At 36.4% G+C, this 72,089-nt stretch overlaps 1 protein-coding gene across 1 annotated transcript; it reads right to left on the bottom strand.

The window, feature by feature from the left end:
• Nucleotides 1-19,600: 19,600 nt before the first annotated feature.
• On the bottom strand, nucleotides 19,601-60,073 carry LOC131034532 (serine/threonine-protein phosphatase PP1). The gene is made up of 4 exons (XM_057966035.2): nucleotides 59,523-60,073; nucleotides 21,183-21,742; nucleotides 20,834-21,037; nucleotides 19,601-20,399 (listed from the first exon to the last, which is right to left on the bottom strand). The coding sequence occupies exons 1-4, from the start codon at nucleotides 59,698-59,700 to the stop codon at nucleotides 20,376-20,378; spliced, it is 966 nt and encodes a 321-aa protein (XP_057822018.1). The 5' UTR covers nucleotides 59,701-60,073; the 3' UTR covers nucleotides 19,601-20,375.
• Nucleotides 60,074-72,089: the final 12,016 nt, after the last annotated feature.

Below are 72,089 nucleotides of genomic sequence, written 5' to 3'. Positions count from 1 at the left end.
AATGGATGAGGTGCCTCCTCCGGAATGTAAACGTGGGCGCTCAGTGGGTTTGGCGAAGGTAAATATGGCTCGACTTCCGTAGGGTGGCGAAATCTCGCCTCACAGGGAACTCTTGGGAAAGATAGAAGACACACAAGCCCAGGACGAAAGGGTGGACTTTAGGGGTAAAATCGTTTGAGAGGCCAGTTAGAAGTGTTTGATTCCATTGCATAGGTGTAGTTAAAGTTTTTGTATCTAGGGGTGAGCCCGATTTTGTATTATAGCAAGTAGATTTGGGTGGACCACCCTGAAGATGGGATAGGTTGTTTTTTTACTTGGGGTTGGGGGTAGTAGTATTTGGTATTGTTCATGATATCTTTATACAATATGTATGTTTTATTGAATTCAATATAATGTTCTATTAATCGATCAAAAAAAATATTGTTAATCATATATCATTAGTCTTAGATCTTGCATTCAATTCATATATTTTCATAACTCATTTTCAACTCAAACAAAAGAGTGGAATTCAATCAGCATTCAACCTTCTTCATAGAATTGAGGTTGAATCTATTGATTTTTCATCCCTCTTTAATTTCAATGTCGTGTGCAAGTAGGTTAATTCCTTGTTTACATAGCTAGACTAGTGAATCCTATTTCCACCACCATTATATTTTAGTGAACCCGATGCTTCTAGCATTTTGCATATCTCTGATTGCATGTTTTCATATCTGATTTTTTGTAATAGAATGTACAAAATCTGATTGGTTTGCTATTTTACATGTGATTACATTACTTATCAACTATTTTTACAAAAATCGTGTGTTGGATAATAGCTTATTTCACTCCATGTTGATTACAATCATTATAAGGGTTTCAAACATTTTTTCTACATTCAATTTTCTCGGAGCTTACATACATATTTCATGTTGCTATGTGATGATATTTTAAAGAATTTAATGAAATATTTGGATTTCATAAAAGCTTTGGTAGATGTTTCAAATGATACTATTTCCAATCCTAGAGATTATATTGAAATGAATCATACTTGTACCTCTCCTAGAATGTCTTTTATTCATGAGGAAAGAATTAATACTCATATCAATGATCTCTCCAATGGAGATGCAACATTGATGAGTAATGATGAATCCTCTTCTCACAAAGGTACTTTGGTGCACGAGGGACAAGTTAAGCATGTTAATCTTAGTACGTCTATCACTCTAGACTGTCCTTATACCCCAAGAGCTTATCTTAATCATCATCATCTTTTGAGACAAGATGATGTTATGCATTTTATTCATGATTTATCTCCTAACATTACATTGAGTAAAGATGAGGCTTTAGATGATGAGAATACTTCTTCCCAACCTAACAAAGTGAACATGAATAATGAAAAAATCTCCCTACCTCATCTATTTGTCCCTTTGGCCCTTCAACATGTACTTACACAACAAATTTCAATGAAGTCCATAGTGAAAGTTTTTCCCCTTCACATTTGAAAACACATAAAGAGGTTGGCTATGACATGATTTCTAAACAAGGCTATAGTGGACAAGGTCAAGGAAAGGTAGAACAAGGAATCAAGCTCCCTATAGACCCCCTTCCCAATGCACTAGAGAAGGTGTAGGGTTTCCTCCCCCTTATCATTTCATTTACCAAGCCTCTTACTCAACAAGAAACAAAGCCTATATCTATTGAGAATCATTTGAAAATAGCAAAAATAATCTTTTCGAAACTCAAATATGATAAAAACATCAATGTCCCCTCTAGGCACTTCCAAAAGATTCCCAAACCAAGTGATAATAATACACATTCTCTTTCGTCATAGTTCTTCTCATTCTCTAAGTGATTGTAGAGTTTTTAAAGAATACATTAAAGATTTATGTGACAGACAAATCTTATGCCCTTTCTCAATCCAAATATGAAAGTAGCAAACTAGCGCTCTTCGGCCCTATTATGTTGCTCCTCATTGTGTGACATTAATAGCTTACCATTTGGGGGCTCTGTCATTCAAGCACAAGGGCTTCACTAGCTAAGCGATATTATATCACGTGTGTTCATATTGGGGGATAATTACCTTCCACCCCTCAAAGTGATCAACAAATGTCTCAAGTGCAATTGTCACCATATAAACCAAGTGTTGGAGGCATCTGAATTTCAACTGCAGAAAACATTCTCACAACACAATCTTATGTCTTGGTGTCAATGAACCTTACATTATAACACAATATATGATTCCTTACAAAATCCTTGGACTCCCCCCATCATTTTTTAAAAGCAACATACTGATCATTTGAGAACTATTCAATGACTCAACCATTGGGAATCCTCCTAGGAACATCCTACACATGGGTAAAAGCTCAAATGTGAGGCCTCACCTCGACTCAGTCTGACATTCAGTGGATTTTATATTTAGACTATTATGGATATTTTATTTTGATGCATTTTGAGACTTAGAACTTATATGATTTTAGGATTTGGATAACATTGCTATGTTTTGATGATTTACTTATATGCTTTATGAGATAGAACACTACATGATTGTTAGATAGGATGATATTGCAATGATAGATGTCGTTATTAAATTTGCAGGACTTTACTATGATAATAGAACTATGATGTGTTAGAATATTTAATCTTTACTTAGCTTAGGTTTATTTTTTTATTTATTTAGTTTAGGATATTCCTTTGGAATTCCTACATGTAATTTGTCCTCTAGTACATGTGTGAGGACAAGTCATTTCTTTTATTTTCCTTTATTAAGGAATATTAGATTTCCTCCATAAGAGGATGTGGACACGTGGCACACACATTTTATGAATGGTGGCATTCATAGATTTGGGAGTTACTTTGTAACTCCTCTCCTCATCTCTACTTAAGAGATGTCCTCTCTCTCATTTCTTCTTAATGACAATATTGTAAAGAGCTTCTTGCTCTCTCTCTCTCTCTCTTTCATTTTTAGGCATTGCCTCATTCATAATATCACAAGGGGTTTTTCTTTGCTTTTCCCCTTTCAAAAGTTCTTGTGCCTCCTTCTTCACATTTGGGTGATGCTCCAAGTTTATTGCTTTTCTCATGGTAACAATTACTTCATCATAAACTTTCTTGGATTAATTTTCCTTTCCTTGCTCTTTTATTTCCTTTCATGGTATCAGAGCAGGTTTCTAATCCTTGTTTTAAGTTAACATTGATGAAGGTTACCATTCTGTGGAGTTCACCTTGTTGGAGGCATTCTTGAGAGGAGAAGAAGTTCTTTTCTAATATTTTCTATTGTGCAGGTTTTGGTTTCAGATTTTTAACTTTTTTTTCAAACTTGTTAACAAGTTTGCCTGCAGGTTTAATCTCCTATTCTAGATAGTTTTTATTAAAAAAAGGGCTTTGGAAGGCTTGCCGCCAAAGTTCCTTCTTTCTAGTTTAAATTTAATTATTTTTAAAGTTTTGGAAGGCTTGCCGCCAAAACTTCAATGCTAACTCCTTTTCCTGCATACTTTAAATTTCATATTCATTTGTTTTGGAAGGCTTGCCGCCAAAACAGTTTCATCATAAAGTTGTTTTTCTGATTCATATTGCAGGTTCTCACATTTTGTATACTTGCAAGCTTGTTTGATTAAAAAAAAAGAAATTTAAGCTTCCTTGCAGGATTTTATTATCAAATTTTATCATTTTCTAACCTCATTCACAGAATACTAATTTTTTTAATATCTATTGCTCTATTTCAATCTTTGTTTGTGCTTATTTCAGCCTGGTTTACTTTACATAATAAATCTTACATTTTATTGAGAAAATGTGTTGTTATGCATTAGATTATCAGCTACAATCCTAGCTTATTCATTTCAAGATAAGTTTGATAATCTAAAACTGTAGTTCATTCCTAAGATTCGGAAAAGATTGATTAGCTTTCCATTAGTTTTTTCAAATACGTTAAAAGAAGAGAGTGATTTTGCAGTCTAATTCAGAGTGACTTTACCTTGTAACTTGGGGTTTATACAAAGCTGTCATGTAAATAAAAGACAACTATAAAAATCCACATCATTAAAAAGTTAACTCGCAGATGAATGCCAAAAGAAAATTAATAGATTATCAATTCATTGCCATAATGTTCTCTTAGAACTAAAATTCACTCTGCTGTTTTGCTGCATTGGTAGAACCATCTGAAATAGCTGAATGTTGGCTGTGTGTAAGCAAAAATATGATTCAGAATTATATTAAACTGCACAAAAGAAGAAACTAAAGGCTGATAAAGAAACACTGTCTGCGTATGCTTCCTAAGTTTATTCAATTCATTTGGAACTTTGTAGCTCGTTCTATATTCCCTTAGTCTGTATTTAAAATCTGAGGAAGGTTTACTTTGGAAACAACAGATTAAAAAAAATAAATCTTTTCATTTCTTCTTTTCCACGGTTTTCCTTCTGCCTCTGCCTGAGCCTTTTTCAAAAGCCTCTCTTTTTTTTGCAGCTTTGTCTTCTGGTCTGTATTTTAGGAGCATCTTGAACAGCTTTGATGCAAGATTCTTGTCAAGGGTTTTGGTGAACTGGTAGCATTAGTTTATAGTTATACAGCTGATAAACCGTCCTAAATAATTTTATAAATATTTTTTTTTTTTAAACTTATTTTATTTAAACCGTCCCAAGTGTCCTCCTGGTGCAAGCTTCAGCAAATTCAATCTGTCCACGCAAGCAACCTTAACTCCAGGAAGATTCCTGAAACTTCTGTGGTCTGCAACTTCTGTATATTCCCTGCAAATCATTATTACCTGCTTGCTTCATAATTTTTTTGTCATTTAACGTCTCTGCAGTCATCTGGCAAGTTTAAAAGTTTTTTTTAAAAAAACTTATTTTATTTAAATCAAGTTTAGTTTAATATTAAATTTTATTAAACTTGTATTATTTCTTTTTAAAAAAAAGTTTAAATAGTCTATATATAAAGATTAATAACGTTAAAAAAAAACTAGTTATCAAGTTTTTTTTACATTTAAAATAAATTAAAGTTTTTTTTTGCATAAAGTTTTTTTTAATAAAGCTTTTAATATACAATAGTTTTATTTTGTTATTTAAATCAAATTTTAAAAAATCAAAAAAATCAATTTCAATTTGTTATTAAAATATAATTTTTTCTTTGGTAAATATTTTTTTTGTTTAAACAATTTTTTATTTAAGATTTGAATATAACATTTTTTTACATAAATTTTGTTATAATTCTTACTCAAATCTGGTTAGTTTTTTTTTTAATCAAGGAGGTTAAAATTTATTTATTTTTATCCAAGAGGGCATTTTTTTTCAATATTAAGCATAATTTGTTCATTATTTTGTTATCATGTCTACATTAATTCCAGAAATTAAATTAAATAGTTCCAATTATCACTCTTGGAAAACACATATCTCGTTTATTTTTCGTTTCAAACACCTTTTGGATGTTGCGACTGATAAAACATTTGAACCTGCTACATCTGCTCCTCAAGCCGACCTAGATAGATGGAAGGCTCAAAATGAGGAAGCACTTGGTTTAATTGGTATTTCAATGGTTCCTGATTTGTATGTTTTAATTGGAAATTGTACAAAAGTGCATGAAGCTTGGGAAATTTTAAAAACAACTTATGATAGCTCAAATGAATCCCGAAAAATTCAACTTCAAGATCAACTTGAAGATCTAAGGTATACAGATTTTAAAACTATGGATGAATTCTTATTAAAGTTTGATTCTGTTAATAGTCAATTAACTGGTTTAGGAGTTACTCTCGCTGATTTACGTTTAATTCATCTTATTCTTAAAAAATGTCTTCCTCGTCAATTTCAACAATTTATTACGAATATTCATGCTCAACTTGCTATTCCTAGCTTAGCTACTCAATTAACATATGATATTTTTCGTAATTTATTGCGTCAAGAGGAAGCTAAATTAATTCAATTTGGTACTCTTAAAAGTAGTGAACATGCTTTTATGTCTAAAAATCAAAATCATAATAATACTTTTAGATCCAATAATAATAAACATAATCATAATCATAATAATAATCACAAATCTTCTAATTATCAATCTCATTCTAAATCCTATCATAATAATTCTCATAATAATAATCATAATAATAATCACAATAATCAAAGGAATAATTCTCAAACAAGACCCCATTGCACATATTGTGGGAAAGATGGACATATTACTAATAATTGTTTTAAGAAACAAAATGGTAAAAAGCCCATGAATCAAAATAATCAAAATAATCAACATAAACCTCATTATAAGAAGGGTAATAATAATAGTAATTCATCACGTCATGCATTTACATGTACTTATAATGTTTCTCAACCACTTGAGTGGATTATTGATTCTGGTGCATCTCAACATGTTACTTCTCATAAAGAATGTTTTGAATCTTTGCATCCCGATACTTCTAATATTCCTGTTCAATTAGCTAATAATCATAGTTGTAAAGTTGAAGCTATTGGTGATGTGAATGTTCCTAATGGGAAATTACATGATGTTCTTTATGTTCCTGAATTAAAATCAAATTTGATTTTAGTTCCTAAACTTTGTCAAGATTATAAGATTAACTTTTATAGGGGCATATGTTATATCATTGATCCAAACACTAATCAAGTTATTGCTACTGCTAAAATGGATAGTGATAACCTATTCAAGTTCTATGAATTTGCTCCTCCAAAGTATTCTTTGCTTACTACTGTTGATTTTACTATATGGCATGAAAGACTTGGCCATCTCAATTCTGATTATATTTCATTAATGCAAAAAGCAAATATGGTTGATGGATTGCCTACTATTGTTCCTTCTCAAATTGTTTGCAATGGTTGCATGAGTGGTAAGATGCATAGGGAACCCTTTCCTCATGGTCAATCTTGGAGGGCATACACTAAATTGCACCTCGTTCATAGTGATCTCTTGGGTCCCATGGAGAATCCCTCCATCCAAGGTTCAAGGTATGCACTTACCTTTGTTGATGATTTTTCCAGGAGAACATGGATATATTTCCTTCATAGTAAGGATCAAGTGCTTGATGTTTTTACTGAATTTCATATGTTTGTAGAAAGGCAATCTGGTTATAAAATTAAGATTCTTCGTACTGACAATGGAAGAGAATATGTCAATAATGCATTTAATGCTTATTTAAAATCTTTTGGAATTAAACATGAGCTTACCGTTCCTTATACACCACAACAAAATGGTGTGGCAGAACGGAAGCATAGGACAATTGTTGAAATGGCTAGATGTTTATTGCATGCTAAAAATATGGATTACAAGTTTTGGGCTGAAGCTATGGCTTGTGCAACATATTTAATTAATAGAACACCTACCAAAGCCTTAAAGGATAAAACTCCTGAAGAAGCTTGGTCTGGTAGAAAGCCTAATTTGCAGAATTTAAGAATTTTTGGTTCCATAGCTTATGTTCACAAACCTAAGGAGAAAAGAAAAAAACTAGATGCTAAATCTTCTCCTTTTATTTTTGTTGGTTATGATGAAAATACTAAAGGTTATAGAGTTTACAATCCTATTACTAACAAGGTAAAAGTTGCAAGAGATGTTTGTATTGCAGAAAAGGGCATTCATGATTGTTCTAAAGTGAAGGATGATGAACTTGGTCAAACCAAAGTTGTGCTTGTGGAGGACCAACCTCCTTCTCTTAACCCTACTCCTAATGCATCTCTTTCTATTCCTTCTAGTGATAGTGATGATGATAATAACAACTCTACTCCTCATGACTCTTCTTCTAGTGATGAATCCATTACTTCTAAAAGAATACCTAAATGGTTTAAATCTTTAATTCAAGATAGTGATGAATACTTAGCTAGAATGGATAAACTTCAAGCTAGGAGAGTTAATTATTGTAATTATGCTTTAATGACTACTATTATGAATTCTAATGATCCTAAAACATTTGATCAAGCTAAAAATCAACCACATTGGCAAAAAGCAATGAAGGAAGAATATGATACTCTAATTTCTAACCAAACTTGGGATTTAGTTCCCTTGCCTCATGGTAAAAATCCTGTTTCTTGCAAGTGGCTTTATAAAACTAAATTGAATGCTAATAATCAAGTTAGTAAATTTAAAGCTAGATTAGTTGCTAGAGGTTTTTCTCAAATTGAAGGCTTAGATTATAATGAAACTTTTGCTCCTGTTGCTAAAATGCCTACAATTAAACTTGTGCTTGCTTTAGCTTCTAGAATGAATTGGCCTATTCACCAAATGGATGTTAAAAGTGCTTTTCTTAATGGTGATTTACATGAAGAAATTTATATGTCTCAACCTCCTGGTTTTATTAAAGAAGCTAATGCACACTTAGTTTGTAAATTAAAGAAATCAATTTATGGATTAAAGCAATCTCCTAGGGAGTGGTATTCAAAGATTAATGAATTCTTTCTTTCTCAAGGCTTTATTAGAAGTAAAAATGATCCTAACTTGTATATTAAACATAGTGAAGATGATATTATAATTATTATCTTGTATGTAGATGATTTGATTCTTACTTCAAGTTCCAATACTTTGATTTCTGATATTAAGTTTCAACTTAATCAAAAATTTCAAATGACTGATTTAGGTCCTTTACATTATTTCTTAGGAATGCAAATTTGGCAAACCTCTAAAGGAATTTTCTTATCTCAAAGTAAATATGCTCAAGATCTCATAGATAAGTTTAAAATGAATGATGCTCATCATGTTTCAATTCCTATTGAATTAGGCACTAAGTTAATGCTTGATATGCAAACTCCTCTTGTTGATGCTACTTTGTATAGACAATTAGTTGGAAGTTTAAATTATTTAACTCTTACTAGGCCCGATATTGCTTATAGTGTTGGTTTGGTTTCAAGATTCATGTCTAAACCTCAACAAACACACTTTAAAGTTGCTAAAAGAATTTTAAGATATATTAAAGGAACAATGAATGTAGGTTTGTTTTATGATGCAAAATCTGATTTTACTTTAAAAGGTTTTACTGATTCCGATCTAGGTGGAGATCCCAATGATGGGAAATCTACTTGTGGTTATTGTTTTTTTGTTGGTTCAAGAGCAATTTCTTGGAATAGTAAAAAGCAACAATCTACCTCTCTTGGATCCACTGAAGCTGAGTACAAAGGATGCACTAATGCTTCCAAAGAAGTCTTGTGGCTTAGAAGACTACTTGAAGATTTGGGTCTACCTCAACACGAACCAACTCCATTGTATTGTGACAACCAAAGTGCCATTGCCTTGGCTAAAAATCCAGTTTTCCATGCAAGGACAAAACACATTGCTGTCCAACACCACTTTATTAGAGAACAAATTGAAGACAAGCAAGTTTCACTCCTCTATTGCAAGGGGGAAGACCAAGTTGCAGATATTTTGACCAAGCCACTTTGTAAAGAAAAGTTCCAATTTCATTGTAAAAATCTTGGATTACAACCCATTGAAGGGTTTGATGTAAGCTCCCCAAGTAAAGCTTAAGGGGGGGTGTTAGAATATTTAATCTTTACTTAGCTTAGGTTTATTTTTTTATTTATTTAGTTTAGGATATTCCTTTGGAATTCCTACATGTAATTTGTCCTCTAGTACATGTGTGAGGACAAGTCATTTCTTTTATTTTCCTTTATTAAGGAATATTAGATTTCCTCCATAAGAGGATGTGGACACATGGCACACACATTTTATGAATGGTGGCATTCATAGATTTGGGAGTTACTTTGTAACTCCTCTCCTCATCTCTACTTAAGAGATGTCCTCTCTCTCATTTCTTCTTAATGACAATATTGTAAAGAGCTTCTTGCTCTCTCTCTCTCTCTCTCTCTCTCTTTCATTTTTAGGCATTGCCTCATTCATAATATCACAAGGGGTTTTTCTTTGCTTTTCCCCTTTCAAAAGTTCTTGTGCCTCCTTCTTCACATTTGGGTGATGCTCCAAGTTTATTGCTTTTCTCATGGTAACAATTACTTCATCATAAACTTTCTTGGATTAATTTTCCTTTCCTTGCTCTTTTATTTCCTTTCATGATGTATGGTTAAGTTTATGGCTTATGTGAAATTGCTAGATAAAAGATGTATTTAATCTATGCAGATGAAAATTGTATGCAAGTGATGATGTGTATTGTTATTCCTTTGAATTATATTATATGTGGATATTTGAAAGCACTAATGTGTAAATTGAGATGCGCAGGAAATTTACCATGTGACCATGGAAAATTACGAAGAACCAAACCTAGACTTATGTATGTTCGTAAGCCAGGGGTTGTCTATTTGGAGAGACAACACCCCGTTTGTGTTGTATTTTATTCGTAACAGTATATGTTGCATGAGTGTTAAGTGTTATTTAAATTTAATGTGTAAAACCCACAAGAGACGATTTTATGTTTTATTTTGTAAAAGTGTTTTATTTGTGTCACTTGACACGTGTGGATTTAAATTTAAATGTTTTATTTTTGTCTCTTGGAGGGGAAAGTGTTTAACTATAGTTTTTCTTAAATAATATAACGTGTTGTCATAAATACCATTGGAAAGAAATCTTTGGAGTGGTCAACATATGTTTGACCCGAAAATAAACTTCAGAGGGGTTTAAAATGGGTTAAATGAACACCTAGGGGTAGTTTAATAGGGTTTCCTAAAGCCCATAAAGTATACCTAGGGGTTAGGAGTAATTTTAGGCAAGTTTCTACTTTTAAGTGACCTTTTTGACACTTTAAAAATTGGCTTTTTTGAGTTGTGCGAAAATTGAAAATTAGAAGTTTAAATCTAATTGAGATTTTTCCTATTCGAATGGGAGTCTTTTTCCCATTCTGCTTTTACTTTCCTTTTTGGTTTTTAGAACTTGTGAGAACTCAGAAAATGAGCTTCTTAAGCAAGAATTGGAAAAAAATTGAGGGTAATCACCCACTCTCCATTTTTGGAGACAAGAGAATTTTTGAAAAGAAAAGAATAGTTTGGAATAGAAAATTTGACTAAGGGTAGAAGAAGAAGATCCGTGGATTGGGCAGCTCTTCCTCAAATATTATACTACCATTGGGCAGATTAAGGTTGGTTTGATTATTCTTTAAAATGTCTATTTTCTTGTATGTGTTTGAGAGTATGATTGGTGTAAGAAATCTGTGTTTTTTGAATGTCTTGTTTTAGAATTTCATTTGGAATTTTTGCATTATGCTTTGTTGTGTTTTGGGAGTTTCCTCAAGACCTCTTACTCTTGGGAGAGAGGAGGATCTTGTGGGTGGTAGCAGTGACAACCCTCGAGTGAGAGACTCTCGTTTGAGAGCGATCACAAGGGATCTTTGTGTGACCCTTGCTGCATGGCCTGTTTGTGCAATGGGGGTCATAAGGAGGGATATAAGGCTAGAATGCCTTTGGGGGGCATAAGGAATAAGGGGTTGAGATTTTTGATGTATTTATTGTGCCATGAGGTGGCTACTTGTTTTTCCATACTTGCAGTTCTCCTCAGGGTATTGGTCCACTACCACCCTTAAAAAGGTCATCACCAAAGTGTGGTGATGTGTAGCCAGGTTGGGAGTGTGTCTGAATCTCTGTGTGTGTATTTTTGTCTTCTATGTGTTTGCATGTTTGTTACCCGTCTAGGGCTTGGTTCTCCGAGCTCGGGGGTGGCTACCAGTTAGCCTAGGCTGGGAGGTGAGCACTCCGTGGTCATATTTGCGTTTCTATTATGCAGGAATGCCAGGAGAAAAGACTAGGAAAAGTGAAAGGTTGCAGAAGAATATTGTTGAAGAAATCTAAATTTATTTGCAGTTGTTAGTTTTGTTAGAAGAAATACGCCCTCATTTGTTGAAATGAGAGGCAAGTTGTAAATTTGAAATATAGACATGAGAGTTGGGATTGTAGTTGAAAAAAGAAACATCCTGTAAATGTTGCAGAATGTCTTAGAGTTGTGAAAAGCTTGTTTTATTCTATTCCTATTTTTATTTTTTTTTAAAAAGCTACTTTGATTTGCATGCAATAATCATTTTAATATGAAAATCAGTTTTATTTGATTCAGTATTTCCTCTTATCTGTGAAATTTCCTACATTCTACTTGCAGAATAATATGAGAAGGATTTATTGATAGCACCTAAATGAGTGTATGCATGTTGCTTTAAGGGTGTATGTTGCAGTTTAAACTTCCTATTGTAAGATTTAAGATTTTTGGATCCTAAAAAAAAAAAAAATAGTTGCAAGAATGAAATTTCGTAATTCATTGTAGGAATAAAATCTAAAACATTTTCTCTCCTCTAATCTCTTATCTTAAGTTTAATAAACTTTAGATTGTTAGATTGCTATTACATTTATTGATATCTGAAGATTTACCAAGCTACAGAAATAGGAGTCAAAGCTCAAGATAGTTGTTTTATTTAAATCTGTCGTTATTTTAATGTAGGAAATAAATCTATAGCTATTTACTTTGTTGTGATCTTTTTATATTTATTTACCTCAGACTTTAGCAAAATCATATTTATGCTTTTGATAATAAACAGTAAAAAAAAATCAAAGTGTTAAAAATATTTAAATTCCATCTAAATCCTATATTCATAAAGTAAATGGACAAAAAAAAGAAACATTATTCATCTCTGTAATTGGAAAATATAAATAAACTTCTTTCACTGTTTTTTTTTAATATTCATAATAACATAATAACATATATATATATATATATATATATATATATATATATATATATATATATATATATATATATATATATATATATATATATATATATATATATATATTTAAATTTAAAACAAAAAAAAAAAGTTTAAGTGGAGGGTTTCGGCCGGGGGCCGAGCGCACTGTGCAATGCACAGTGGCCGGCGGCCGAGTGCACTGTGCATGGCACAGTGGTCGGCGGCCGAGTCCACTATGTATTGCATAGTGGTCGGCAGGCCGAGCTCACTGTGCACTACACAATGGCCGGCGGCCGTGCTCACTGTGTGATACACACTGGCCGGCGGCCGAGCCCACTGTGCCTTGCACAGTGGAGACTTCGGTGGCGCCGACTCCTGCCTTCCGCCTCCTCCTGCGTTCGCTCAACCCGTCCGCCGCCATGGCCGCCCTGCGTGGTAATGGGGTCAAAATAAAATAAAATAATAAATTTAAAAAGAGAAAACCCTAGCTCGGTTAGAGCTAGGGTAGAGGGGAAAATTAAACAAGTTTATGGTTTCTTTCTAAAAGAAAGAGTGTCAAGAAGTAATTATATATTATGAATTAAATTAGGGTTATCATGAAAGTTATCTTTAAGGTTGTAGAAATTTGTTTTTTTTAAAGAAGTTAGGGTTTCAATTTTAAATAGGCGTAGGAGTTGTTTTTTTTTAAATTCCAATTAATTATATTTAGATTAACTCATGGTGAAGCCTTGGTTAAATGGAAAGGGAAATTAATTCCTTGAAAACTAAATTTGATTTTTGGGGAGATAATTTTCCTCATCGAATAATGTCATTTAGAAATTAATTTGACACTTTAATCCATTAAATTAACTAATGATTTAAAATGAAATTTAGACAATATGGCTTTATTGGAGATCAATTTTTATCTACGTCTACCACTTTAAATGAGTTTAATAAATTAAACTAACGACTATATTTGATGAGAAAATAGATTAAAACATTTAGTTTCCGCAAATGAATTTTAATTAAGTTCGATACTTAGTTAGTATCAGAGTTAGTTCAATTTTTTTGTTATGGCCAACATGTTAACACATGTCGTGATAGCAAACTTTGTTAATTAACTAGTTGTTTTAAAAAAAAAAATCATTCCGTTTTTGCCCTAATTTTGCGCATGACATCAAAAATGTCGCACTTGAGGATGGCATACCACCTATATATTGAATAGAACAATTATATAATTATATTTTAATAAAATATACATCCATAGACAAATAAGGAGTGTCTAACCTAGCTTCCTTCAATTGAACTCAATCTATCATGTTCGTCAGTGCAAATTACTTCAAAATTCACCCCACCAAACTTGGTGATTTATCTCTAAATTTATGAGCCCACTATTTGTTGTCTTTAGATTGAATTTCTTGTCTGAAACGTCCAATAGTCCCATAAATAAGCTCTAACATATGTCCTAAAGGTGGGTGTGTGTGTGTCGATTCTCCACAATGCATGCACCCTGTAAGCCATAAGCAATCATCATCTACATCTATATATGCTTCTAGTTTCACCATGTTCATCCTATACAATGACACCTTAGTGCACATCTAAGTGCAAATAGATGTTTTGCTCTTTGCCACATAGCCCAACTTGAGACCCACAAATTTATACTAGAGCATTCACTAGTGTAAACTCAATTCTATTTCCACTCTTGTATCTTACAATTCTTGGTTGAATCTTATAATCCCAACAATTGAGAAATATGATGCATAAATCGTAAAATGAACCCAAAAGGATCAAGATTTCATGAAAATTTCACCTAGCAAAACAATAATCTTACAATTGACCTATCTAAGCATTTTTTTTCAAATCACCATCTTTCAAAAGTACTTTATTGAAAAATTATGTACATTCTCAAAGACAAACCCTTTCTTGAACACGTCTTCCCATTAAGGAACAACCATTTTCTCTTGGAGGGTGGACCACCCTAATAAATGTTAGTGCAAACAGAATCATTGTTAAACTAGTTAATAAATCAACTTTCTAGTGAGTGATCTATTCACACATAGCTTAATTTTACTTGGGCTATTTAGAGATAATTCAGTCAGAGAAGGTAATGCAGTAAGTCAGTCATGGTTTGGGTATGGCGGACGGGACTCGAACTGGTTGATCGATGCTCCATGCTTGTCTCACCTTCATATCACTGAGACTTGTGTTCTTGAAAGAGAGGTCACAAATTCAAATCTCGTAGGGGGTAAGTACGTACAACTCGTTTGTAGCACAGTTAGGTGCTTCCTGCAAGGAGTACAAGACATTCATGTATTATTATAACTCATATATAGACCAGTATTCCACAGAAACATGTCCCCCCCCATCATGCCCACGTTTCCAAGATGGGGATGTATTGAAGACAAGGAGACAGGGACGTAGCGTCTCCCGCCTCCCGCCACCACCACTAGTGGTCTACTAGAGATGCAAAGACGTCTCGACGTCTCCAAGACTCCTTGGGAAACTCCTTGGGAGACTCCCAGGCATCTCTTGAGGGATGAGGAGACTTGCAAGAGTCTCACATTCAAACGCGTCAAAAAGCAATTAAATTTTTTTATTTTTATTTTTTTTAGCGATTTTTGGGGGTTGGGGGTAACCCTAATTTGATGTGGGCCCCACCCCTTCCCTCAATGCAATACAAAACCACTAAAGCTACTAATTTCATTCACATTTCTAATTCTAATTTTTTTTACCAGCTAGATAAATAGGAGAAAAAACTTAGAAATCTTCATATTTAGATTTAATATTTCAGATTTTGCTATTTTATAATTTGACTAATTTCCTATGGTTTCATTTGCAATGTACTTCATATAGTGTTATACATCTTTTCACAACTAGCTTTTCAAGTACTATAAGTATATGTATAACTATATGAACACCCCACTCCACCGTTGTTGTCCCCATGTCGTCCCCAAACTTAGGCCCATTGTCCCCCTGTCCCCGAAACGTGTCCCCCCATCCCCAACATTCGTGGAACACTGTTGTAGATCCATATACAAATTACCTGGTATCGTAGACTATAAAAGAATATTTCTTTCTTTCTACATCATCGTCATTTGAGACACCTATTGCATGCATACTTGCCACTTGTTCATGCACTTGTCAAGTGATCTCACAAGTGTTGCACCTTTGGAGGGGTAGATAGAGTTTCATTCCTACCTTCTCACCTCCTTATCCTTGCCTATATATGCAAGACTTCTATGTACATTTTACACACTCCTCATATTATACGATAGATTATTCTATTGTGTTTATCATGTCACTAGTGGAAAGTTTTCTCCATGCTTTCAAATACCTGACTTACTCTAACATGGTATTAGAGCTTTGCCAGGACAATGTTTTACATCAAGATGACTCTGGCACGTAGCCCTATAATTGAAGCGTCATAGAGACAAACAAACATCATTATTATGTTTGGAAGGCTTGGGAAATGAAAAAATACCTTCCACTTCACATTTTTTGGTAATTTTCAGTTTTTGAAATTTTTTGTTATCCAAAAAAATTTGTTAAAAATAAAAAAAATTAGTCGATGGCCCAAATTGCCCTCTACCTCTCTACCCATTTACTACTAGTGAAAGAAAATTGGCTTCCATAGAAGATTCTAGCCTATCGACCTTTTTGGTAGAGTTCGTGGTATTTTTTTGTTCAAGATTTCTAGTTAATCCGCCTGGTTCTTTGGTCTATCTGGCCTATAACGGAGGATCTTGGTCAAAAAGCTTTGTTTTTTGCAATAAAAATTGGCCATTTCACCCTGTTTGTAAGGTTTGTTGGAGGTTTTTTTTTTTGTGCTTTTCGCATTTATTTTGTGCAAGTTAACATTCCAATCAGCCCTCGTACGTCTGTGCAAGCTTTATAGGTACACGCACCCCATCCATCGCAACCCTTGTTTGTGCCCTCTATCGACCTCCAACAAAGCGCCCTCATACTCCCCCATCTTCTCATCAGTTCATGGCCAACAATCTCTTTGATGGCATCATAAAGTTCTTGTTCATATTTTACTTGGTTTGCAGCGACCTATCCATGATTGCACCCTTTGACTTGAGCTTGCCACTTTTCATAGGCATCTAATCCTCTTGTACACTTGGAGTGATTTATAGTTTATTGTTTCACCATCTTCCAATGTGACTTGGCATCCTCAGCGACTTCCATCCAACTTCTAGGCACTTTGTTTACCACAGGTCGTGCTCTTTAGGAATGAATCGAGCTCTTCTACCACGTAAGTGACATTCTCTATGGCAAGCAGAAGATATAGTCAACATCGATTATTCACTTGCATATCATTATGTTTAGCTTCGTGGTCATTAAAATTGTCTTCTTCTTCTTGTATCTCTTGGTTCTTCACCAAACAGCTCCATCAATGTGTGTTATATCATCATAGACAACAGCATCATTTTCACACCAGCATCACTTCAACGGCTCTTATCCTTCCTTTTGAATTGTCAACACTCTAGCTCCACTATCTTTCATTGGCGATCAACCCTTTATTGTGGCAATTTGGAAAATAAATTGTGGAAAAATTATTTACAACTTCTTCATTTGGATTAGCATGGTTGTCTTCGTGACTCAAACATCTGAGTCCTTTGATATAGGCATTTGCAGAATTGGTGACATCTAATGTTATCAGTGCTTTAATTGTAAAATTTAACATTTATATTATCTGCTAGTGGTTTATACAAATTGTTTGGCACTTAAAAGTTTGTAAGGGGGAGAGGAGAACTTTTTTGTTTTCGCCCATTGATGCTTCTAAAGCGGTCAGTGTTCTCTTTTTTTTGGCATTTCTTACAATTAGGAAGTCAAAATTTGAAGTGTGAATAATTGTTAGCAAGATATTCCCTGTCAATTCCAACAAGTGGTTGGAAGGTTAGGCCTTCTCTCTCAAGCTTCTTTTTTTTTCCTTTTAGTGCAAGTTATGAGAAACTGATTGTATAATGTAACTCATAATTTAGCATTGTTCATATTCTCACATTTCCCACAAATGAGACCTATTTGCATTGTAAAATGCACTAAGTTATAAATTATCAAAACTAGGGTGGTCACCTAATATCGCATTTGGGAGAGTATACTTGCATTTCACATTGATTTTGCTCATAATTAGGTAATGTCTAAAAATTAAAAAATGAAGTTGTGGGAGTAATCGACATGGGGATGAATATTGCATTTGGGAGAGTATACTTGCATTTCACATTGATTTTGCTCATAATTAGGTGATGTCTAAAATTTGAAAAATGAAGTTGTGGGAGTAATCAACATGGGGATGAATTATATCCTCATTTCTCACGTGATCTCTTCAAACTTCTACCTAAGATCTCAAAACCTAAAATAGATGCTGCTACATCTGAATCCAGTGTTAACTCGTCCATAAGTTCAAGTGATTCTTTGCATTAGGTCATTGCCATTGTTTCTCAAGATCTACCACATTGGGATGCATATATATCGTACTCACATCTTTGCTTGTAGAGTCCTACCTTGCAGATTTGGATAAACACAATTTAATTTGAGGACAGTGGTCTTCTATTTTATGATGGTCACATCAACACTCTATATTGTCAAACTAGTTAGCTAATCACCTTTCTGGTGAATGGCCTATTCAGACTTAGCTTATAGTATTTTATGTTTTTGTCTCACTTGTAATAATGAGACATGTCCTTATCATTTGAGACACCCATTGCTTGCATACTTCATCAACACACTTGTCAAGTGAACTCACAAGTGTTGCACCTCTAGAGAGGCAGTCAGAGTTTCATTCCTACCTCCTCATCCTTGCCTATATTTCCAAGGCTTCTATGTACATTTTACGCATTCTTCATATTATATGACAGATTATCCTATTTTGTTTATCCTTTCACTACTGGAAGGTCTTTTTTGTGCTTTCAGATTCCTTGCTTCAAAACTCAATACCAAAATCTGAATTATGAAAGTAGACCAACATAGATGTCTTCTTGTTCCTCGGCATTGAATTCCACAATGCTGGAGCAATGTAGGACAAAAACCTGGCATGGCATAGTGTTTGATTATCACGGTTAGCACCTTAGTTCTCTCTCTTTTGCGTCAGTTCTTGCTCATGAAGCTTCCTAAATGTGTGGAGTTTTTAATCAAGTACAAAGAGGGCTATACTTTTTTAGTGGCAAACTCAAAATCTCCCTGCCTCTTTAGATATGATCCTACAAATTTTCATGACATGGGACACACCCATGGTCTCCCAATTCTCTTGAGGGGATATAGTTGTTGTCTTTATTCCTCCCAAAGATATGCAATTTGTGGCATCTTGGTGCCTTGTCACCTTGGGGCAATTCATTTATTGAACATACAAGACTGTTGTGACACAAAAGTTGAATTGACCATGATGGTATATACTCTCACAAGCACAAAAGATCCATGGACACCATGAATTGTCATGGAGACCCAATAGCAGCTACTAGCATTGGTCAATTAACACGATTTTCAAATGCCACATCCATATACAATTTCCACAATTTCATCAAATACTTGATATGTAACAAAAATACTGAGGTTCAATTTATCAGAAATACAATCTAGAGCAGAAAGTCTGAGAAAGTACAGTAGGCATGAATGGAAACAAAAATTGAGCAGAGTAATACAAATGGAAACAAGATAGCAACCCATATAAAGAGGGCAGAAACTGTAAGACTTGAATCGTCTGACACTTTCCATTCATTACCAGTCGTCCAAATTTCTGCACTAAGTTTGCAAAAGCCATACACCTAAATTCAAGGTATAAAATTTGTAAAACTCAAACCTCTTGCCATTTGTCATTCATTACATGCTATGCTAATGCAAAGGTTTTATGGATAGAAATTACAAAACAAGCCACATGTCCAAAACTTATCCAACAATAGGACTCTCAAGAAACAATACACATTAATCTGCCCTGTGTGTAACTTACGTATGCTTCCACTCATGCTCATTTTCTACTAATCACCCCAGATCCTGGATCAATTAACGCACTTGAAAAACCTAGTGTGTTATCAGAGAATATTTTATGTCTCCAAAGGACTCAGATTAATAAGATGGAGGTGACGCTCCCTCTCAATCACATAATCCAACTTGTAACTACAACATTCTTGAAAAAGAAGTATCTTGCTCAAATATTAAGGGAAGCAAGGTAAAGGTATCAAAAAAACAAGAAACTCTTCCAAATACAACTGCATATTCTCGAGAAAGTACACTATGCTGCTCAAGTTTGGAGAAAATAAGAGCCCGGATTCAATAAGAAAGAAAACTTTAGCTATAGGAGGTTTCCAAATGCATAGAGTATTCTGACTGCATATAAGCTGGAAAAATCCTTCTAAGAAGTCGGAAACCTTAAATGCAGAGCTCACCAAAATCTCCAAGATCATCACAACAACAAAATCGATCATAAAACAGGTTAAACGGGTAAGGAGATTTGATACTGAGCATGCTAAAAACCAGCTCTTACATATTGAAACTAAAAAAGATGGCTTCTTGAGAAACTAAACCTCTGTTTACCACTGTACATGTGAAATCAATTATTTCAAGTGCCCGTTAAGCCTTTCAAGGCTTGGTCTACCCAACATTTGAGATCTAAGCCTTCCAGCCGATCCTCTCATTACACAAAATTCTGCTTTCTATGAGCTGAATTTTATAAAAGACCACTGAAAAGAAATTGCCACACAAATTATGGGTCAGTTAGGCAGTTGTACATTATATGGCACAAAACTATTAAATATCAAATTCTTTCCTTGCCAGTCCTGTTTGCTGAATAGCCAAATGCAAACAAAGTTCCATCAAAAGAATAGCAGAGGCAGTGCATTTCCTAACTCTTAGATCCTTGAGGTGCCTGAACAAATAAAACATGTATCATTATCAGCTCATGGTATCATAATCCAAGACATCAACATCTCACCCAAATCAGAAGACCAAATTTTTGCTCTCCCTTCTCCAATAAACCCCTTACAGTTTACAGTTTAATCCTTTAAGCTCAGTTGCCAAATGCATTAAATTTATGCACATACACAGCAACTGAAGAATCATGAGACACTAAACACAAACACCAAGGATTTCCCGTGAACCACACAGACACCTTTTAACTTGTGTTAGCTGAGCTAAAACAAATGACAAAAAGACTGAACCTGTATTTAAGCGAAGGAAAAATGCGATAAAAAATTAGGAAAAATATGATATAATGTGGAGACACGCTTCCAACAAAAGAAAATATTGCTTCTATGCAAATCAAGTTGTACAATGCAAATCAAGAGCAAAAAATTCACCTACCCTCTTAGCTGGTGTGCCAGGTCTTGATCCAAATCCAACTTTCCCCTTTTTATCAAGTGGCTTTATAATTTGGAAGGAGCACATCAACGTGTCATCAACACTCATCAGAGCCCCAGCATTGTCAAATTCTCCACAATAATTGGGAGCAGAAAATATAGTGACCAAGTGCCTTTTAGCAAAAAACTCGTATCCATCCTCGACCACCTAAGTCAGTTTTAAATTTTAATTTCATCCATTAAGTCTTCTGAATAAATGGAGAGAACACAAATCTTCAAATTTCATTCAATCATTTTTTTGGAATCATTATAAAACAAAATAAGATTAATAGGAAAGCATCTCAGCTGCAAACCTGATGTGCTCGACAAATAAGATCAAGGTCATGTTTCTTTAGAAATTCTGAAACTACATCAGGTCCAAAGGTGTATGATACACCTCTATCATTCTCACCCCAACCTTCAATATCCTTATCTGGATCTGCCCAAAGGAGGTCACATAGAAGACCCATATCTGGGACATCTGTAGGCCTTGAAATGTTTCGGATCTGATCCAAACTTTTCAAGTCAGGTGAAAGGCCCCCATGCATACATAGAATCTTATCATCAATAAGTGCAGCAACAGGCAAACAGTTGAAACAATCTGTGAAAATCTTCCACAAGCGAACATTGAACCTCCGCTTACATTCATCATAAAAGCCATATATTCTGTTGATGGAAGCACACTCATGGTTTCCCCTTAAAAGAAAGAAGTTTTCTGGGTATTTGACCTTGTAGGCAAGAAGAAGGCATATTGTCTCTAAACTCTGCTTACCACGATCAACATAATCACCCAAAAACAAGTAATTTGCATCTGGTGGAAAGCCACCATAATCAAACAGCCTTAACAGGTCAGAGTATTGTCCATGGATATCACCTGTGTGCAAATAACTCATATTAAAGAACAAACCTACCATCAACAAAATGTATAAACAAAACAAATATTCAAGAAATATCCTCTCTTTAGGATAATTCTCTGGCTTCTTTCCATATTCTTTAAACAAATAATGCAAAATAGCCATCGTCTGTTAATCAACATAAAGAGGATAACATTCAGACAGCTAGAGGATCACTCTAAAGTCTAAACACTAGGGAATGAGGTCGACTAGAAGATGACCCCTGTAATACAGTAAAACTGATGAAAATATTGTCATTGATGTCAAAGGTGTGAAGACACTGTCATTGATTTACCTATAACTTCCTCATAGCAGCATGCATGAAGTAGACTAATGATTAATCAGTATATATATCTGTTTGTAATACACATAAGACTCAGCATACAATATATATATATATATATATATAGAAGACCCATACTATAGTACATATATATGTGTCATATTGAAGACTCAGATATACATATTCTACAGTCAACAGCGAAGACTCAGATATACATATTCTATAGTCAGCAGCATATATATAGAGACAGCAATACATAATCTCTGATCATACTATGATTATACAAAGACAGTGAGGAAATTATTTGCAGCAGGTTATACAGTGATTATAATATATGTGCAAGCAATGATCATGAAGAATGAAATAACAAAGTCCAGTATCATATTCAATTTATGTGTTTGACCAACTCATAATGTTGATGAAGAAAGGTAATGCAGTGATATGTATGGCTGTGATTACAATGTATTATGGAGCGATCAAGAATGAGAAGAGTAGCAAATCAAAAGAAGAACGACACCATTAAGTGTGCAGCGACTGTCATTAATTTGTTTATATTAATTATAAACAAATATCAATGCTATACTGGAACAGCGATGGGCATGTCCAACATTGCCCAATACTACGGTGACTTATATAATATAGCAGCGGTAACAAAACATGAAGAATGTCGACTTAATAAAAGTGATTAAGGTAATAGACAGTGACAACTAACTTATTGGATCCAGTGACCAAGTGAAAGAGATTATTATTGTTTGCAGTAATACCTTGAAGAAGATATATCGTGATGAATATCATACTCAGCAGTCCACATGAATTAGTGTTCACAGATGAGGAAAGGAAAGGTCAATCGCATGCCTCAATAAATCGATTCATCACATCTCATAAGAAGAAATTCACATGATAGAGAATAAAGAACAATGATCGATTCTACAGTCAAGTATGTGGTAAACACGCATGGCAAATATGTGAAGTTCTAAGGATCATATTGATCGACTTATTAAATTCAGAAGTCATCGTCTTATTCATGATAATCATATTAGATGCAGTGGTATATATTCCAGATATGTATTATGGGAAACAAAGTAACGTGGTTATGTTTGATATTTTCCAAAGAGATGTTAAAAATACAAAGACCGTCAAAACAGTATTTGGTTGGTTGCTAAATTAACAAAGGCATTCATTAATCAAAGCAACGATTATATTCAAAATATATGCAGCGATATATAAACATGATTGGAATAGCACCGTGATCTTCAATATTCAGTATTAAAATAAATATCCATAATGCAAGTTGATATGAAGGCAGCGCTAAGTTAGATGATGAGGGAATAAGCATCGATAAAGAAATTAAAGAGCAAGTCAGATGATATAAATATTAGCAGCTACAATACCTCAGAGAGATCACCATTCATCATACACGTGGTATGGAGTGATAGCTGTAAGATTTGCATAATACAAATGGCAAAATCATGTTAATAAGGTGGGAATGGGTTGAAAACAAATAATTGCTGACTGACGCCTCATATTGAAGCCATGTAAGGAGAAACTAATGCAACGATGTCAAACATACTGGCATATTCACGTATTCAAATAGTCGACCCATGTGGTTGAACACTCAACATATGATATGGTCAAGATTCTATATGTTCGAGGAACAAATGATGTTGTAATGTAGTGCAAAGCAATTATCGACTTCGTTTGAAGAGGTATTACAAAGGATCGTTGAAGGAGGCATTCGCTGACAGAATAATACATTAATATTTGAATTCCAAACTCGAAGCTATGAGCATAGAGATAACCAAGACATAATATACAAGAATAAACTCGATTCATTATATGAGTCGATTTAAGGTTTATTGCCATTAAAATTATATTGGTCAAAGAAACAACTTGGTATCTTGGACTTAATAATCGGGTTGATTAGAACCAATTATATCTTGATTGGAAAAAATGGTATAATTAGTGGCTAGTTTGCAAGAGATGCGATTAATCCTTGTGATAAAAAAATATAATTAAAAATTGGACATCAATTAATGAAAAGGCATTACTTAAAGTTTAAGGGAATGTTAACATTAAAAGAGACCTATCTCTTTGAATCATATGGTCGTCGATTTCCAAAAGGCATGAAATGGTATAAAGGGAGATTGAGTTACGATGCATTAAGTGAACTGAACAGTGTGAGTGAAGTTTAAAATAAAAAAATATAATGCTGTGGAAATAATCAAAAGTATATATGCTCTGAATGTTTAGGTGTGAAATATGATACAAAAATTATAAACAGAAAGGAAATCTTGTGGGTATGCATGTAATGTATATATATGATATACACCAAGCAAGATATAGAAAAGGATTATAGCAGAAATGAATAAGAGGACGTAAGGAGAATTTATAGCAGACTTTGAAGAAGCCATGGCAGATTTATAGAAGAAAAGATATGCAGATTTGTGACTGAGAGTAGATACAGTTGTGAAAGGAATAGTTGCAGATTTATGTAGAAGAGTTTATGCATGTGAGGAACAAATTTATAGCAGATTGGAGAACATAATGTAACAGAGTTTTGTGGCAGAATTGCGACTATTTTGAGAGGTGATTGTAACAATTTGAAGAAGAGAATTATAGCAGTTTGAAGAAGGAAATTTGAGAAGAATAAAATCCATCATCTATTGTAGAAGCAACATTGTCAAGGTGGAAATTCAGATTTATATGAAGTGGGTTGGTGCTCACTAATTCTGGATTGCGGAGTTGGTGCTTCCAGTGGGTTGGTGCTCACAAAATTCAGATTTGGGAGTTGGTGCTTCCAGTGGGTTGGTGCTCACAAAATTCAGATTTGGGAGTTGGTGCTTCCAGTGGGTTGGTGCTCACAAAATCAGATTTGGGAGTTAGTGCTTCCAATGGGTTGGCGCTCACAAACAGAGTTAGGGGTTCGCGCTTCCAGTGGGTTGGTGCCCATGAACATTGTAAAAGAAGATTTATATAAAAACATTTATTGCCGTGGTTTTCTCCCATAAGGGTTTTCACGTATATATCTCGTGTTCTACTTGTGTTCATATTATTTAGATCACATATGAACATTGGTGTGCAATGAATATGTTAATGAGATAAGTTATATACTTATGATTGAAGTTGAAAAGTTTAAATTGGTAAAATATTGTTGTTATCCTGATTCACACCCCCCCCCCCCACGCCCCTCTCAGTATGTGTGCTCTTCAAAAACCTCCCCAAAAAGAACTGTATAAAGTAAATATTATCGGTGGATATTCAATGGTTATTAAGTCAAAAAAAAGTTTGGTCAATGAATACACCAAAAAACTTTTAAACATGTCTTGGAAATACGTCCCCCAAAACCAGGTACACATAGCCAAGTTAAACAATTTATATGTTTCTATGCGAAGACTCAAGTGTAATTAAGTATTATGTAACCACTGAACATTACAAATTGCATCAAGATCAAAATTCATGTCAAGCGTGCAAAATTCATCTACTATTCTAATGAAACAGAGCAGAGAACTCAGAAACTTTAATAATAAACAAACAACATGATGATACCTAAAAGAAATTCAAATGCTAACATAAGTTTACACTCCCAAATTTCTAAAAATATATGGGGTCCTCCAATTCACAAATCTAGTATATATGTTGAATTCTTATATCCATGTCCAGCCAACAACAGTTTTATCCAAAATGTTAGATGCTCTGAACTGCAACTTCTCTTTAAAACCGTTGAGCTTGTTTTGTAAGTGAAAATATATAAATTGCAGTTTCAAACTTCATTTGGGAACTAGATTTTCTTTATTAAATAATCCAAAAAAAATTAAGTACAAATTGTAAAACATTTTCTGCACCTATCATTTTCCTGAAGTACAAATTGCAGCAACATTTTTGAAAATCTTCTCATTATAGAGAATTTAGGAAATTCCTAGAAAATGCCATTAGCCCACTCAAGTATTCTCCTTTAAGCATTAAGTCTTCAATGACTACCCAGAGTCCAGACAAATGAGAATACCTATCTTTCTCATATGAAACTTGAAAAGATATCCTTTGTTTGAAGGTAAATGGACACGCCATAACAAATGGCCTGTATTAACAAGATATTGATATCACACATTAAACTTCTTGGAACATCACCCCCACAAAACAGTACTTTTTTTTTTCTTAATTCCAGCTTTGTTCATAGGAATTTGAAAAGAGGGTATAGGCAAATTACCTAGGAAAACAAACTGAAAGAAATTACATCAATGTGCACAAATGCAGAGAGTAAGTCAATGGGATTTTAAACTACAGGTAGAAGTGATATCAAAAAAAGGAGTGACTAATGAATCTCACATTTACCAAAAATAACTAATAGTTTACAAGAAAAATGTATATCAGAATCCTGTGAAAAAGCAGAGTGCAAACCAGTAATATGTATATCACTATCACAAAACACAACAAACAAAGAAATGGGCCCCAGTTCCTCAATGTAGTATCTATATCACAAGGTTCACGTTCGTGTTCATGTTCGTGTTCACGTTCAGTTTTGGCAATGATAAAATTTAGATTAAGCTTGGCAATGGAAAAAAATTGTGATTAAATTTGCCAAATATAAAACAGAATTTTTTTCAGATATATCTGTAACAAATCCATTAAATTGTCAAAATGATGTAACATTGCAAAAGAGATTTGAAATCTTTACAAAAAGATGTGACACTTACAAACCATGATAAACTTATCAAAGTTAAACCATTAAAAGCAATCAAATCGCAATTGGAAAATATTTTCTTTGTCAAAAAGTGACAATCAAGAGTCAAGACTCTAAAACTTCAACAAAATTCAAAGTCTAGAATCAACTATATCCCTTATTTCCATGTAATCTACTTCCACACTATTGAGTATTTTTAAACGGCTTTCTTGCAACAGTCAATGCTCTCATAAAGCAAGCCAAGACAAGGAATGCCACCATCAACCATACAAAACACGTCAACAAATTGGTCCACACATTTAAAACGTTTGTTTGCACTTTTCTAAAAATTTATTGTTTAAAGTCACTCCCCTAAGGACCTTTGGAAAGAGCAGAATTATCCAACTCAATAAAACAAAAAACAAATCCAAGAGCTACATTCTCTTCAACCACTATCGTCAAAGTCATATAAAATGAAGCAAATCATGTTTCATAAGGCCTTGATAACTACCTAGATCCATGCTACCTATAAAGATTCAATGTGAAACAATGATTTCAAATAAAATTTGAAATTGCTCTCTCTTTGTGAATTGCTCTCCTTTGTGAATTGCTTCATGTATCCATGCAAATTTAGCCGAGTCATGAAGTCAAAAATCTAGACAATGGGCTGCACATGAGCTCCAATATATTTGTGAATACTTCTCTACACCCAACTTCTCAGCTCCCACACACTTTGCTGCACTATCAGTTACTACTTGGACCACATTCTCCACACCTACAAAATGGCTCTCTAATATTTTAAGAATGTATTCTGAAGTTTTCTTATGATTCATGGTGTTAATCACTTTCAAAAAACAAACACCTTGATGGCAAGCCACCAAAACATTAATCAATAGCCTTTTGACATATATTTGACCATCCATGACTCCATAGAGTGCATTTTGTTGCCTTCCAAGAGGCTTTGACCTCAGCTAATTTCTTAGTCACTCTTTATCTTTTGATCTCTACAAAAGAGTAGTTTTAAAGCCTATGAAAACGGAGGTGTGCACCCCTTGCAAAACTCTACAACTTTCTTACTTGCATTCCGAAAATGTGGATTCCAAACTACATTGAATGAAATGGCAATTGAATAAAGCGAATCAACCAATAAATCATCCACATGTTTTTCCACTAGTTTCCATAGGCTATTCAATGTTCCACTCTGTATCAATACACCTATCGAGGCCTTGGGCATAGCAAAAGAGAAAGACATAAAAGATGTTGGGAACCTGACACATTGTCATTGATTCTTTGTTTCTTTTGTGCTAATTTCATCTTTCCTAGAATGAGAGGAATGCTATTTCTCTTGAGCACACCAATCTCTGAAATCACTTGATCATGTGTAATAACACCTCTCCCTGACCCTCTATAATGCCAAGCAAGTGGTCCATCGCCCTTGTTAATGATCTAATAAAAGGATATTGTAGACACACCTAAATTTATCCATGCCTGACCACATTTGAATTTAACCTATCTTAGCCATTAATTAAATAAATAATCAATATTTATTTTAGTTAATTCAACATTTAACTTTACCCATCACATTTATTTGATAAGTTTAGCCTTATCCCCCACATCTTCCAACTAAATGAATCATTTAATACCTACTTGATTGATTGATTTAGGCTAATTAATCTTCATTAACATTTCCTCCAATATTTTATTTCTCAACATTCCAATCCACCAACTTTTAATCATATCCATTAATCCATTTATAAGGATCAAAATGCAAACTTGCCATCACTTGACAATTGTCCCTACCCGCTTCATGTCCCCACGTGTAGGCATTCCTATTCATCCACTCCATGCTCACACGTGTAAGCATGCTCTCGTCACATGTGTAACTTCCATATCTCTTACATCTAGCTTTCCCACACGTGTGTAGCCTACTCTTCTTACAAGTATTCCCACTCCTTTGCTCACATGTGTGAGCATATCTCCCACACATGCCATCTTGCTCACACACATGTATGCCTAGCTATTACACCTCATATGACACCTATATCTCTCTTGTGACACTTGTCACAAGGCTAAGCTTTTATTTCATGCCTTGATCTTTTTCAAAACCTAGCCCTCCATTACACAATGTACCTAGGCCATTGAATTTTATTATGAAAAATCTATAAATTAGAGGCCTCTCGTTTCATTTCATAACCCACTCATATGCAATCATTATGCTGCCATTTTCTTGATCTATCATCATAATCCCAACATTACACTACAAGTTTACTAAGCAACCATATTCCACCAATCAATCCATCACAAAGAGCACATCAAGTGGAGCTTAAGGGTGCATTCAATTTCTGCTCAATCAAGGAGCATAAGAGAAACAAGGTAAAAGGTTGCATTATTGCTTTGAATCCTTGTTTTCAATCACTTGTTTTTCTCGTCTTTTAATTCTTTGCACCAACTACATTTGAGATTAACACCCTCGCGGGACACACATTTCTACCCCTCAGCTTTTCATTTTGGGGACGCAATTGACTTACAATCTCCATGGTATAGGCAACAAACAACATTTAAAATTTGAAACTTTAACAATTAAATACTAGTTTTTAAAATTGATATTTGAAAGTATTAACAAATTACTATCACAAATAAAGAATAGAAGATTCACACATATTTTAAATAAATTGTTAACATTACATTAAAATTAGAAATACATTTTAAAAGTGAGGTTGACCCCGGGGTGTGATGGTGAAAAAGTGGCATTGTTAATGGTGCCATGAAGGTTCAAACCCCAAGGAGGACGAAGAGAGAAGGAAGAAGAAGAGGAGGACACCGCAAATGAGGAAGGAGGAAAAAGACTAGTGTTAATGTTGAGGAGAAGGAAGGCGGCTGAGTGTCAATGCCAGGGAGGAGGTCCCCCACTTGTGGCCTCACCTGGAGCAAGGGTTGAGCTAAAAATCCTTGCACTTTCACCAATAAAAAAAAATACATTTTAAAAATTATATCTATTAAAAGTTTTGTCTGATATATTTCAATATAATTTTATACTTTATAATTTTAATAAAAATAACTACAAATTACAATTATATTCATAATTTTTAAATCTAATCTAAATACTTTAAATATACTAAATTAAAATTATTCTAAAAAATAATAATCACTTAAATTCAAATAAATTATAATAAATTTACAAATATTAGTAAAATTAAAGTTTTAATTTAAATATTCAAATTTGTTAATTTTTATATATAGTAAAATAAAATTGTTGAAAAATATATTGATAATTTAAAATTTAAATTAAATATTTTTAAATATTCAATTTTAATTTATTAAATGATTGAAGATAAAATTTAGTAAAATTATAAAATATCATTTAAATGTATTAATGTTATTTTTTGACAAAAATTCAATCTAAATAAAATAACATTTAATATTTTTAAATATTTATTATTAAAATTTAAAATGAATGTATAACATATTCTCTTGATAGATGAAAATGGCCTAGGGGGCCATACCCATATATTTAACTTTATAAAACTTTACAGAGTTTGATAGCTCCACAATGGAGGGCCCATAAAACAAAACAAATATTTGAGAGAATGATTGCCTTGTCTGTGCAACTATATCATGTTATTTCAGATTGCACCTAACCTCCAACCACACACAAAAACATAGAGCACTTAATCTTCATCTTCGTTGCCAAAAGACATCTCCTCTAGTGCAAATGACAAATTGATGTCACTTTAAACGACCATCCCTATAGCACATTTCAAGAATGTGAGTCCCCACTTCCCAAGATGAAGACACCGACCACTATTACCACCAATAGCAAGGGTGACAAACAAAATCCAATCAAAATTACCCTAAAACACTAGCCATGTTCCACAATCCAACAAAAAAACCAAACGTAAGAACAACCAAGTTAAGAATAGAGCCAAGACCAACCAGCTCTCCAACGAGGCTTTATGATCGTTGTTGAAGCCAGCCTAAGCACCTCAAGTAGTTCTCTACTTTTCAATAAAGCCCCAACAAACATTGAAGAGATATTCACATTCACACAATAACAATACCAAACATAGATAAGCAAACAACCCAAAACCAAGCAAATAGAGTGCACCATAATCAAATCCTTCACTCTAAACACGGTATTTATCCTTACATTCGAAACCTTGCCCAAGAAAGATATTTGGTGCTTCTTAGCAAAAAGCCTCATGTTTGTCTCCATTGTAACGAGGCATAAAAAATATCTACCAAAACTGAAAAAATCCTACTCTAAATGGCTTCACAACATAACCACCCATGATAACATGGCATCCACAAGAAGTCCTTGATAGGCCTTCATAAAAAGCAACAAATGCAGAGCACTTCAACAGTTAGTGCGATGAGAGCGAACCAGGCCGGGCCACCAGCACTAACCGATTCAGTAGTGGGGAAGCGAGATAATCTATAGGAATTGAACTGGGCAGCAGTATCGAAACGGATTCCTGAACGCCACAGTTCAGATTACCCTGTGGGAGCACCAATGATGCGAGAAAGGCTATAACTGAGCCGATGCTATCGAATTTAGTTTCTCGTGAATGGGCTGGTGGCACCTGACCTGTAATATCTACTGATTCCACTCATTGGTCCTAGAGCCGGTCATAGTTGAGTTGGGAGACCACTAATCTAGTTGTTGAACGCCTATCTTCTATAATGGGGGTGGATAGAATTAGTGGAAAGTAGGATGGATATTAGTTTGGGAAGAAGAACAATTGATGATTATACAATGCCATTGCATGTCAACAAGTGTGTATTAACATGAAATAAAGTTGGGGATTGAGCAGGATTATGAACAATTGACTTCATGATTAGCATATTTGCAATATGCATAGAAACCCTCAATCAAGGTGATGTTACTTCTATAAGCGTCAACCAATTTGATACACAATCCAGTCAGAGGTCATTCTAGTTAGGGGTAGCCTATAGTGTATGACCGACTAGGGATCTATGTAGGATTACCCTCCAGTTTAGATGGCATGAGTTAGACTTTTGTTACCTCCCTGCGAAAGGTCGGGCCAATCCAGTCGAATATCGCACGAGGGACTGATAAGTTCGTGGTTGGGCGGAAAAGCGCCCTGATGATACTTTCCCTCCTCATTAAGTAGTTGACAAAGTTATGAAAGTTTCAAAATATTGGCATCTTCTATTCATGCCTACAACATAGATCTTTGTTTAATTCAAGCTTTCAGTTAAGATATAGTTTCATCTCAGTTAGTTGATGTTTCAAAAAAAACGGTGGTTTTTCCCTCCTTTTCTACTGAAAAGATTTAAAAGTTGTTATTCCAAATTTGCATAGGTTGTTGCATGTAACACTTTTGAAATGCTCTCTCTAATGGCTCCCTGTAATGTACCCACTTTGAAATAGGATTTAATAATAAAATTAAAATACCAAAGAATAAAAATAAAATTTAAATTAAACTATAAAAGAATAAAATTTAATTAATGAATGGTCAAAAGGCCTGAAATGAAAAGTTGACTCCCTCAAACATGAGATATAAAAGGGAGAAGAGAACCTCATTTGTGAGGGAGGAGGAGAAGAAAGAATGGAGCATGCGAATCAAGGAAGAATCTATGGAAGAAAGAAGGAATTGGAAGTAAATAAGGAAGTGACTCTTCCAAAGGAGGGCAGAAATTATGGAAGGTTGTGACGATTACAAAGGGCAGACATGATGAAGGGGTGTGACCCTCCCTCACATTGGAAGATATAAGTGGAGAAGGTTTCATTTGATGAGGACTGTTGGTTAACAAATTTGCCAATTAACTCTATTTTCTCATGCCCAAACAAGTGGCAATTGAAACCATCAGTTGAGTCAGATGTAATGATATTTTACATCTACTATTTGCTTATTTTACAAGGTGCAGCTACCTTCTAATGAAACATAATAAATAAAAACCATGCATGCTTTTAACCAGAAAGCTTAAAAAGGAAAAAAAGGAAATGACTAAATTTAGGACAAGATATAATACAAAGATTCTATACTGCAAAATCAAATCGCAACAACCTCTAACTTAAAGATTGTCATAATATCCATTCAAAGATGGATTATTCATAACAGATACTCGAATATGAGAATTAAATTTCTTCGGAAAACAATAAAAATTATCTAAATAGATATACATTCCACATAAGAAGAATAAACCATAAGATTATCGTAACTCAAAGTTTACGACACTCAAGAATCAATTCAGATAATTTTCATTGATTGCTCCTTCAATAATTCTCTTACATATTCTCTTACTTGTTAGACATTTTGTCATTGACGTCAAGTGGTTTTTGTCAAGCCAATGTTATCCAAGCTAGAGGATTACTCAAAGTAATTTTGGACTGAGTTTGGGGGAGCAGTATCTCAAGGGGAGCAGTTTTGTTTTGTTGGTTTCAAGAGGAGGCGTTGCAGATGGAGATGCCATCAATGACAAAGAAGGAGAATGTTAGACATTTTGTCATTGATGTCAAGTGATTTTTGTCAAGCCTGTGTTATTCAAGCTAGAGGATAACTCAAAGTAATTTTGGACTGAGTTTGAAGTGCTTTTCGAGCTACTGTTTATTCATTAGATTTTCTCAATTTTGGTTGAGTTGCTTGACGTTCTTGAGGTGCTTGACCTGCTTCAGCTGGCTGTGTGTCTATTTCTGCTAGGTGTTTGCCTACTTGTCTTCAATCAGGTGTTTGCCTACTTGTCTATTTCTTTATGAGACCCGATTCCTATGGTTCCATGGATTTTTTCTTGGAGGCTTTGTCAATAATTTTTGTTGGGCAATACTTATATATTTTAAAAAGGACGTCCAGAGATTTTTGGCAGGCCATTTGTGGCGTTTTTTTTATTTATGAACTTTATTTGATGCCAGTAATAGTGGTGATTGTGATTGTGTCAGATTTTGTTTGAACACACTTTTGAAAGGAAAGACAATTATACTGGTATTAAAGTTTTCCTTCTAGCAGTTATGGCAATTAAATCTTTTGCCTGAAAGTTTATAGTGGCATCGTCGGAGCATGTGGTGTGGTTATTTTTCTTTTTCAAGAGAAAATACGACTTGGCATGTAGATTGTGGAGGGTGCGTAGATTTTTTTTTTTTTAACTCTCCTTCGATTGTTAAAGATGCCAAAATTAGCATCCTATTTTATTATAGCTAGAGAGTATCTGAATGTTATACAGAAGTTGTGGAGAATAAGTGTTTAATTTGTGTGAAGGAGTTGTGCTAAAAGGTGGGAGTCGCCATTTCTCCTGAGACCATTTTTTTATGGGTGTGAACTTTAGCATATTTCGTGGTGAACTTTATATACGATTCTTGTGCGTTATAAATTGGGCTTCGTGCTGGAAATTTATTCCGGTGTTATTTCTTTGGTAGAGTATACAGAGTCTTTATTGCTTCCTTCTTCAGTCATTTCAAGCAGGGTCGTATGTTGTGATCGATGAGGATTGACTTGGTTATGTTCATGCCAATTTTTGTGAGTGTTGTTCTTACACGATGTTCACTAAGAATCTTTAAAAACTTTGTGGTATTAATGAATTAGGGGTGGAAAGATGTGCGATTTTGGCTAATATCATGATTCCCCTCTTACTAGAATTGCGGCATGAAATAGAAGTTGAAAAACTGTGTGACTGGATTAGTGGTATACAAAATGAAAATTTGACTCAGAATTTTGTATAAGGTATGATACTTTGGCATCTTGACATTTTCTGAGCTAAAAGTAATGAGTACTGGATCGTTCTTCTTGGCATGCCGAGTGTTAAAAAAAGGTTTTTTTAGACGTGCGGTGCCAAACTTTATCTGTGTAGTCGCCATCTCTAGGAAGACCTGGTTTTGTGATTGAAGTTTTTAAAAGTCTTTTTAATTTTTTTGGAGTTGTTTTGATGTGTGATGAATTCAGGGGATATCGTGCTGGCTGGTCATTTAGCTTTAAAAGTTACTATGTATGACAAGATGATATTGGTGTATAAGCATCTAAAATCTTACTAATATTGAGGAGAAGTTTCTTACAGAGGTTGGTGCCTTGTAGTTTCTGAGTTGGTGCTAATTTGTGGAGGTGGGTTGGTACTCTCCTTTATTTATCAATTCGTCAACTGGGTTGGTGCCCATTTGAAGCTAATTAATGTCTTTTGATGTTGTGTTTTTTTACCCGAAAGGGTTTTCTCTTATGTTCTGCCTCTATTGCTATATATCAATTTTAAGCATTTTCACGAGTTCTTAAATTTGCAAAGTCTCTAATACTGATTCACCCCCCCCCCCTGGGTATTAGTTGTGTGTTTCTCATAACTATCATCAAAGGTGACAGATTCTTGAGGGTAGTCGTTACAAGGATAGTTAGGGAAAACTTCAAGAAAAACGACTCTTGTAGAGCCATGCCACATTCTTCTCCGAATATTCTAGAGGGAACATGTGTCTTCCTCATTTATATTCTTCGTATCATCAAAGATCATATTCTATTCTTGAAGATATCTAAAGAGTCAAAAATTCAAGCATGATAATCAATCGTCCAAAAGTATTCTACAATACTGGAATTCAGCAAGTGAGTCCGCACAGGCACAGGGGAAATACATTGCACGGGACCAGATGAGAAACATTCAAGGCCTTCAAGATAACTTGTCTGAGAAGGACACTCTAAAGAAGTGAAGGTAAAGAAATGGGATGAATTGATTATAACCTATCTTCCTGCTTCTCTATGGCCTCCTTCGCAATGCAAAAAACTTAGAGCTCTTGTTGTGTGTTCAGGACGAAAAAGAAGTTAGAAAGATGACAGCTATTTTTAAGAATTAAGACATTAAATACATTTAATTTTGGTGGCTAAGGTCCTACAACTTCTCTTGAAAATTGTGCTAACACACTTCTCATGTCTTTTACCTTCTATTGGATATGAATGCACTAAACTAGTTGATGCCACAAAAAGATAGTGTCTCGAGAGCCGAAAATGCTTTGAGTCGGGAAATTGGCAAAATATTGAACTACTAAACCAGGCTAATGAAGAATACATAGGTTCCAAGCTTTTCTAATTGACCAACTATAAGCATTCATACATCTTGAAGACCGACAATGTTCCAAGAAGGGTAGGCCAGTCGAGGATTTCTTGTATTTGCGAATCCAAAGGAAAGGTTTGGAGACATGTTATCCTGCCGACTAGGTATAAAGGTCCGACAAAAGCCCGACTATAAACAAGGGTTGCCAAAGCTAAGTGTGCATGTTGGAGCGAAGAGTGACATAAGAACTTGGATTTTAGGCTTGGGGCAGGAAAAAGAAAAATTCCAAAAATTGAGGCAACAAGGACATTACACTCCCTCTTCTCTTTGCATTAATAGGCTCTTCTTTATTCCTACCTGTTGATGTGTTTTTACACACTATGCAACACAGAATAAAATAATAAGTATTATATCCTCTCTTGAACAAAGGCTCCCCAAATGCAAAACTATGTGATCAAATGGGATGACTCCAAGGTTCTGAATATCAGGTCTTGATGTGCTCTTGGATAGACTCTGTTGTATATGATGTGATATTGTTGGAATCACAAGGTGGACTTATGTTGAATGTTGAATGCTTGAATGTCGCTGCAACGTGGAAAAAAAAAGGAGAAAACAGATGAGGGTTGAGGAAGCTACTCTAATCCTAGGAATGTAAGAGCAATGGACAATCTTTGGTGGAACTCAACTAAGCTTTCCTTTGACATGCAACGAACGTCTGCACAAGGCTAGTGTGATCTTCTAAGGATGGCTTTATGATTTTCAAATCACCACTACAAGCATAGATACCTTCAAGGTGAAGCATATCAATGAAGAAGTAGCAATTGAAGTTAAGCTTGGCTAAGATGAATCAAGTTGACTACGCAAGGCACTTTACAATTAGCAAGGTGGTAGCAGCATGGATGTTGAATTTCACCATCGATCATGCACAAAGTTCTTCCATTCATCTAAACAACATCAAAATTAAATGAGAAGTAGAGACCATGCAAATTGCTGAATCAACATATAGAGTCCACCATATCTTCAATGAAATTTACATGTTTCTTACAGCAATGTCTTGGCAACAATCTTTGCCTTCTCTTCCTACTCTATTCAAACTACTATTTGTTTGCTAGTAAACTATTCACTATTATCTATTCTATTGTCTATTCACTATTAACCTTTACAAATGAAAGCGTGGAACCTTATATAGTGCTCTCATTAAATTGAGTGGCTCAGATTGATTCACAGTCAATGGCCAAGATCGAAACATAGAAACCCTAATTAGGGTTTGTTAAACCCATTACAAAGCATTTAATACTTGACCAATGATAGAATTACAATAAAATGGACACATGTCCTTCCTTGAATTATTCACCAATAGATGATGAGGGTAGGTACATCGAACTTTGTGCCCATGTGGTAGTTATCCTTTTTGTTGGATGAGTCAAGTACAATCCACCTAGATGTACTTAGCTTGAAATAATATGATTGGATAAGTGATGACTAGGCGCCACCTCGGCTTGCTTGATCTTTGTAACTCATCACAAAGGTAGGGTTGTACTTCTTCTTGATCATCTCACTTTTCATCTTCTTGTTTGGGAATTCTACCTTAGTGATGCACTTGAGGTAGACCTTGTGATGTTTGTGCTTGATCCTTCCTTCTTGCCTTAAATGCATCGATCTTACTTGTGCAATGTTGTCCTCGTCATGCAATGGAAATCCTTTATTCTAAGCCTAGAGTCTTCTTGTGCTCCCCTTGATGTAGATGTTCTCTATTCTTGCCTTATAGTACATTGATGATGATCCCATCAGCTGCCTTGTACGAGCTTCAGACTTGAAATACCACAATGTCTTCCTTGGGCTTTTGTCTTTTCTTATGTGGTGAAATCTTATTGTTGTATGTGTGCTGATATTCCTTCCACGCCTTGAAGTCTTGACATTCTTCACCTTCCTTTGCATGTTCATTCCACTTGAATTAAACCTGGAAACAAACATAATTTGAATCAAGATATTGCAAAAAGTACTTAATCAAGTTTCCTACTACCTTCTCTAAATTTGGAAATGAATTTTCTGATCATGGAAACATCTGATTTTGTGTCTCAGGTCTAATTTTTCTCTGATTTCTCACTTCAAATACCTAATTAGATAAGTTTCAGGTCTGAGAGAGGCCTGATTTGCATTGGTTTCAGGTGGCAAAGGAAGCACCAATCCTTATGTCACACATTTCCGGTGGCAAAGGAAGTGGAAAAATGCTTAAGTCACTTATTTCCAGTGTCAAAGGAAGTAACTCAATCCTTAAGTCACACATTTCTAGTGTCAAAGGAAGTGACTTGCTTGTTGCTTGGAGGCAGCTTTGGAAATCAAGACCCTTAAGTCACTGATTTGAAGGCTCAAAGGAAGCAAAAAATGCCTAAGTAGCTCTTTGGAGGGTGTTAAAAGTAAATTAAATTTATTTCAGACTGATGCAATTCTTACAATATACAGATTATAATGTATTGATGAGATGCTGATGAACTTCTTTTCTTCAAGTCTGAGATTGCTGATCAAAGGGAGAGAGAGCATTTTTTTATATATATATATGTCTTCTCTTTATGATATCGGCATGTATAAATATATATGTAGAGAGACATGTCATGAGGGGACATGTCTCCACAATGTGGAGCCATGTCCGCTCATGACATGGCCCTCTCTCAAACAATACAACACTTGTCAAGGGGTGCTTTCAAGAGGCCAGATCCTCAATCAGTTTAGTTAACATAAAAACCGAAAACAATATTATGAAAGCCGCCGATCTACTGTGCATTACATTTGATCATTATGTGATCCAGGTATGTTTGATATAATAAATACGATCATTTCTTGATCTGTTATATATAAAACAATGTTGTCGTCAATGATCATTGCTCGAAACATGGCAAGAGAAGATGAAATAGAATCTGATTACACAGATTAATATACTTGTATCTGTATAGTATTTCAATCAAATACAAGGATGATGGTTTTACAAAGCATTTGAAATAATTATTCTTATAGGCACAAGAAATGTGTATGTGTGTATGTATACCAGTTCACATAGTGAACTGACATACATGCATACATACTTATATATATATATATATATATATAAACGATCATCCTTATATCTGACCGAAGCTACAATGCATCAACACTCCCTCTTAGCTAGGGAAGATAATCAAGTATATGTCAATGGAGATATCACCTAACTCGTGATATCAAAGGATGTTTCAAGAACATCAAGTCACATGACATTCTTCACATATACATCCAAGTTATGGTATATGCACTGACATCACGTCTCATGATGTCTACAATAACAAGTCATGGCATTTCGATGGATATTACGTCACATAATATCCACCATGATTATCTCATAAGGAGCATAATGATATTCAACTGATATCAAGTCTCATGATATCTATCAATAAGTCCAAGAGATACTAACTATCATGACATGTCCATAAATATCAAGTCACATGATATTCATCATGATAGTGAATTAATCATTGTAAAGTCGTCACCTTACAATAATGTACACAGGGTAGGCCCACAAGTCATAGAGTCACACATATGACAAAAGAGTTTACACATTAAACATCTTTATTTATTTTAATACAAATAAACAATTTTGAGATTCAATCTCAATAACTTACATTTCAACCATACCAAGTTTCTTCCTAAAGTGTTCAACTTTCACTCTGGGGAGAGGCTTGGTGAAAATGTCTACTGTTTGATTGCTTGTATTAATATACTCCAACTGGATCACATTCCTTTCTACCATGTCTCTCACATAGTGGTAAGGAATCTCTATATGTTTCGATCTATCATGGAATACTAGATTTACAGACAGTTTGATGCAGCTTTGATTGTCACAGTGGATGATAGTAGGTTTCAGAGGCTCACCAAATAATCCCACAAGCAGTTTTTGGAGTCATACTACTTCTCTTGCTCCCAAAGATGCTACAATATATTTGGCTTTTGTTGAGCTTTGAGCTACTGAAGATTGTTTTCTGCATATCCAAGAAATCATAGCTGATCCCAAAATGAAGCAACACCCTGATGTGCTTTTCCGATCAGTCACACTTCCAACCCAATCAGAATTAGAGTATCCATGTAGATTTAGGTCAACATTTTTATATTTGAGACCATATCCAATAGTACCTTGAAGGTACCTCAATATATGCTTCACAGCAACAAGATGTATCTCTCGAGGTTCACACATAAACTAGCTCAAAGCATTCACTGCATAGCAAATATCCGGTCAAGTGTTAACCAGGTACATCATCGATCCAATTATCTATCTGTAAAGAGTAGGATCTGCAAGTCTGGATTCTGCTGCTGCTTCTTTTAGTTTATGTAAATTGGTTTCCATGGGTGTCGACATTGGTTTGCAGTTCCACATCCCAAATCTCTTCAAAATATCAATAGTGTATTTCCCTTGATTTAGAAAAATACTATCTAATTTCTGCCAGACTTCCAATCCAAGGAAGTAATGTAAACTGCCCAAGTCTTTCATATCAAATTCTGATGCTAGGTCCTTCTTACATTGAACAATAAGGTGATCTTCACCTGTAATTAGCAGATCATCAACATATAAGATTAGTATCAACATATCACCATTAATTACTTTAAAGTAAAGATTTGGATCTGCATCATTCTTGGAGAATCCTAGACCCAATAGATAGTTGTCGATCCTCTCATACCAAAGTCAGGGAGCCTGTTTAAGTCCATATAAGGCTTTCTTCAGTTTGCACAGATGTGAAGCTGCATCATGAATTACAAAACCTTCAGGTTGTTCTAGATAGACTTCTTCTTCAATAGTCCCATTAAAGAATGCAGTTTTCACATCCATCTGATGGATCTTCCATCCTTTAGTCGCTGCAATAGCTATGACTGCTCTAACGGAGGTATATCGGGCAACAGGTGCAAATGTCTCTTCATAATCAATACCTTCCTTCTGTGAGAATCCTCTGGCAACAAAACGTGCTTTATGTTTCTCTATACTGCCATCTACAACATGTTTAATTTTGAAGAGCCATTTGGACAAGACAACAGATTTCTCTTTTGGTCTAGGAACTATGTCCCAAACATCATTTTTCAGAATGGATTGATACTCTTCTGTCATAGCATCCTTCCAAACTTGATGCTTGAGAGCTTTTGTAACACCAGTAGGTTCAAAATTAATGATTTCACTCATTAATGCATCATATGTTAACTTGTGAGGTCTTTTGCTCTCTCTAAATGTCCCTTTAGGTGTTGCATGCATTTCTGCTTCCTGTATCATCTTTCTAGCCCAAAGTGGTCTCTTGTGACTATTGTTCAGTTCCTCTTCTTGAATCTTTGGAGGAACCTGACTTTCATTTGTAGTTTCATCTAGATACTCCTTCTAAAACTTAAGAGCAGGATCCTCTTCCATACCTTTATGTGAATCTAGAATTTCTATCTCATTTGATCTCTTAGCCTTCTTAAACGCAATGTCTTCTTCAAAAATGACATCTTTACTTAGTTCAATTTGTCTCTATCCAGGTATGTAAATTCTGTAAGCTTTTGAAGTTTCACTATAGCCTACAAAAATTCCTTTTTCCAGAAGGTTCTAGTTTCAACCTCTTCTCTTTAGGCACATGGATGTAAACTGGGCAACCAAATATCCTTAAGTGACTGATATCAGGTTTTACACCAATAAAGGCTTCTTCAAAAGTTTTGTTATCCAAGTGTGAGTGAGAACATCTATTTTGAATGTATACAGCTGTATTAGATGCTTCAATCCAAAATGAGGTTTCTAAGTTTTGATCATAAAGCATTGCCCTAGCTGCTTCTACAATAGTTATATTTTTCCTCTTTGCAACTCCATTTTGTTGGGGATTATAGGGTACAGTGAACTCCCTCTTAATCCCTACATTTACACAAAATTCTTTAAAGATTTCAAAAGTATACTCTTTCCCATTGTCTATTCTAAGTATTTTAATTTTTTTCCCGAAAGAGTTTTCTGTAAGAGCTTTGAATTCCTTAAACCTTTTAAGGATCTCTTCTGATTCCTTGCACTTGAGGAAGTATATCTAGGTCTTCCTGGAGAAGTCATCAACAAAAATTACATAATACAAAAATCCTCCTATGGAGGGTACAGACATGGGTCCACATAAATCAGAGTGGACTAACTCTAATACAACTTTAGCTCTACTCAAACTATTAGGAAAAGTACCCTTAGTATTTTTCCCCAAGGCACACCCTTTACATGACTCATTATGAGTTTGATTTAGTTTAGGTAGTCCAGTTACAAATTTATCCATCGAAGTTAGGGCCCGAAAGTGAATATGGCCTAATCTTGGATGCTAGATCTCATTTGAGTCAGAAGTCTCATGAATAAGGGCTTGATTTGACTCAATGCAAAGTTTGTATAGGTGTCCTTGTCTTATGCCTATAGTTTGGGCCTTCTTTATGGTTGAGTTCTTCGACCATGCTAGGAATTTACCCTCCATAAATGTAACCATGTATCCGTTATCTTCAAGAACTGATATAGATATTAAATTTCTCTTCATACCTAGCACATATAGTACTTCAGTGAGTTGAATAGAGATCCCGGATTTCAACTTGATGGTGCAGGTTCCAACTCCTTTTACCAGATGTGCAGAATCATCCCCAATTGTAACCTCCTCATCAGATTCTACTACCATAGTTTCTAGGTGATCTCGGTATCCTGTAATGTGCCTTGATGATCCACTGTCAATTACCCATGTGTTGAGTTTGTTTGAAACTTGACTGGACAATGCTGAGTAGAAAGCAAATTTCTCAGAATCATGTTCTATATCTGTCTTTCCAACTTTAGCAAATGAGGCTTGTTGTTTTGTTCTGTCAGGGCACTTAACTGCATAGTGTCCATATTGATCACACCTAAAACATTGAATTTGAGACAAGTCTTTTCTTTGCTTGGATGAACCTTTTCCATGAGAATTTGTGTTAAGAACATGAATATCCTCATCTATCTGGGTTTTTCCTAAGCTTTTTTGGGTACTTGTCCCTTTTTTCCAAGTCATTTTTTCGCGCCTAGGGTTTCTGCATTTTTGGCTAGGGTTTTGACCCTCTGTTTCAAGTCAAAAAAAATTTCAATTGCAGAATCTTTGTGGGTTTTTCAAAATTTGAATTGGGTTGCTGTCAGACTTTTTTGGGTGCATTGTTTTTTGTGCCTTGGTTTTTGAACCCACGGATTTGACCCTATAGTCAAAAAATTATTCTGATTACAAATTCCTTGTGGGTTTTTCAAAAGCTTTTATAGGTCTTTGTCAAATTTTCTGGGTCTTCTAAAAAAAATTGCCTTGAAAACCGTGCTAGGGTTTTAGTTTCTGCCTTCAAATCCGACTTGCAGAATTTTTAAAAACCCTTTGTTTTCACCTACTGGTTTTCGTGCCTTGGAATTCATGCCTTCACCAATTCGACCTTGGGGTACGTGATGGCATCTCTGACGAATATAATACTCGAAAGCAGCCAGAAATTCAACGATAGCAACTACAACACCTAAAAATAGCGTATGTTAACAATTTTTGAGTACCAATGTCTTGATGCAGTTGTTCTAGGCACGTCTCAACATCCAACCACTGCAGGAAAAGATCAGGACAAATGGGATGAGCGCAACCGTGAAGTTGTCATGCTCATCAAACTCTTTGTCACCGATGAGCAGCTACCTCAGATACCGTCTGGCAAAACAACGAAGGAGATATGGGATCATTTGAAGAGTCTTCATGAAACCTTTGACAAGAGCAGAGCATTCTTTCTGAAGAACATGCTCTTTTCGATTATGATGGACGAAAGGACACCTCAGCATGATCACTTGACAAAGATCAAGGACATCCGTGATCAACTTGAGGCGATTGGTCGCACAATGGAGGAAGAGTTTGCCCAAATCTTATGAGCATTTCATCGAAACGCTGAATATCACTTCCACTGACGTTAATTTGAAATTTTTTGATCTTTGTACCAAGCTTTTACAGCAAGTTCAGTGGCGCCAACAATTTGGAAGCAATACCAATTCCACCTCCTTCGACCAAGCATTCTTTGCCAAATCTTCTGCTAAGGACAAAGGGAAGGTTCAATTTGCTTAGCCGAAAGGCTCTAGTTCTTCTCAGGACAGCAAGAAGAAGAAGAACGTTCAATGCAATTATTGTCATAAGTTTGGTCATATGAAGGTCGAGTGTCGAATTCGTTTGGCTTCTGAACAGAAGAAGCAGGGAGGGTCTCAACAGAAAGCAAATGTCGTTGAACACTCTTAAGTAGAAAGAATTTGCTTTCTATGCTTTTATGGCCAAGAGAACAGCAGATCCAGTACACTCTTTTGCCAGCTATATTGATTTAGGAGCTTCGCGGCATTTTACTCATCGTCGAGATTGGTTTACGAAATTTGAACCATTCTCAGATTCAGTAATCTTCGGATGAGGAGAAGAGTACATAGTTGTTGGTAAGGGCACTGTCCAGATTCACTCAAAAGGTAGAAATTTATTTTTTCTTGATGTCTACTATGTTCCAGGCATGGAACATAACCTGGAACATAATCTCCTCTCCATTAGTCAGGTCATGAGGCATTCTCCTCAATTAGATGTTGTCTTCAGTTCATCCATCTGTAGCATTGTTGATAAGGAGACTCATACTACACTTGCTATGAGACTTGAGGATCACGATTTGGATAGACTAGTTGATTCCAACAATTCTCAGGAGCACGCTTTGGTTGCTACGAGTACATCCATCAGAACACTTTGGCATCAGCGTTATGGGCACTTAAACATGCACTATCTCTCTCAATTATATCGGGAGGGTTTGGTTGCTGGTCTACCTAAGATCCAACCTCAAAATCATAGTTTGTGGGGCCTGTCAAGCTGGGAAGCAGCATCAAACACCATTCTCGGATGGTGATTCTTGGCGAGCCTCCAAGGTCCTTCAATTAGTTCATGCCGATGTATGTGGGCCAATGAACACTCCATCTGTTACTGGTTGCAAGTACATCTTGTTATTTGTTGACGATTTCAATCGTAAAATGTGGGTGTATTTTCTGAAAAATAAATCATATGTGTTCAGTACATTTCAGCAGTTTAAGGCCTTAGTTGAAAAAGAATCCACTTCTCAAATTGCCACTCTAAGGTCAAATAATGGGGGGGAATTTTGTTCCAATGACTTCTCTACATTTTGTGCTACACATGGCATTAAACGCCAACTCACCACACCATACACCCCTCAGCAAAATGGTGTCGTTGAATGTAGGAATTGCACCATTACTGAAATGGCTTGTTCTATGATAGAGCATTGCAATGTTCCTAATAAATACTGGGCTGAAGCAGTTTACACTGCAGTCTACCTTGAGAAGCGGTCACCTACACATGTCATCAAGAAGATCACTCCTGAAGAAGCCTAGTTAGGACGCAAACCTAAAGTGGGCCATTTGAAAGTCTTAAGGTACTACGGCTCATGTATGGACTCCAGACACCAAACGTGCTAAGCTAGATTCAAAGAGCTAAACACTTATGTTTACTGCTTATAGCGACAACCACAAGGCCTGCGGGTTGATTGATGTGGAGACAAATCTTCTCATTTTCAGTCGTGATGTTGTGTTGATGAGACTATTGGTCCATTTATGCCTTCTACTACTCCTAGTCTTGCGCCTCAGTCTGTGAAGACTTCTAATGTTGGTGTTCGTCTTCCTCTTGGTTCCCATGATGGGAGGGCTTCAAAGCATTCGAACTCTAAAGATGAGGAATCTACCGATCCAGCACCACTTGATTTTCCACAGGATTCGCATCCAGATGACTTTGTTCTAGCAACTCCAAGGTATGTTGCTCCTCCTATGCCAAATGTTGGTACTTCTACCCTCGGGCCTAAATGGTGGGCCAAGACTATAGGAGATCTTCGTGATGATGAGCTTCTTTAGGATAGATCAGTTCACCGCAAGAGAAAGCAGTCGAATACAATAAACCTTGCACTTATGGCCAACATCCACAGCATCTCTGAGCCCCAAACATATTCCAAGGCTAAAGGCATTCCTGAGTAGGAAAAGGCTATGTAGACAGAATACTATAGTCTTCTGAAGAATAACACTTGGGTTCTTTCCGATCTACCTCTTGGGAAGAAACCTATCAGTAGTAAATGGGTTTACAAAGTCAAATATCATGCAGATGGTACTTTAGATAAGTACAAGGCCAGATTGGTTGCTCGGGGCATTACACAGCGAGAGGGCATTGACTACGAGGAGACTTTTGCTCCTATTGCCAAGATGAGTACCATTCGTCTTCTTCTCACCATTGCAGCTCAGTTTGGATGGAAACTTCACCGGATGGATGTTAAGAGTGCATTCCTCAACGATGAGTTCCAAGAAGAAGTTTATATGACTCAACCTCCTGGCCTCAAGGTTTCTAGTAAGGAACATCAGGTTTGCAGGTTGGTAAAAGCCCTCTATGGTCTAAAGCAAGCCCCTCGGGCTTGGTATTTCAAGATTGATCCGTATTTGGTTGAACATGGTTTTTAGCATAGTCCTGTTGTGATGTATTCACACATCGCCCCATTGCAAATGGGGACCCCTACTTTTTGCTTTCTAGGGTTAGTCTTCCTAACGTAGTCGTTTAGGTCTTTGCTATTAATCTTTGCATTGAAGAATTTCCAGACGGCTCATTAGGATAGGATGGTCTCCTTGAGTTAAAGTGGGTCAGTAGGTAGTCCAAGTCAGGGTCTCTTTTGAAAGCCTCCTCTTGATCACTCCACGGGCTTGTCTTAGGTTTAAGTCTTTATTGGAGATAAGAAGGTCATTGCATCATGCCAAGAGTCTAGGTGTAAATCTTAGCATAAGCCTTGCCTTTGAAACCTGTGAGATTGAGTTAAGAGTAAGTCAAGGATATGAATAAAGATGGGAGTTGTTAGAACAGGTGTCGTCAAGAGCCTCCTTAAGGGTTTTGAGTTGGTTCGGTTGATGGATAATGAAGCAAAGATCAAGTGCAATCACGAAGGATAAGTGAAGACTTCCTGCCTTAGTTTGATGAGGTTCTTTTACTTTTAGGCTTCGATTGGTATGTAATTGACCTATTATCCTTAGAAAATGCCTAATGATCAAGTCTAGACTCGAAAGTTTGACAAAATGTGAAGAATTTGAGCTATCAAGCCAAATTCGCTCCTGACCCTTCCAAAGGTACAGGAGCGAATTTTTTCAAATGAGAGAATTCTTCCTTTAATTTAGATGGACCCCTCCATTTCAAGGCCTTGTTTGATGTGAATTCACCTGCTTATCCCTTTGGAGGAGTGTAATTATGAGTATTAGACTTGGAGACTTGTCAAAGAGTCAAGAATTTGAACTTAAATGTCAAATTTTCTCTTGTCCCTTCCAAAGGTACAGGAGCGAATTCTTCTAAAGCTCCTTCTTGGCTCTTGTTGTGAACAAAACTCTCACTCTAAGGCTTGGATTGGAAAGAAATCAGCTTGAACTCGCCCTTGGGAATGAATTTGAACAAGCCTGAACATTAAAATTTGAAGAAGATTGGAGAATCTAAGCCAAAACATTAAATTCGCTCATGTCCTTTCCAAGGGTACAAGAGCGAATTCTTCTAACCCTCCATCTTGTTCATAAATTTGGATGAAAATCTTGTTCTAAGGAGAAAGATTACCTTGAACTCGCACTTGGGGTATGAAGTTGAATGCACTCGGATCATGAGGAAGTTGAGAATTTGAACAACATTGTCAAATTCGCTCATGTCCCTTCCAAGGTTACAGGAACGAATTTCCCTAGATCTACTCTTAGTCCTAACTTGGATCATAATCTTTGCTCCACGCCTTAATTGAAGAAGAAATGATCTATACGTGCCTTTGAAGGAACTTGCAACAAGATTGAATGAAGAAATATGAGGAATTTGAGCCATAAAGCCAAATTTGCTCCTATCCCTTCCAAGGGTACAAGAGCGAATTCTGTTGAAGCCTCCATTTTGCCCCTAATTTGCATCAAACTTATGCTCCAAAGCATTGATTGAGGTGGAAATAACTTAGATATACCCTTAGACAAGCATTTGAATGGATTGTGATTACAAAATGTTAAGAATTTGAGCAATTAAGCCAAATTCACTCCTGTCCCTTCCAAAGGTACAGGAGCGAATTTCACTGGGAGGCATGTACCTTCCAAGGGTACACAAGCAAACTTGTCAGGAGTTGCTCTTTGACCCCAAATTTGAGCAAGGAAACCCTTAGGATGCCTTCTAAGCATGGCTCAAGGTGATAACAAGGTGAAAAGTGAGTGTTTTGATCAGTGTCTAAGCTTCATGCCTCAAGTTCGCTCTTGTCCCTTCCAAAGGTACAGTAGCGAAATTCTTAAGAGACCTTGAATCTTGCCTTAGCCCTTGAGCGAACCCCCATTCTTAGGCAATTTTGAAGGTAAAAGACTTGATTTTCATCAAGGGGGGGTTGTAAGATGAAGTTCTAAGTGAAATAAAGTATGAAAGGAGCTAAGAGAAGATTTCGCTCCTAGCCCTTCCAAAGGTATAGGAGCGAAATTCTTGAAAGGGCTTCACGTTGAATGGATTTCATCCTAAGCAAAATCGAAGACAAATTAACATGGTCATGATGAGAGAAGGATTAGAAAGACAAGTCTAAGGTGGAGTGAAGGAAATGAGAGATGAATTGAGTAAAATAAGAAATTCGCTCATGTACCTTCCAAAGGTACAGGAGCGACTTTGGTGATAAGGGCATGCACCTTCCAAAGGTACCAAAGCGAATTTTCTAAGAGACTATATACCTTGTCAAGGCACCCAAAGAAATACCTACTCTTAAGCCTTTTGGTGGTTAAAATGATGATACCTTCACATCTGAGAGATCTAATCTAAGGTTATAATGGCAAAAGGAGGGAAATAAGTAGATTGAACAAGACAAGCTCTTTCCTCTTAACTTCAAGCTAAATTGATTTAAGTATCTTCTTGTTGATGATGTGAAATGAGAAATTCCATATTAGAATGAATATATTATGTGCACCTAACGCTATCTTTTGTTTGTTTGCAGGTCAACAAGATCCAGTTGGAAGGAGATTAGGCCAAGACGAGGAGGACCTCTTCAAGTTTCATTATCATCATGGATGCTTCAGATGAAAGGAAGAGGACTCAAAGCGCTACTAAGATTGAAAGACTTCAAATGTTCAAGCAATAGAGCAAGCTATCCTCAAGGTCCTCATTCTATCACATGGAGAAATCACAAGATGTCAGAAGAGAGATCATACAAACATTTTGAGGCGATATGAGCTACCAGAGAAGAAGTGAATTGACCGTGACTTCCTATCACCACTATGTGAGATCAAGAGAAAGCTTCATAAAGCACACGAGGGTCAAGAAAGAGTACATCATTCATCAAGTACATTAAAGACGATGGAGGATCAATCAATGTCATCACAGAGTACTAGACAAGGTGGCATCCAACCACTGTTCCTCCAATCAAAAAGGTCCACATCGGCATGTCCAGATTCGGAGAACCAAGCTCATGCATAGAGACACAAACTCTGATGTACCTACCCTCAACATTCATTGGTCCACATAAACTAAATGTAATTTTTTTCTCATTGGCTAAAAGGTTTTATTGTAATAAACCCTAATTAGGGTTTTCATCTTGAAATCCTAGCCATTGATTGTAAATTAATCAGAGCCATTGAAATGTAAAGAGCTCTCTATATAAAGCTCTGGCTCTTCATTTGTAAAGGTTAATAGTCAATAGTTAATAGTCAGTAGCAGAAGAATAGTGAATAAAATAGCAATTAGAGTAGAGTAGGAGGAGAAGGCAAGAGATTGTTGCCCAAAATTGTAAATAAACCTCATTTTTCATTGAAGTTATGGTGAAATGTGTTGTTTTTTGCAATATGCATGGTTTCTTGTTGGATCTTCATATTAGATGGTAGATAATTACATTGAATGGAGAAAATTGTTGAATGCATTCGAGTGGAATCCGCCTAGTCCATACCACTAGCCTCTTATTGAGTGTAAGTGTGCCCTGCGTGGTCAACTGGCATTGAATGAGCTTAACTTCAAATTGTTATGCGTCCATTGTTTATGCATTAACTTGAATGGTGATCAGTGTTTGATGGTGATGATTTGGACATCTTCAAAATTCCCTTAGAAGATTGCACTGAGCTGGTGTCGAATTGTTCAGTTTGAGGGTGAGACCTAGCCCAGTAGGACTCCACCTAGTCGTTCATCTATATTCTTACATTCTAGGTCCTAGAATAGATTCTCTAAACCCTATGCTTTTGATATTTTTTTATCTCCCAGTGAATAGTTAGGATTCAAGTTCCAGCTAATCAAGCATTCAAACAATCGAATGTAAGTCCCCTTTGTGAATCCGAGCATAATCACATCACACCAACAGAGCTTATCCCCATGTAGAGATCCTACATTCGGAACCTTGGAGTCTTTCTCAGATGAACCTTAAGAAAATCTTCAACATCCAAAAGATTTTGTTCAAGAGAGGATAAGATACTTATGGTATTTTATTCTGTGTTCACATGTGCATAAAAAACACATCAACAAGTCCCTCTAACACTAATCCGTATGTCAAACATTTCGGTGATGATATCCTTTTTCTTGTTGTCTACGTGGATGAGTTGATCATTACTGGCAATTCCGCACATTTGATTACAGCCATCAAAGAAGACTTGTGCCAAGCTTTTGACGTGACAGATTTGGGGTTTCTCCATTATTGCTTAGCTGTCGAAGTGTGGCAGACCGGTGGCAGTATCTTTATTTCACGGTGCAAGTATGCTTGTAGTTTGCTTGACAAGTTTTGAATGGAGGATTGTAAACCTGCTTGCACACCTATGGAGAAAGGGCTAAAAATATCAGCCAAGTCTGATTCACCTGCAGTAGATGAAACCAAATTCAAGCAACTAGTAGGCAGCCTCATCTACCTCACTGCCACTAGACATGACATCTGTTTTGCTGTCAGCTACATCTCTCGCTTCATGACAGCCCCAAAAGCTGATCATTGGATTGCAGCGAAGCGAGTGTACTGCAATATGTGAAAGGCACTTCTGACTATGGCATTTTGTATAGCAGGTGCAACGATCCAAAGCTGATTGGTTATACTAACTCAGATTGGGCAGGATCAGTGGATGACAGAAAATCCACTTCTGGGTACGTATTCAGTTTGGGTAGCGGTGTCGTCACTTGGAGCAACAAGAAGCAACAAGCCATGGCTCTTTCCTCGACCGAAGCTAAATACCAAGGAACAGTCAAGACTGCATGTGAGGCTTCGAAGGATGCTTTCTAACATGCAGATGCCACAAACAGGTCCTTCTCCCTTGTATACTGATAATCAAGGGGTGCTCAAACTGGCCAAAAATCCAGTCTTCCATGAACGTACCAAGCATGTCGAGCTTCATTGTCATTACATCAGAAAGCTGGTAGAAAACGGATCAGTTCAGTTGCAATATGTTCCGACAGCAGATCAGACTGCGGATACTCTCACCAAGTCTTTGAGCCCGAATAAATTTGTAAAATTCAAGGGGCAACTTGGTGTTTTTGATAGATTGACCATTAAAGGAGGGTGTTAGAATAATATTTCTTTACTTTTAATGGTCAATAATGTCTACAGTAGTCAATGGTTAGAAGTAGGTAACTTATTTAATAGCTAAAGTACTTTTGTAACTTTTATATATTGTAACTTTTTCCTCAATTAATGAATGAAGTTTTTTACCAGTTCACTTCCTGAACAATGGCAGCCTCAACCTATCCAAAGGAAGTACCGATCTGATACCTAACTTTCATTGCATCATTGGTCAAAGCAATCTAGAATGGCATATTTGTAAGCCCCCTTTTGATCACCTAAAGAAACCACACACCAATAAGGGAAGGAAGAGTAATGTATTTGAGGTACACTTGGCAAGATGACGCTAATTTTAAAAATGACAAGACTAACAATTCAGGTTCGCTCCGCCATAGGGGGAGATACGATGGACAAATTTGCTAACTTTTTGCACTATTTAATCTTCCAGAAGGGATTCCCATCTAATGGTCATTGCAAACCAAAAGTAAAATAAGTTCTATTGAAAGATAGAAGTGCACCATTGGTCTAAAATTTCTGCCACCATGTTGAGAAGCACCACATCACAAGAATTCAAAAATTGGGGACGGTCTGAGGATGTCCCCTAGGCATCCCTTGTCCCCAAAACACTTTCGAAATGAGTATGCCCCAAAAAATGTTAGGGATGTGTCCCCAAGTTTTTTTAGTACTTTCATTGAAATCTATCTATATAATTTGGAAGATTGGTTTTCAATTTTTTAGCATTACCATTGTATGATTATTATTTTCCAAAACTAAATGGTTTTATTTTTATAATCTTCAAGTACTTGTCTTCCATTTTTTTGAAACATGATGCATAATACCTATCCTTCTCTCTCGTACCAACCCCAATCCCCTAGTAACTATGAAAAATTGAGTCAATTGATCTCAAAATGTAGACATATCATTATTATCAAACATTTTTCAAAAGGACCTTTATAAACCCTTATTTTTCTCATCATAAAAAAAGGCCCTCTCCCAACCCTTAATGCATACTACAACATCATAAATTGTATATCCTTTACAATTTCACACTATGTTTGGCACCTATTTTGGAGATGTGCCTGATCTAGTGCACACAGGCTCAATCCAAGACTAGATCTACAATGATGGTCACCCTGACTAGTGCTTAGCCCTTGGAACAACCAAAAAGTGTTGACCACTAGTGCCCAAAACTAGTGTCCTCCCAATTTGGCTCCAAACTCAAACATGTGAACGTCGGCTTTAAGTCCTCAATGATTGTATCCTATTGTCAACCTCTCTCAGGTGTTTGCTAACAAAAAGGTGTAAGTCACATATAAAGGGGACTCCCTCTCTCACTTAAAAAGTCTATTTGACCTACCTAGCTTTCCAAGCACTCTAATGACCAAGATCAATCAAGAATTGAGCTAAGAAGCCTAAAGACACTTTTAAGCACGCTATTATGTACAATTGAAGTAATTTTGTTTCTTATTGTCATGATTATACTATGTCACTATGCACTAACACTTGCAAGATCTCATCAACCCTCAGTATGGAATCCAAGCAAGGGCTTCACATCATCATTATTCATTTGCCTCAACTCTAAGGGAGTACATGACGGTTTATCACTCATCATTGCTATTATGGAGGTGGGAACACCAACACAAGGTTTGACTTAGGCAAGCCCCTATACAACACAACCTTTTTTCCCATCTTTTCATGTGTGCAGGTTCAAATCTTATGATTGATGACAATCAAAAGATACACATAGATAGAGCGGACAAAGACAAACAATTCTAGATTTCGCAGAGAAAAAAATGTTCAAACACTAAAGATAAGTGCTAGTGTCCTCTTAGTTTAATCTCAAATTTTGAGGAGCAATCTTGAAGACCTTTTGATCCTATTTATAACAATGGTTTCTGCATCATCCTATCTCAAGACTCCAATGTCCAACACCCTTGTCCTACCCAATTTGCCCCAATTTTAAGTCACAAACTCTGCTCAACATCCCACTCCCAAATCTAGCACTATCTTGCCCATTTTTATTCTTAGTTTCACGGATTCTATAAATCTAGTTCATGATTGCCTTCTTTAGCCTAGTTCGCATACATTCGCATCACATCACACACCACAATTCCTCAAAGGTGTGGTTCTAGGACTATAGTCAAAACCCATTCACACCTATTGTAATGATCTATGTAGAAAAGGGAGATTGATTCTAGGTTGCACATGTTAGCCTAGGATCACTTTACCTACATTTCACATACCACTTGGGCTCAAAGCATCTTATGTCATACGAAATAAGTTGATCATCGTGTTGATCATCATGTAATGATCTACGTGGAAAAGGGAGATTGATTCTAGGTTGCACATGTTGGCCTAGGATCACTTTACCTACATTTCACATACCACTTGGGCTTAAAGCATCTTATGTCATATGAAATGTGTTGATCAATGTGTTCCATCCCTGTCTCACAATAGACAATGTGCTCTTAAAATACCAAATAAAGTTCACCACTATGGATTATATGCTTCATCTAATTAAGTATGTTGTCAAATGTCTCATAAATCTATCCAAGGCTGCAAATGTCTCATAAATTCAGAACTGAAATCTAAGTTATAAATTAAATATTAAAATATAAAAAATGAAAATAAAACAGTCTTGATCTCATATTTCACAGCAAACTACTAGTCATCATCAAGAACCTTTTGCTTCACCTTCTTCCCTTCAATTGTCTTGGCCTCTCCTCACCTTGACCACTAACTAAAGACCACCTTGGGTTGGAGGGCCTCCTGCATCTAAAGAATCATCTCTAGTGAAATGAAGTAGTTTGCAGTCCCCACTAATTTGACAAATTTCTTCCTCAAAATGCTCTAAAAAGAACAAATGAGTTGTAGTAGTTGCAAAAAAATGTTCACATGTCTTTGGCTTCTGGCATCATTGTCTTTACTTAATCTATCCTCCCAATGGCTTTCACTATGTTGTTTAGTGCATGAGCACAACAAAGGTCCAAAAAAACATACTGCCAGCAGATTTATAAACATGAACTGAAACAACCACAACCTGCACAACATTAGAGGCCCCAAACTCCTTTAAATCCTACTTCAAAATCTGAAATAATGTGTCTTCAACTTTGTGATTCACTGAGAAGTCAACAGCAATAAATAACATTAGCCAACTGTCATGTCCCTGCTATGATATCAAATCCAACACCCAATAAGTCTAAACCCCAGGCGTTCAAAGAAAAAGGGCAAAAATAATATTAATATTTTCCTAAGAATGGCCGACCCAAGTTAAGGGCCAACCTAGGTTTATTTGCATTTAATATTTGCAATAGGATGAGGAAGGCCGACTAGGGCAAGGGGAAGTTAGGACCGACCTAGGGCATATTACAAAGCAGCGCACCCTTTGAGATGGGATCAAAACAAATAAATAATTATAGTGTTACCTGAGTACACGTTAACTAGAGAATTTCAGCCGTTTAGGAAATGGAAATGTCTCGGAGACACATTTCCTCGAGAATTTCAGCTGTTTCAGAAGTGCAAACATCTCGAGGGCAGGGGGACAGTGGGAAACATCCCCTTGTCGTCCCCAAAAAGAATGTTTTTTTGCAGAAACGTCCCCGTTTATTGGAAATGGGGGAAACACCAAGAGGCATGGACGTCCACCCAAGGACTGTTGGGGACAACTCAGACGTACCCCAACCGTCCCAAGGACGGCCACCCATCCCCCCTAAAATGCCAACTTAATTTTTTTTAAATGGTCCAATCTTTAAACTTGTCAGTTATATGAAATCATTTTACACTTTCGTCACACCATGTCAATGAAATGTAAATGGAATGATACTACAATTTGCACATAAAAATTCATAATGCCTCATCTGCAGTTGAAACAACTGGATATGCAATGCATCACTTTTCAGTTATATGTTTCAACTAGATGTCAACACTGCTTTTACCAAACCCCACTCGTGTATGCTATTTTACTGACACTAAACTCAAACAAATGATCAGCATAGTGATAGGTTGCAATATGAAGAACATTTACTTTAAACTTAGTAAGCACAAAACAGGCCATCTTGCTAATAACATCACTAAATTCACGGAAAAAATATCTCATATTTCAGTACTTTAAGTGTAAACTTGCATTACACTCATAAAACATGAGCAGCAGCGATGGCAATGATGAATGATTTAAATTTTAGATTTATCAATGTTACATTGTTATCATATGAATATATTTGAACTTTAAAATTTCCCTATATATTTTAAATTTTCCCTCTTTTTTATATAGTCATCCCTCTGCCATCCCCTCCATCCACTAAAATGGCAAAAAGAAAAATCCCTCCCAGAAACCCATTTCCCCATCCCCCCATCCCCGAAACTCAAGGTAACATGGAATAATTATTATTAAATTAATGCTGACCGACCTAATCAAAGAGAGGTGACCATTGGGTGAAGAGGCATGTTGAGGGATATATAAACAAGTCTTTGGTGGAAATTAGAACGACCATTCATGGAAACATCATTCTAATTTTTTAGTTAAGAGCAAATAACAAAGAGGACCAGACCTGAACCATATTTATCGGCAATCAATAATACTCTAGATTTATGGTATGCATGAAGGAACAGCAGGAATTCACATGGATAGCAATCAGATCTGGTCTGAGTCGTAGTATTCTAATTCCTTGTGATATGAGCAATAACATGACTTCCAATCTGATGTAATAGATCAATCCATCAATAAAAGGAATATATGTTGGAATCAAGGAACACTGAGAGGGGGGGGTGAATCAGTGTTCTGCAATTTTTAACTTTGACAATCTGCTCATTAAACCACTTAATGCATATGAAAGAAATTAAAGTGCAGAAACACAAAGCAAGGATCAGCAACACCATAACACCAAGATTTTTACATGGAAACCCGGTTAAGGGAAAAAACACAGTGCGATTCTAACCCACAATATTAATATACCCTGCTAAAAGTATAGAAATATTGCATAAGGGGAATGCACATGCATTCAGGCACAATGCCTAGAGCTCACTGCTCAAAATAAGAAAGAGCTACAACCCGGAAGGCTCACTGCCTTACAAATGTTTGTAAGAGTTTACAATGAAGTTTTGAACTATGAAGTAGCATCAACAAATGCCTGGATATAGTTCCGGTTAAGCACAAAACGTATTCTTACTCTACTCTGCAATACTACTCTATTATGATATTCTGCAACATACTGGAGCACCAATCTTTACCTTGCGCACGTGAAACTGTGCACAACCGCTCATACACATATCCCACACAATCATTGAATCCAAAAATGATCAAATAAACCTATCTTATATATCTGCATCACCAATTTAGGTCACCACCAAGTCAACTTCAAGAACACATCACAAAAGATGAAACGTGTACACAAGTCAGCTTCAATCTGAACCAAAAACAATTAAGCAGACCAAAACAAAATGTCCACATGCTTCCCACAGGTCGGCTCATCAACCTAGAACACGCAAACAATCGCATAAATCGATCCGAAAGATCCGCAAACTAAATCATCACACGTTACCACTAATAACCATTGTTCTAACCAAAACATGATTACCGGATCTTCTAACTTACACAAGAATTATCATCGGAGGCTATAAACCTGGAATAAGGTAAATTGTATATCCACAACACATCTCTCAGATCCGCAAAGCAAAATACTCAACCAAAATAATCTGCCAACCAAAATACTGTACACTTTGTCGGATACCCTATTCATCTTACCGGACCTTACCGAACTCGAGCAATCTTTACTCAATCTTCTGGAATGATGAAATCATGAAGTGTGGATGCCAATATTGATATGAGTTGCCATCAATGACAACATCTCAACATGCCTTCAGTGTCTCTTGCTAACAATATCATTCAGCGGAGCAGAAAACAATTAGCATCACTGCTCATAAAGAGCAAATCAGTCATAAGGTATTAAACAGATCAAGAAGAGTGATGTAATAAGCATGGGTGCCCATAAGAGCAGATCGACGCATTATATCATCAAAGAGATCGGATCTGACATTCATAACCAACTCAGGCATACAGCAGTTTAATCTTTTATATATTAGATGAAGGAAATAATAGTTTCTATGTCTATGATTCATGCTATCAATCACGATTAAGGATTAAGGGGATACAAGGAGGGGAAACAGCGGTGAGGTCATCTCCTAAGTATGCCACCAAGGAAGCACAAGGAGTGTTGCCCTTGGGCTTAGGAGGGAAGGATTCTCGAGACACCCTACTGTAATTGTCCTGACTTCCCAATCTTGATTGGCCATGAGATTAAGCAATTTAGATCATAGGGGGGAAGATAAAGGAAGGATGGTGACGGGAACAGCTACGGGAATCCTCACTAAGTATGCCACCTCATGGTGGTGACCGAATGGTCCCATGAGGCTAGGAGGGATTGAATATCTGCTGTTGGGCCTAGGGTAGAGGAACATTCAGACACCCTAACATACCCTCAATCTTAGCCTCCCTACGGTTGAAATCCATAATTAATTTATTTCTATCTTATAATCAAGTTAATGTTCCTAAACCCTAGTAATGAGATCTATGTTTTGCTTACTATTTCTAACAAAGATTTGTTTAATTATGTTTCCAATGATTATCTAACATATGTGCAGGCCCTAAATTTGGGTGATCTAAGTTGGTACGTAGCCCTATTCCATCTCCTACTTCCATGGAAATTTAATTTTAGGGCAGAACTAGGGCATTTAAGAAAAGGAACATTTCTCTCTAGCGAAATGAAGTAGTTTGTATGCCTAGTCTCCACTGATTTGATAAATTTTTTCCTCAAAAATGCTCTAAACAGAACAAATGAGTTGTAGTTGTTGCTAATGTTCACGTGTCTCTGGCTTCTGCTAACATGGTCTTTACTTAATCTATCTTCCCAATGCCTTCCACTGTGTTGTTCAGTGCATGAGCACAACAAAGGTCCAAAAAAATCTATTGCCAGCAGATTTATAAAAACGAACTGAAACAGCCAAAACCTGCAGAACATTAAAGGCACCAAACTCCTTTAACATCCTACTTCAAAATCTGAAATAATAAGTCTTCAACTTTGTGCTTCACTGAGAAGTCAATAGCAGTAAAAAACATGAGCCAACTACACCTAACAATCAAAATTTCCCAGAGACAGATACAGATACGAATACAACAAATTTTCGAGACACCCTAATACAGACACAATTGGAAATTCAGATACGAATTCAACAAAGTTTCCAGACCCCTAATACAAATATGGTTGGAGACAGTAATTAGAAAAATAAACATATGTGCAATTATTTATTCATCCAAAGGCATAAACATAACACTTAAAATACTAATTTACATATATTTTGGTTCTAAAGTTTATAAATTTATTTTCAAATTTTATTTTTGTCTAGGCTATTTAAACATATAATGTGAAACATTTATTTTTTTGTAATTTTTGAAGTCTTTTCATAACCCTAAACTGATTATGACACAAGATACCAGGAAAACATCGTATCCTATCCAGACATATCAATATGGCCAAATATGGGTTTGTATATGGATATATCCAGATATAGTATCCATGCCGTATCCACGAGTATCATATCCATGTCCAGCATTTCATAGATGGATATACTTATCTAGATAGAGGTGGAGATGTACCCAATAAATCTGATAACAATGAATTGATGAGTAGCCAATTCCTGATATCAGTCCACCCATTCATGACAATTGAGTAGCCCATACTCAGCCAGGTTTGCCTCATGTCTTCTTTCAACATCCTCACCCTCAAAAATTGTTTGTAAAGGATAGTGGTATGCAATCTATGTTCTTTAGACGGGCCATATAAGTAACCAAATGCATTCATTTTTTCCCACATGAAATAGGACGAATGGGCATTCAAAGGAGTGGCTACACTGCCATCTGCCTCTTCAAGCTTAGGATCCATGATATTCTACCTAGCTCATCAATTGTGGCCAAATCAAGCACAGAAAAAAGGGTAATTCCTTTTGAAATCTGTGTTGCATGCGTAGCACATCCAAGCAGACGTGTTTAAATTGGATGAACTACAACATTCAATTGCGTGCTACATAACTTAATAAGCAAAGCCAGGTACAAATTCGGCGGTTCAAATTTGACAAAAGAGATATCCCCGGGTCGTGGCATTTACAATTAAGGATTACCCAAAATAGCAACTTGCTCTAATCCTTTTTTTAAACATTACTGCCAAAAACTCCTTTTGCATTTGCAAACCAAACCCTCCGATCCATAAACAGAGTTTCTGAAGACAGTAAAATACAAAATCAAAACTGAGAAAGAATTACGAACCGCAGATCTTGAGGGGAGCCTCGAGCTCCAGGAAATTGGGCTGGCCGAGAAATATGTCCTTCGATGTCGCACACAGTTGCCGAATCTCCGCCTCGGAGATTTGCGCCTGTTTTACCGATCCGCCATCCTTGCACTCCAGCAGCCGCTTGATTATATCATCCAGCAAACGCTCTTCCATCTTAAAAACTAACAGACCAAACCGTACGCCGGCCGGGATGCCCTTGTAAATTAGATTTCTTAAGCCTAAGCTGCTTCAGACAGAGTACATCCCTATACCCAATACAATTGGGCCCAAAAAATATCACTAATTTCTTCACTAGCAATGACGATTACGCAGATTGTGATAAATTCTGAGTCAATGGGAACAGCTTTTATACCCCAGACGACGCGGCTTCATATCCCGCGGAGGAAGGAATTAATGAAGGGGAGCTTGAATAGGAAAAAAAAAATCTCTTTTCAATGGACTCGCGAATGAATACCATCCTTATTCCTCTCGGGAAGGGATATGTGGAGGAGGTGAGATGGGATTGCCAGAGTTGCCTAGGAAGAGAAACTCTTTTGTTAATGGATTCGCGAATAAAAATTGTCTTATTTCTCAGACTTTGCATTGGTTTGGAGAAAAAACTAAAGTGAAATGATTTTCAAACCTTTGTGAAAGATGTTCATTTTCTCAAGGTGAAGGTTGTATATTTATTTTAAATCATATTTAATTTTAGGTTAATTTGGTAGAATCTCTTAATATGGTTATATAGTAACAAGGCACTTATGTGTTGGGTTTTTATTCTTTCTTTCATTTCTATCTATCTTTATTTTCATATATTCTTATATATTTGTATTTATCTTTATCTTATCTACATTTATTTTCATATATTCACATCATTTATTAGTTTGAATTCCCATACGTTTATCCATAATCTTCAAATTTTGTATTCCTTATCATGGTTCAATTAAACAACATGCAAGATTAATCTTATGCTACACAAAATTAATCTAAAAATATTTTTTTCATATTCAAATGATTAACTCCAACCATTTCTCATAGTTGTTGGGAGTCAAACTTAATGTGTTTGTGTGGACCCAAAATGCACAAATACTGTTGTCTGAGTCCTCAAACAACTGGGAACAAGCCCACAAGAATAAACTCAAAACACACGAGGAGACATGCAAGCTTTATATTTTCTATTGAGCTAGAAATGGTTTGCAAAATACAAATCAAACTAAAACACAAAATCTATTGATTACAAACTACTGGGCAGCGATCAAGACCTGCATTCAATCGTACAAAATAGAACTTCTTTGAGCTCACTATAATTGAATTGCTCACTTGGAGCTACACACTATCAAGGGCTATCAAGAGTGATCTTTGCTCAACTAATTAAACACACACTGACACCTACGGGCTGTTGTTGTAATTCTTTTATTTTTTGCACTCACTCTGGAGTTGCACTTCTTCTATGATTTGTTGATGTGCACTAGACTGGACACACCACTGACTGGAGAATGTTCTCCCTTTTTGTCTCGTGGTTGTCCACTCAAAAATTCTTCTTAGAATTTCAAATTCAAAATTACCTACCAAATTAATTTCTACTACCAATTTGTAGTTCACGTCAAGAGCTGTTGGGATAGAGATCCCAACCAAATCTTCTCCAAGTTGTTTTGCTTTAGCTCTCCTGACAGGTAGGTGGGGAGATATATACATTGAGGGTTGATTGGGCTCGGGGCAATTAATAAATTCCCTCACTCCCCCTTTGTCCTGAGCCAACAAACTCAATCAAAATTCAAATCTACGCCCAGATTTCTCCTTAGGCACATGAAGTTATCTCTGCCCAATGGCTTGGTGAATATGTCTTCTAGTTGCTGCTCAGACCTGCAAAACTCCATTTTGATTTCACCATTATCAACTAAACTTCTAATGAAGTGATACCTAATTTCAATGTGCTTGCTTCTACCATGAAACATAGGGTTTTTGCTCAATGTAATTGATGAAACATTGTCACAAAAGATTGTTGTTCCATCCTCTTGTTCTTCCTTCAAATATGCTAAGATTCTTCTCAGCCAAATAGCTTGGCATGTTGTTGCATTCGTTGTTATATACTCAACCTCAGTTGTTGATAGGGAAAGAATGGGTTGCTTCTTAGAAGCCCATGAAATTGCACCCAAACTCAAATGAAACACGTAGCTTGATGTGGTTTTCCTATCATCTACACTTCCTGCCCAATCGCTATCTATGTAACCAACTAGCCTGAAATCATTTACTGCATTATACAAAATGCCATATCCCTTGGTGCCATTCACTTACCTCAAGATTCTCCTACCCACTTATCAATGGGTTTCCTTTGGAGTCTCCATAAATCTGGAAATCAAACTCACTGCATGCATTATATTAGGTCTAGTTGTTGTCAAATAATTCAAACTTCCAACCAAACTCATATACCTGGTCGAATCAACAATGTTGCTACAATCTTCCTTGCTCAACTTAAGACCTATGGTTGTTGGTGTTGGTGCAAGCTTGCTATCATGCATTCTAAATCTCTTCAAGATCTCATTAACATATCTTTCTTGAGAGATAAAAATACCATCAAGCATTTGTTTTACTTCTATGCCTATAAAATACCTCAAGAGACCTAAATCTATCATCTCAAACTCACTTTTCATGGCCTCTTTAAAATCAACAATGAGGAAATCATCATCCCCAATGAAAACTAAATCATCAACATACAAGACAAAAATGAGAATCTTACCATCGGCTATCTTGATGTAAAGATTGGGCTCACCATTGCTTTTGCCAAAGCCATTGCTCATCAAATATTAGTCAATCTTGTTGTACCATGCCTGTGGAGCTTGATTCAACCCATAAAGAGCCTTCTTCAGCTTATATACATTGCCTTCATGACACGAAACTTCACAACCAGGTAGCTGCTCCACATAAACCTCTTCTTTTAGCACTCCATTGAGGAAGACAGACTTCACATCCATTTGTATTAAGTTGTAATAGCTATGATTGCTCGCACGGTCTCCATTATTGCAACGGGGGCGTACATCTTATCATAGTCTCTACCAAATTGTTGTTTGTACTCCTTGACAACCAATCTTGCCTTATGTCACTTTATTCTTCCTTCAGCATTACTTTTGGTCTTATAAACCCACTTAACCCCTATAACTTGCTTGTTGGGAGGCAAATCAGTTGACTACCAAGTGCCATTCCTCTCTATTACATCTATTTCCTCATCCATGGCCTCACATCATTTCTCCCCTTTCATAGAATCCTCAAAATAAATTCCATCACTATGAGAAAATAATGCAAAGTTCACATTTCTCATCAAAATCTTCCTCATACCTTTCACTTTGGTAGATCTCCCTTAGACTCTTGGTCCTCTTTGACATTAGGGAGGCGACAGTGGGGTCTGAAATCTCATTGTTGTTGCTACTCTGTTGTAAAGACTATGATATGTATTGTCGAGAGCATTCAGGAGTCAATTCTCTGGTTGTCTCTAGTTGCTTGCCTTTCTACCTGTTTCTGTCAGGAGCCATCCATAGTTGTCGGGAGCCTTCAAGAGCTATCCAAATTTGATGAGAGTTCAATGAACTCTGAGAATTATGTGATAGTCTGTTTGACTGCCTGTCTACATCAGGAGTTGTCAGGAGCTGTCAGAAGCTTCTTCCTGATCTTCATGCTCATCACTATCATCATCATTGATGGGCATATTTTGCGAGGTGGATGAAGAAGTATCCACTGAGCCATCCCATGACTCATTCTCCACGAACTCGACATCTCTACTAATGATGATCTTCTTGGCGATGGAGTTGTACAATCTATATGCCTTGGACTCAACACTATAGCCCATGAAAATGAATTTATCACCCTTTGTCATCCAATTTTTGCCTCTTCTCCTTTGGAACATGAGCTTATGCCACACACCCAAACACTCTAAGGTGCTCAATCATCCACTTGCACCTAGACCACGCCTCTTGCAAAATCTTGTCATGAATTGCCTTGGTTGGACTTCTATTTATCAAATATATTGTTGCTACTATAGCCTCTCCCCAATATTCATTTGGCAATCTCTTTGCCTTGAGCATGCTCCTTGCCATATCAACAATGGTTCTATTATTTCTCTCATACACTCCATTTTTTGCAGAGTATAAGTAGTTGTTAGTGTAGACACTCAAAATTGTCATGTCTAATTAAATAAATATTTTATTTATTTAATTATCTAAGCCTAATTCTTCTATTAATTAAATAAATCTTTATTTATTTAATTAATTCATTTATCCTCTTCTATCCTTATTTCTCATTTAAATAAATACATTTATTTATTTAAATTATCCTTTTCCTAAATTAAATAAATATTTTTATTTATTTAATTATCCTACTTCTTCTATTAATTAAATAAATCTTTATTTATTTAATTAATTCATTATCTTTTTCTACACATGACACATGTCATTCATCTCTTAATTCATACACTACCTACCCCTTTCATTATTTTATTATTTCCTTTACCTACCCTCTAATCCTAGCCGACCTCTTTTTACACCTCTCAATCTTATCCCTCCATTTCATATTGTGTCTTCTATTTAAGGAGATGCTTCCTTCATTGTCAAACCCTAATGACTAATGACTGATTTTGGAGTACTTGGCTACACTACGATCCTACTTGCAACCACATTTCGTTCTTTGTTGAGCTCTTGTGCATATAAAAATCTGAGAGCAAATATATCAAGCAAGATCAATGGAGATAGGAAGAATGGAGATCAAAACCCTATTGGACATGTGATGGTATAATCTTTGTGATTTTGAGTTATTTGCATTGTCTTAGGTAATCTTCATATGTTATGGTGGATCTTTGTTCATTGTTAGGCTAGGGTTTAGTGGTTGGATCCATTTAGCCTTTCAATATTGTTATTATTGTTATCCATTTTCACCATAAACATTTTGGCACGCCCGGTGGGACTCTTGTCCCTTTGCATTTAACATTTTTGTTGCAGATTTCGCATTTTTGAAGTTGCAGATCGGACAATTTTCGACGACATTTTAGGTTTTTCCGCGTCTGCGAGCGTTCGGATCGCGTTTTTGTATTTCAAAAGCGTTTGCAATATCGTGAATCGCGTCTGTGTTTTGCCAGATTTTATTTTTGCAAGTTTCTGGAACCGCGTCTGTGAATTAAAACCGCGTCTGTGATTGATCTTATCGCGTCTGTGTTCGGGAAAGGCGTCTGCGTTACCTGAGCGCGTCTGTGTATCACAGAACAACGTCTGTGTAATGCAGACGCGTCTGTGTCTGGTATAGAAGCGTTTGTGCTTTCTATTTTGCAAATTTGTCAATTTTCTTTGATTCGGGTTTTCGGATTTTGTACTTAGGGTTTCAGATCTGGATTATTTTCGGCTAACCCTTGCAGATCTAGCTAACCAAGTTTGTGCAGCTTGCTTTGGAGGCAAAAACGTTTTTGTTGAAGGCCCCTTTTCACAAAGTCTTTTGGGTTTTCTAAAATTTACCTAACTTGTGTGCTTGCAGGAAGGGGTTATCATTTGAAACAACCCAAACTACTAACAATTTTGTTGCAGGGCCTTAGCTAGGGTTTTGTAGTTTTGTTGTGTGCATTGTTTTCATAGATTAGCAAACACTTCAATTGGTGCACTAAAATTGAATCATTGTCTTTTGTGTCTTGAGCAATAGGCTCTTTTTGTTTAATCTTTAGAGGGCCTGTCTTTTCGTGTGGTCATTAGGACTACTAGTGAGAAGAGAACGACCCAAGTGGTAGCGAGGAAAATCCACCTCTTCCGAACCACTATAATCAAATGTATTCATGGTGAAAACTATGAATAACGTGTGCTGATTAGTTCATACCGACACTATGTCTCCCCATAAACCCGTTTGATTAAATTTATTTGATCATTTGTAGGGCGTAACCCCTACCGGCTGGGAGCCTTCTGTATTTACAAAGCTGAAAGCGCCGCATGTATGGCCACACGAGCGGATGCCCTTACTAGCACCTTTTTGTTTTAGAAGCCCAAATCCTTCTAGTTGTTGAGGCAGGAGGTCGGACCTCTGGTAGCGGCCCACACACATACGGTTCTTAGTAGAGATACAAAGTTCGCCATGGGGAGTTTTCATGGGGACTGATGCTTGGTTGACCCGAGAAGTGAGTGCCGAGGGTGGAGCCAGTGAGGTCAAGCATCTAAGTATCCGCTCTGAATAGCGTAGCCTCAGGGGTAAAACCCTATGTGGGATCAACAACTATTGTCTTGGCCAGCCCTAAGATTTGTGCTTGTCTTATGCTAAACACTCAAACATTCAAGACAAAACAACAAAACATTGTGTCTTTTGTGTCTTCAAGTGTATGCAAAACTTTTTACATCAAACAACACACTTTTGGAGTCTAAACAGTTTGCAAACATTGAGTCATCAACATTGTGTCCTCTTGTCACGAAAAACAGTCAAACAGTCGGATTTGGTCACAACAAAACAACTTCACACATTGGAAAAATTGCACTAAGGTTACAGAAACGCGTCTGTGTCTGTTTTAACCGCGTCTGCATCATATAAGCGCGTCTGTGAAGGGCAGAATAGTGTCTGTGTTTTTAACAGCGTCTGTGTCAAACAGAGAGGCGTCTGTGTCTGGTAATCGCGTCTGTGAAGTATACAGAGGCGTCTGTGTCAGGAATTGAAAACTTTAACAGTCCAACAAACAAAAGAAAATCAGTTTCGGCATACTTAAGCTTCCTAGGTTGTCTCTTTAGGTTTCATCTAGCATTCAGCCTGTTCTAAGGTTTCATACAGTCCATCATTGCTTCACATCTCATTTTACATTCATACTTGTCTAAACTTGAGTCAAAAAGGTCACTTGCTTGTCCTCACTATACTCTTTCAACACACTACATAATACTACACTTTGCTAAGTGGTCCCTCATCAAGGTTTCTTACCTTTGGGTCTCATTTGGTCTTACTTAGAGTCAAGGTCAGCTTACCTCATCAAGAGAAACGATCCTCTCTTTGGAAGTCACACCTACTCTACTACTTACATACTTGGTCTTACACTTTGGACATTGCAAGTACACCTCAAGATTCATTTACACTCCATACAATTCTTGGTCTTCCATACTCTTGTCATTTTTCATCTAGTCTCTCACATATTGGTCAAACACCTAGTTCATGGTTGAAACCCGCCTTCAAAAATCTAGGAGAATAGCTAAAGAAGCTCAAGAATCCGTAAACATGAGTTCTTATGAGTATGACAATGATCTATTCTACAATCCTGAGCACACTACATTACCAGACATGAATGTTTATAGACATAATCCAAATGTGGAAAGCACAAACACTATAAACAATAATGCTACACACAATGACAATGTGGATAACTCTTCAATACTATCAGTAGACATAGAAGAATCCATAATGAATCCTCATTTCAATAGATTGGTTGAAGAGATAATGAGGAGAGATCGTCAATACTTTTTACACATGATGGCACAAAGTGGAGCTAAAATACCGCATGATTTTGACTTATCTCAACTTATAGAAAGTCGACCCTCACAACAAATTCAACCCAACATGGATCAAAGGAGACCAAATAGTGGAGGAAATAGGGGACCGAATGTGATGCCTGAGTCACCATCAGTTTTGCTTCAAAAGCCAGCAATCCCACATACACAAGCTCAAACATATGATACTTACACTCAAAGACCATCATGGAGGCCTTATGCTCAAACACATGCTCAAGGTATGGATCAATCAAAACAAGTGGATACTCAAGGACATCCTCAAAATTTTGACACAAGGAGACCTCATGTCAAAATTGGGGGCAACACAATGGAAAATGAAAGGCCTATTGAATATGGTATATATGCACAAAATAGATATGGGGTCCCTCAACAAGAAGTTATGCCAAGTGCTCCATACATGTCGCAACAATATAGACCTCCATATGGACATGTCTACGATCAGTATCATCCATACATGCAACAAGCTCCTCCTCAAATGGGCATTTCAAACATGGGGTATGCTACAAGAAATCAATCTCCTCCCAAGAATAATTTGGAGCAACAAATTAGGGATCTACAAAAGAAAATGGAGGACATGAGTACATCAAAACCTACATACACTATGAGAGATATATGTCCTTATCCCTTTGATAAGAGTATTCCAATGCCTCCGTTTCCTGCACACTTTGTGACACCAAAAGTTGACAAATATAGAGGGAGAGGAGACCCCAAGGCACATATAAGACAATTCTTCACAGCTTGCATTGAGGTAGCGGCAGAAGAAACATACTTGATGAGGTTGTTCCCACAGAGCTTAGGCGATCAAGCTATGGAATGGTTTTCTCAATTACCTCCTGGTATTAAGTCATGGGGCGACTTGGCAGAGGCATTCATTCAGCATTTCTCTTACAACATTGAAACAGATGTCTCAGTTACTACCTTGTGCAATACGAAACAAAAGGAAGGAGAATCTTTCACAACATTTTTACAAAGATGGAGAAACCTAGCTAGCAGATGCTCTTGCGAAATCCCACAGAAACAAATGGTAGAAATGTTCACACAAAATGTTAACAAGGCTATTGGATATGATCTCAGAAAAGCTTGTTTGTCTACATTCAAAGATGTTATTGAAAAGGGCCTAGCAACAGAAAAAGTCTTAATTGAACAAGGAGTTATCAAACTATTCAAAGAAAACAAAGAGGACTTTAAAGGAAAGGATAAACCAAAATTTTGGAACAAGAACAAGAACACAGTTAATGATGGTGTTGTTGATGCCAACACAGTGAGACCCAAGTTTGTTTTTTCTGGATCAAGTTCTACCAACAATCAAGTGAACAATCAAACAACTTCTAAACCTCGAAGGAAGTACACTCCATTGGGAGAACCACTTGAATCAGTATTCAAAAAGCTTGTGGCAAACAAAGTGATCACAGTTCCAGATTTTCCTCCATATGAACCAAAGGTCAAACCAAATTGGTGGAATGATGATGAGTATTGTGAGTTTCATAAGAGCAAGGGTCATAAGACAAGTAATTGCCATCGATTGAAGAACATTGTGCAAGATCTCATTGATAGAGGAGATATTGAGATTGAGGGACATTCATCTAACCAAGAACATGAGGTGTTTAAGGAACCATTCCCAAAACATGACAAAGGAAAAGGCAAAGTCACAGATGATCAAGCCAATTACACTAGAGCACCTTACAATTATGATTCTACTATCGATCACATCTCGATGGACAATCATATCTCTACTATTACTATCAAGAACAAAAATCCTGAGAATCCTTCTCAGAGACCCAAGATTGTCCTAAAGGGTGTTGGCTCTTCGTTTGAATCTACCTCTGAATGTCATGTTACAACTCGTCGAGGTAAAATCACATTGCCAGGTGCCTCCACTAAGAATACCAATCCTTCATCAATCAAACCTGAGTACGACCTTGTAGAACAATTAGGGAAGACACCTGCGCTCATCTCCATTCTTGAGCTCTTACGTATATCCCCTACACATAAAGCCATCCTTGACAAAATCTTGAGAGACACTACTGTCCCTACTGATCTGAACGTGGACCATTTTCAAGCCATGGTGGGATATCTATCCGTTCCGCACTCCCTCACATTCACAGAAGCCGATGATGCCTCCATAAGTCAGCCACATAATGCACCTTTACACATTGAAGCCTTCATACATAAACATCGAATAAAGCGAGTCCTGATAGATGGAGGAGCAGGTCTAAATATTTGTACATTGAGCACCATCAGACAATTGGGATATTCTGACAAAGCTGTGAATTCTACAAACCAAATCACCATCAAGGCTTATGATGACGAAGAGCGTTCATCCAAGGGCACAGTTACCTTACCACTAAGAATCGGGCCAGTCACAAAGGATGTGGTTTGTCAAGTCCTAGATCTAGATCTCACATATAACATATTGCTAGGACGTCCTTGGATTCATGAAATGAGGGCAGTCCCATCAACATATCATCAATGCATTAAGTTTCCTCATAATGGAGTCGAGGTAACAGTCAATGGTGATCCAAATCCATTCATATATTGCAATAACTTGAGATCACATACTAAGACTATCATTCCCAGTAACCGTGAGGCTACTCCCTCTTCGGCATACATTGACCCTGAGTCATTAAAACCCTCAACATCCAAACAAGGTGAACTTAGAGGTAAGTTTCAAGACAAAGGCATGGGAGAATACACTTTGAATCAGACAGTGTTTTTACGACAAGTCATGAGCTCTCCAAAAGAATATGGGAGGCCACATCCTAACAAGCAAATCTCCATCATGATACTCAGATGGGATCCTACCATCTTTCAAAGATGGGGCGAACTAGAAGAAGAAAATTTATATAAAATGCTCTATAGAGACATTGAAGAGGACACGCAAGATCAAATTATTATACCCTGTGAGAACTATGGCAAAGGCTTCAAAATTTTGCAAAGATTTGGGTATGATGGAAAAAGCTCTCTCGGGTTACGCAAAGAAGGTGTCATGGAGCCCTTACAACGTGAGCTAACTGCAAGAAGGGAACGCTCCAAGGGACTTGGTTTTCTGAATTCCAAGATTCACAATAAAAGAACAAAAGAGGCATGGCGAATCAAAGTGGCCGAAGTTCAACAAGAGGATTATTATTCCACAGATTCTAATAAGTGGGAATGGGGTTCAGACAAATCCTCCAGTGACTATGAGCTCACCAAGACATTCAGAGAGCCAGATGAACCTACAGAGGAGGAGGAATTTTACAAAAAGTTCAGAGTTGGTCAAGAACCAACCCATAAGGATCCCGCACAGTCTTCGTTTCAAGGTCCTAGGTTGAAATCGCATAGGATGAGGACACCTGTCCCAGAAGGTGCTACTAGTGATGACAATTTGGATTCACTCACGATCGAAACTGATGAGGAGAGTGCCATCGATGACCTCGACAATTGCCTTGAAATACCTGAATATAACCACATCTTCACTCTTTGTCCAGCAAACTCTGAAAACACTAATGACCTTCCCCTTGTTCACCCCCAACTCATTGACTAGAATCATGAAGGACCAACACAATTTGATACATTTCAAAATGACAAAGCTATTGTCGACTATCTTGGCATTCGAGATGATCTTCCCCCTGGAGACCACAAAGCAGGATACACCATAGAACTCAACAACATGGCATACTTCGGTGAGGGTGTCGGGCCTTCTAGTCGCAAAAATGTGAAAATAAGAACAAAACAAGGGTCTTATGGCGAAAACCACACTGTGGCGCTATCTGACTCCAAAAAAGTAAAAAGAAAGGACGTATCTGAAGGTGAAAACCTCTCTGAGGCACCCGAAGATGGAAGGCTCGACATTCTCCCAGCGTCATATGAGGAAAAGTCATCCATGCTGATAGAGGAAAGTATAAAGACAAACATTGGTACGGAAGAAGTTCCACACAACATATTCTTAGCTCAATCTTTGACAGAGTCCGAAAAGGCAAAATTCATAAGCTTCTTTAAGGAACGACAAATCAACTTTGCATGGTCATAGGCTGATATGCCTGGATTGGATCCGGATTTGGTAATGCATCATTTGACAGTCAAACCGGAGGCAAAGCCAGTAAAGCAGAAATTAAGGAAAATGCACCCACAAGTGGCATTACTAGTCAAAGCAGAGCTGGAGAAATTATTGGATGTCGGATTCATACGCCCAATTGATTATCCCGAATGGATTTCCAATTTAGTACCTGTCAGCAAACCAGATCGCAGTATCCGAATATGTACAGACTTCAGAGATATCAACAAAGCTTGTCCGAAAGATGACTTCCCATTACCAAACATTGACTTGATTGTTGATCTCACAGCAGGTCATGAAATGCTATCTTTAATGGACGGATTTTCTGGATATAATCAAATCAGGATTGCGCCTGAAGATCAACATAAAACATCATTCACTTGTCCATGGGGAACCTTCTGTTGGAATGTCATGCCTTTTGGGCTGAAAAATGCAGGCGCTACTTATCAAAGAGCGATGACCACTATTTTTCATGATCTCATGCACATAACAATGGAAGATTATGTTGATGATCTCTTGGAAAAATCAATAGACAGAGATACACACTTGGACATACTTTCAGTTGTCTTTGATCGGCTGGAAAAATACAAAGTAAGATTAAATCCAAAGAAATGTGTCTTTGGAGTAACCTCAGGGAAGCTCCTAGGATTCATTGTGTCTAAAAGAGGAATCGAGGCCGATCCAGCAAAAGTCAAGGCTATCTTGAACATGCCGCCACCGAGGAACATCAGTCAACTTCGATCTTTACAAGGGAGACTCCAATTCATACGAAGATTCATAGTGCAACTTGCAGATAAGTGTAATCCTTTCCAACACCTGCTACACAAAAACATCAAGTTCAAATGGGATGAGAACTGTCAACAGGCTTTTCAGGCGCTCAAAGATTATCTTTTGAACCCACCAGTTTTGATGCCACCAATTCCAGATCAACCTTTGTTACTCTACATATCAGCTACTCCAACGGCACTGGGGGCACTCTTAGCACAACAAATACCTGACGGCAAGGAAAAAGCAGTATACTATATCAG

The sequence above is a fragment of the Cryptomeria japonica genome, chromosome 2 (genome assembly GCF_030272615.1).
Source record: "Cryptomeria japonica chromosome 2, Sugi_1.0, whole genome shotgun sequence".
Classification (NCBI taxonomy): Eukaryota; Viridiplantae; Streptophyta; class Pinopsida; order Cupressales; family Cupressaceae; genus Cryptomeria; species Cryptomeria japonica.
This window is presented reverse-complemented; position numbering and strand designations above follow the sequence as displayed.

Bases quoted from the DNA above. Each gene is read 5' to 3' on its own strand.
- LOC131034532 (XM_057966035.2), bottom strand. From the start codon at position 59,700: ATGGAAGAGCGTTTGCTGGATGATATAATCAAGCGGCTGCTGGAGTGC. The intron at 21,743-59,522 runs GTTCGTAATTCT...ATTTGCACACAG, and splicing joins GGCTCCCCTCAAGATCTGCG to GTGATATCCATGGACAATAC. The intron at 21,038-21,182 runs GTTTGCAGCTGA...AAACTGACTTAG, and splicing joins TTATTTGTCGAGCACATCAG to GTGGTCGAGGATGGATACGA.